Source organism: Sturnus vulgaris, chromosome 5 (assembly GCF_052056855.1).
Source record: "Sturnus vulgaris isolate bStuVul1 chromosome 5, bStuVul1.hap1, whole genome shotgun sequence".
Classification (NCBI taxonomy): Eukaryota; Metazoa; Chordata; class Aves; order Passeriformes; family Sturnidae; genus Sturnus; species Sturnus vulgaris.
In genome coordinates this window covers 37,617,854-37,689,942 of record NC_142247.1, presented here as the reverse complement: position 1 = coordinate 37,689,942, position 72,089 = coordinate 37,617,854, and positions in this window count along the sequence as shown.

Here is a 72,089-nt window from a genome sequence, read left to right as displayed (position 1 = left end):
TTGGGGCTAAATATCTGATGTGAACAACTTATCAGAGGAATGGCAACATTATGAAAGTATCATGTAAGAGCCACGCTATTTCTACATTTCAAAAGAACTATGGAAAGCTCCCTCGTACTAGTTAGTATTTCAATATAATATGGTTAAGAAGAAAATACCTGATATAAATAAACCTCAACAGACTAATGTAAAAGGAAACAATAAAGTAGGAGGCAATGCAGTAGGAAGTATTTTTAAATAAAAATAGTTCTTTTTAATGGTGCTTGAAATCTGAAAATCAATTAAAGCTGCTTTTTAACTTGACAGGCAAATAGTTCATATTATAAAAGACAGAAAATCAAGTCTTTCATGTATGGTTAGAAAAATGTTTATTTCTGATTGATGAAGCAGTCTCAATAGGTGCCTAAATTATGCACTACTTGCCATGTTAATATTAACAGTCATTGTCTCAATTTGTACTATGGATAAAACTTGAAGGCAACTATAATAGGAAATAGTTCATAACAAAAATCCATCCCTCTAAATGGAGCTCAGAGTTGTGCTAAAGACGATCCAAGAGAAAAGCAGACGTTTTGATGACTAAGAACTCAAGGCTGGGACAGATTGACAGAAAAAGTCAGTTCTCATATCAACATACCTCTGGGAAAAGCATTCTGCCCGCAGTTCTCTCCCTTTGATACTAAGGGGAGTCAGCATTCTGGATTACATGGAAGCAGGATGGTATGGAGATGCTGGGGAACAGCCCGGACACCAAGCCTGCTCTAGAGCTGTACATACAAGACTTGATAAGGGCTCACCTCAGCTCCTTCAGAGCCAGGGGGATTCTGGTTGGAAAAGTCCTGTGATCACCCTTAAGTGACTTTGGGAATGTGAACTGGTTTTCAGTGCATGGTGTGTGTCCCCTTCTGTGTTTGATTCAGAGAAAATATGTATTGCTTCCAAGTCACTTATGAGGTGCCTGTCCTGCAAGCCTATTTGCAGGCACAGAATCCTGCTTTTTTTTGCCCAGTTCATGCCTGGGAACTTCCACATTTAATGACCTATGTCAGCTAGGCATTTTTTCATCGTCATTTTAAAGAATTCTATTGAAGATGAACAGGAAGGAAGAGAATCCATCTTTCTCAGCTGTGATGGTTTTGCAGGTCTAGCTGCATTAAAAAGCCTTAAAACTTCCTTTTTCTTCCTTACTGAAGTCAGCAGATCCCGCTCAGAATGCTCAAAAAGACTGGCTCTGTGGAATAAAACCATGCTATTATTACTCAGAAATTGTACCACTTCAGGATAGAAGAGTAAAAAAAGACTTGAGAAGGGCAGGACTACTCCATTTTACCTGTGGCTCATTGATGTTAGCTACTGCAGTTTGTCAAATTCCTATTCCTTTGGTCATCACTAGTGATATTTTCTAGAATATATGACTTTAATTTCTTTTCTTTGTGCAGATATTTCCTTTAAAAAAATAATTGAACTTCACTGAATAGTACTTGAGCATGTTGGTACCAAATGATAAACTGTAATTAAGCTAGTAAAAACCAGTAGATCCCTGAAAACAGATAGGTGAAATATGACAGCAAAATGTGTAAAGAGATCCATTCCACAGCTCTGGTAAAGGTTTGTTTGTGTTTATCTTAAAGTTCATGCCCTCATAGGACAGTTTTTGCAGCATTTTAGGAGGATAACCAAGCCAACAAACAATGAAATTACTTAAATTATTATAATTGCTCCTTCCTAGAAATTACAGCTATCTGTATATGTGATTCCAATTTTACATCATTTTTCAGTGTTAATTTTGGAGATTTTTTTTTTAAATTTTGAGTAAGAGAGATTTGAAATTAACTTTCCTGTATGTTCTGTGAAAAACATCATGCTCTAGTAGATAAAAAGACTTATATGCCTCGCATTTCCTGTACATGATTTTGTAGGCTGTTTAAACTTTTGGGGTGCACTAGTGTGGTCTGTCTGACCAGCAAAATTCAGAGCTCAATTTGTGGAAATACGCTTTCAGTAATTCCCTGTCATTTCAGCATCAGTAAAGCAGTGTGGGCAAGTTTATGAAAAACATTAATTTTATTCTCTGCCCTTAAATCCCAGGGTGAATGTATGTTATTTAGCATACAGAAAAGCATGGAAGACTTTCAGAACAGGGTTTGGCAGACAAGTACTGTAACAAGAAAAGCTTTTGGCCTGGGCAGTGCAGGAGAAAATGAAGACCTGTCAGTCAACATTGGACTGCCACCTGGTGCTCGTAGGGCAGGAGCTGCCTGCCTGGGCTTTTCCTAGCCCTCACCTTCCAAATTAATTGAACTCAACAAGAGAACCTGCCCATTTTCTTAATTGTTCGTAACTTCAGAACTGCATGATTCAAATTAATATATTTCTTAGCGGTTTAATAATGTAAAATGACAAACTTTGTTAGGTTTAAATTGTATCTTTAAATTATTTAGAGGTCTTAACTATTCATTAAAAAATCACTTTCATAAAACATGTAATTGTGTTTTTATAGAAGAAATTACGTATATTCTGAGTGTAGCAACACTGTAGAAGTTTAGCTAATTAGCTGTTTCTGAAAAATCCTTTTGAAGAAATACATGTGGGCATGATTTAACTTGGCATTAGTTGTCTCAGATTGTTTTCTACAAAAAGAATGACCTAATGCACTGAATTCTGTAAATATTCAAGATGCTTCTTTGAGTCTGTCAGAATCCCATGGGTTGGATGGATATATCAAATCTGCTCATTTCATATAAGCTGGGGTTCATGTTGTTTTCTTTCTGCCGTTAAAGTGAGGCAGCTGGGCTCCTTCTATGGTCTGCAGAATCAGAGGGGCACTCCCAGAGGGCAATGCATGCTATATGCAACTGGACTCTGAAGACAGGAGAGAAATGGAATCGGGTCCAGAAATGTCCATTTCTCCCACTCATTGTAGCCCTAGAAGTCAGATTAGAAAAGTAAAGTTAATGAGAGGAATTTAACTTACCCTGTCTTATTTGGAAATTTCTACTTTTGGATACAAAGAGGATATCTCAGCTATGAGCCATGACTGGCTGATGCTGCATATTAATTTTCAATACATTTCCCTCCATGCTATGAAATAATCATTTAATAAAGCTTTCAGGGGCAGTGTGAACCTTAGTAATATAGCTTTAATAGATCCGTTGCCTGGGAACTTAAATCAAGGCTTATGTCCAATGCCAGTATTAAGGTAAAGTCTCCCAAAAGCAGCCGTGTCCCATGTGTAGGTCTTAGATATTATGAACCAAGTTTTGGTCATATTTTTCTTGGTGGGAATGTTGACAGTAGTGCTCAGTACAGACCTCTGATGGAGAAAAAAAACAACACCCCAGTCCAGAAGATATATAGAAAATACCAAATGATAATATTTACACTGATTAAATACATCTTGCATGATCTGGTTGCAAATGTTAAAAGAAATTATTGAAACATAGGGTATTACTTACAAAATATTCTATTTCTACTCCTCCTGTTGCTTAATAATTTTGAAAATTTTGTACACTTATGTGGTATGTTTTAATACAAGAAATACTGAATTCTTTTTGTTAGTTATGACCTTGTTGCAGTTTTTAGCCAGGGAACCAGATCTTGTTATCAAAAGGGGCTGGAGACAGGTCACTCTGTTGGAGCTTTAGAGAATATAGTATGAAAACAGCTGTAGCACCATTCTGGGTGTTGATACAGAGGTTTTTCTACTCTGTGCTTACCTAGTGCTCAGATGTATGTTGGAGATAACCTTTACTTCACTTCTCCATTTAGAGACAAGAAAAATTGTTGAACTTCAGGCTCTATGAACACCAGCAGTCCCTCAGTGTGGAGATTTTGTGCAGGGTCTGCAAATACAGTAGAAAGATGGATATGAGCATTATTAGATTATTTCCAGCATTTCTGCAGAGGAAAGTGATAGACAAAAGGTTCATCACGAATTCTTGATGAAATAAGTTCCCTCATAATGAGGCTTTGAATTAGTAACTGGGTTCACTCTGCTTAGAATAATACTTTGTATTAGAAGGTGATAATAATTTTAAAATTCTTTAGGTAATATATATTTTTATGTTATGTTCTGTGTAACATAAATAGCAAAGTGTACATTTCTAAGTTGGTTAAATTCTGATTCGATGGGGCTTCATTTTTTATTATGCATAAGCAACATACATATGAAACTAGAAAAGCTTATAAAAATTTACTATTGTAATTTTTAGTAGGATATTTAAAATATCTGGACAGAACACTTCCTAGTCATATGCATGTATAATAACATTAGATTTGAACATGTAAACAAATGAAAGTTCAGCACTTTGTCTAGAATGCCCAGCCTGAGACTAATACATGATCAACATAATTAGTCTTTTATTGTTCTTGTAGCAAAACAAATTCATTAGCAGTGGTTGGAAAAGTGTAAAACTCGGAAGCAGTTTCCAACTGGACAAATTTAAGATTTGATGATAACATCTTAAAAGATTGTACAGTTAGAGGCTTAGAGGTGTAGGACTGTCCAATAGCTGACAGACCATCAACTAGCAAATGCTTTAATGACACTCTGGTCAATAACAAATAAGTTTTAAAAATCCCTATGACCTTACAGGTTTTTCAGATCTTGTGGAAAAAAAAGGTAATATCAACCCTTGATTTTCCTTTTGGCAGTTTCTGCAAGGGAGGTGGAAAGTGTCTATTAAAAAGGAATAGTTCAACTGAAACAAATTCCTCTTGCTTTTGTCTCTAAGTGAGCTGCACTGTGAAAGGACATGAAACGTGAATGCACTGCCTAAGAGGTTTACATTAAAAGATAAGGTACAGTCTGAGGGTAACTATTAACATCTCCATTGTACAGCAAATACTCAGAATGGTAAAAGGTTGCTGTTCAAGAAATAAGTAGTAAAACTGAGCTTTAGTGTTTTTTAAAGGTTCTCTGTAGATATCTAAATTTTTCATATGTGTCTTTGTTAGGTTGTTAAGAGCTGTTATTAGAGCTGCTTGAAGAAACTCCAAGTTATTCAGGTGTATGAAATCATCTGCTGCAAAAATATGTGAGAAGAGACGAAAATGCCCTTCATTAGTGATTTTATTAATATATTCTGATTTTAAAAATGATGCTTCAATTTAGCAGGAGAGATTGTATTCTAACAATGTGATTTGTGTTTGTGGATCAAACTTCCAGAGAAAAGTTTGAAGTCAAATTTTTTTGAAACATTGCATGTTTGCAGTTGTGTGTGTAGTTTTTCCACGTGGGGGCCTGGATAGGGGCTTACTCCTAAGTTTATAAAATTTAATGATAAAGTAATCCACATCAATTTCAATGGACATTAGATCAGGCCTTATGCACAGATGTAGATAATTGCCATCTGGAACTAGAATATACAAACATTGAGGTACTAGTATTTCATTTGCCTTTATATATGTAGGCTCCTGGACTGGAGTCCTGAACAATATTGAAAATATTACTTTCTTCATACCTTCATGTTGTGATAGGCAAAAGGAAAGCTATATTGTATATCCTGGTTAACATCCCAAATGCTGACCCATCTTTTGGGGTAGAGAATGAGTTGAGTGATCTCTCCAGATCATCATAGCTGTTTTCTATTTTAATTGTATACGTGTAAGAATAACTGTTTAGAGGTGTAGAAAGGATTTAAAATAAATGCACTCATTATGCTGTTTATTCTTCATTCATTTATCCATTTTTTCCATATTTTGCTGGCAAAATATCCTTAAATTATTTCATTAAGCTAGCAGTTTAAGTGAAAAAAAAATCAAAGTTCAAAACTGGATTTCTGCAGCAAATTTTTATCCTCCAGCGTAATATGCCACAAAGTACAACTACAGATTCCTCCTCCTAGGAGGAAGTTATGGCCACAGAGCAAACTTTTTTGTCACTTACACTGGACTGAGTCCACTGACTTCAAACAAGTCCATATAAATTTAAAATGTTACATTGGAGATGTGAATACAGACGACAAAACTAGTATTTCTTGAAACTATTAATTTAAAAATGTCAATACAGTTAAATTAATTAGAATTGCAGAAATATGTCAAAATGTACATACATAATTTTATTGTTTACTTCACTGAGCTGAATATGGAAGTTGAACCAAAAACACTACTCAGATCAAAGATGTTTTGTTCTCTTTTACAAAATATTAGTAGCTTTGATTGCTGAAATTTCGTGGGAGCCGCATGGAAGTACAAAGAGTTGGGACTGAAAATTTCTGTTTGACCACACTTCAGGAAATGGTGTAAAAGTCTTCTGAAAGAGGTTTGTGAAATAACATCAAATCCTGGACAAAAAGATCTTAGAAGAGATAGTAAAAGTAACTTCCTAATTCAAGTGAAGCCTTTTTTCCCTTTCTTTTCTCTCCTTCCACTAGAACAGTATGTGACTGAAGATAAGGATTAATCTCACCCAGTATTGTAAATCTGTATGTGAATGAGTTACCCCAACAATTTTGGGAGTCCATGAAGAGAAATAGGCACTTTTGGGTAAAATTTATCTGACCTGTTTTAGAGGAATTGTGGCTCAGAGGTGACTGCTGCTCTCACTAACTATGAAGAGAGTCTTGGGTCAAAGGAGCGTGAGGAGTTATATTTCACTTTTTTTTCCGATGGCCACCTGGGTTTGTGACCTAAACCCATTTCTTTTTTCATGGAAGATATCTGGCTTTTGTATTAAAAGAGAGTATAAGAACCACGTGTCAGAAGGCTGGAAGGCTGCTACTCTAGTGCTTTTAGTACAGAGATTAGAAGGGTGGTAGGTCATCTTCCCTGTCTCTCTTCTAATAAATGGATAGCTGGATTGCTGAGCTACATTACATCTTCTGGGGATTTTCTCTAGTCAGATTAGTAGGAAAGGCTACTGCTGTGTGTATAATGTCTTGATCGTGCAACACTCCTCTGGCAAAGGAGACTTGGGGGACAACTCTTGGCAGACAATATGGCAGGATTTCCATATGAAAATATTACTACTTCTTACATTTTCTTCCCTATTTGAAATTTTCCATGAGATAAATTTTCTGACTAATTCTGACTTCAAATGCATTTCAATGAACTTGTTCCAGTATTCTACGTTTTTTTTCCCAGTCCCAAAGGGAAAAATGGTTAGAGTTATCCAAAATAACCACAATGAATGAAACTTTAGGCCCAATTAGGACATGAAAAAAACGCTGAATTCAGCCAACAAAAATGATTTTATTTTAAACATTGATTGTTTTGTACAAATATATTATTAAGCAAATCAACACATAGAAATAAGACTGAATATGCTTACTCAAAACTCATTTGATGGAAAAAGCAAGACATTTTAAAAATAACTTTATTTTCTGCTTTATAGACAAAGTTTTGACTTTTCATTGGGCAACCAGAATATTTTAATGAAAATTTTTCTCTATGGGGATGAGCAACATTTCCCACTTGTGTGTAAAATTCTATTTTCTAAATAAGATAGCAGCCATTATACAGCTTGTAAAAGAAGTGTGAAACAGTTTTCTTCTCTAAACCACTGCAGATTTCACCACTGGAAAGGTAAATAGTTTATTACATTAGGTTAATTCAGATTAATCAGAGTATTTTACAGTAAAATCTGTAGAACACATCACGCATCTTATATTACACCTTCTGGTTTTCACAAAAGTGTACCAAATTTGTGGCTATTATTTCTTTCAGGAAGAGAATTCTCTGTTCTCCCCAGCTTACCAGCAGGATGTGGATGTTGCACACATGCTCATGGCTTCAGGTGTCACCTGTGGTTTGTGTAGCCACTGACTGCTCTTTCCCCAGGCTCCTTGGCCCATCAGGCTGTGCTTGCCCATAGTCAATGTGTCTTTTCAGCACAAACTCTGCACTTTCAGTTCACCACTAAAGGGGCTACTGTACTGCAGCACTGAACAAGTGGGCAGTGATAAACTCACACATTCCATTGGCCCTGGGGAGGAAGGAAAAAGGCAGATCCACAGCATCAGAATGAAGGATGCACTGGAAATACACAGCAGACCTGCTCCAAGAAATATGAACACCAGTGAGAAAGTAATCGTGGATTTTAATCTCTTTTGGGTACGAGTCAGGCAGATGAGACAAGATATGCAGTGTAGTACATGATTTATTGTGATAAAAATGTATTTTAATATAGGGAACATAAAAATGTGTATAATTTTCTGACATGGGTTTAGTTTTGGGGTTTTTTTCCTGTTGGATGGCAGCAATATTGCTCTTTTTCTTTAAAGACAACTTATAATCACTAATGCATATATATTTTTAAACAGAACTGAAGTACATATCAAATCAAATTACACATGAAATCTAAAAACTTTGTGTAGTATTTTGACCATGACTATAGGGTTTGTGGGAACTTTCTATTGCCAAAGAAGTGTGCAAGCAAACACAATTGTTCAAAAAACCCTTTGACTAAAAATTCTATAGATAATGCTTTAAATTTTTAAATAGTTTGGGGTGTTTTTTCTGTGATAGATCTATTCTTTTTGATGTTAGTGATAACATCCATTCCATCGATCTATCTCCCCAATGACCTGCTGAAGTTTGGTGGTATATCTATTAAAACATTGCTTAAGTTCATCTTTCTTGTTTTTTTCTACACTAAGTTATTCCTTCACAAATTATCCAGTGTTGAGAAGGAGCAGGAAAAAAAAAATCCTGTGTCTGTGAGCAATATTTTCCACTGGTCTTGGAAGAGCAGTGAGAAAGAACATTAAGGAATGTTCTATTTATTCTTCCAAAGCCAATATTTATCTGTTTGGATATTTTTTTTTAAATTTTCCTCTCTCTGCTCATAATGTTTTTCAAATTTTGCTCATTGCCTTTAAAGTAATTCTATGCTTTTTTGTGTTAGATATTTGTCTCTTCTAGTGAACGCTAGATTATACATGATATTGGGATGAATAACTGGGAAAAAAGAGAATCTCTTTTTATCATCATCATTTACATTTTCACACTGTAATTTATTTTATCAGTGAATTCTTATGGGAAAGATGCACCTATGAAATTAAATTATTCTTCTAAAAATAAAGTATTCTGAACCAGTTTTTACTGAAATCAATGAAAGAGTTCAGGTTAAATTTGTATAATCTCCAAACGAAAAGGAGTACAATCTTTGTTGCATTTTTATTGTACATTTAATTGAGCTACTGTAAGTCATAAACCTCCAAATTTCTTTTGGAAAAGTGTTCAAAAATTCAAAATACATTACAGATTGCTTCATTCTGCATTGTTTATTCAGAACACAAAGCCACTTACTATGTGATATTCAGATAGATTTTTGCATGCTGTACTCATATTTATACAAGGTGAACATATTTATTGTATTGCACAGAAAAATCCCATTGCAGGTTAATCAATACTGGAAATATTGTAAATATTCATTGCATTTTAAAAAGTGAATTTCCACTATAATTTAACCATGAACATTTACATTTTATATTATATTCATGTAGATGTGAATAAATGTTCTATAAAATCCTCTTGTACAGATGTATGGCAATAGAAAAAAAAATCTAAAGTGTTAGTTACAGACTATGCATAGTTTATATTTCTTAGAAGTACTGATTATTAAAAAGAACCCCAAATATAAAATGCACACATAAGAAGCCTTTAGTATTATAAGCATTGTAATAACTACATTCTGGAAATTCAAATTCTCAAACAGTTCTATAACTCATCCTATTCAAACCTAATACAGCACAATGCAATTTTTACAGTGCCCTTTGTGCTAGTATCCTGGAGCACTTTAAAATGAATAAAGTTAAAATTAGCAATGTAGCACTCAATTTCCTAAAGGAGTTACTTAAGAAAAACTAAGTAAAATCAATGCCTTAAATGTTTGGATTTAAAACCCTGCCAATTGAAGCTCTTTTTATTTCAAGTAGCAAAGTATTCCAGATCTCCTGAAGAAAATGTCTGAAGGCTCTATAGGTTTAGGATATCAAAAAAGTATTTAAGAATTATGAAACCATCATCTATCAATCTCTGAGTGCATACTGATAGGCATGGAAAGTAAATGTAATGTCTAGGTAGAGCTATATAGCTGTCTCTGCATCAAATAGTAAGCTAGTAGTTTATTTGCATTTCTATCACACATTTCACCTGAAGATCTCAAGCCAGTCCCTCTGTTAATTCCAGCAGAACAATATAAAATACTTGAAAAATACAGCAGTGAACTGCAGCAGCATGCTGGAAAAAGGAGTTTTGTATGAGCAGCAGGTGAGGTGCAACCCTCCAACAGACTACAGGGTCAATTGCACATCAGGGGGCATCACTTGCATAAGGGGTCTCTTCATAAGAGATTTATTGAACTGTAGTCTTGAAGATGATTATTGCACATTCTGTATTTACATATGGAACCATCATTTGCAAGAAACAGTTTTGTAGGAAGTTGTCAATTGCAGTTGTAGCAGCAAGCAGTATAGAATCAATACCCGTGTTCTCTCCCATCTCTTGAGGAAGCACTTAAATATATACCAGAATGCCAAGATGGAAAAATAGGGAATCCACAATAATTTGAGATCCTGATAACCAAGCAGAACTCCAGCTATTTCTGCTAACCAGCTTGATTTCATCAAAAGAAAGAAATAAACTTCTTTTCAAACTGGGTAAAATTGGAAAGTCACCTTTCAAGTTACAGAAAAATAGTTATAGTTTATTTCGATAGTGTTTTGAGAGACATGAAACAAGAATGCAATAGTTTCATACATGTGACAGGAACTTGAACTGCTTTATGGTGATCAGGATCAGGAATATGGTCGTAAATGAGTCCTCTAAGCAGGAATCTGGGTATTCTTCACCTTAAGTGACTGCTGGTGGGCAGGAAAGCAAAGATCTGCAATGGGTGTCTATTAGCAAAATTCGTTCAGTCACCTATGTTTGAAGGCAGTATGGAAGCAGGATGTAGGATGTGTGGTCACCTGCAACTTCTCTTTGTAGCCATAGTTTGCCTTATTTTTTTACATCTGCTTTTGAGTTTAATTTCTCTTGTCTTCCCTATTGTTATAATTCACTCTACAACAAACACTAACTTCCTTACTTGACTTGCTAACTCAGATTTCCATTGTGCCCCATTAGATAATCATTCACTGGGATGGAAGCCTGATTTACTGGATCTGCTTTGAGCAGAAGGGCAAACCAGATGACTTCTGGAGATTCCTTCTAACACATGTGGTTTTGTCATTCTACAACTAATGCTGAGTTAGGTTCTCTTTTGCTTTATATGATTTCTGCTTTAATTTAGTATTGTAATTGAGGCCTACGTGCTGCTTAATTATTTAAAAGTGTTGCCGCCATTGTCCTTCATGTCTTTAAATAATCTTTCTGAATTCAGTGAGTATATGAAAGCAGTTTATATAAGTTTGCAGTTTTATGTGAGTATGCACATTGTTCTTTCTTTCTTGCACTGATTTTGTCCATGATAACATGAAATGCCTAAAAGATCCTGGAGGTTCTGCAACCAGCTGTGGCTTAGAAGGATGCAGCTATTTTGAACAGCATTTCACTGTTTTCTGAAACCATTGAGACCAGCATTGATTTGGGAATCTTAGTAATATGTAAAAACTTATCTTTTTTTTCTTTTCTTTTTTTTCTTTTTAAGTATGTTTTATGCTCTGAAAACGACAGCCTATGGACATTACAGGACAGACTTTGTGTGGCAGGAAACATAACTATTACAGAAACAATCTGCATTGTGAATGCTATCTTAAATACATCTACTTTCATGAGAAGATTTCTTAATTTGTTGCATGATGAAAGTCTACTAAAATCTAGGCATTCTGAACAGAAAGATATGGAACCCTTTGCTGATGAATCTTTGCCACAGAGGTGGCAGAAGGGCATGGGAGAAAAAGCAGAGAGACAAAGACATTGTGGGTGTAGAGAAAGGTGTTGTCTTTGCAATGGAAAGAAACAGTGTGTTCAAACATGTCTTGTGTCATGAGGAATGAAAAAACCATTGGTGCTGGGAAAATTACAGATGCAGAAATTAGGATCTACAGGTCTAACCAGAGGCTGTGGATGAACTCTTGGGCTGTTAAAGTTAACAGCACTGCTGTGTGACTTGCTGCTGTGTGACTCAAGATTCCTATACATTTCTGAGGTACAAGGTGTTTGAAATTGGATTTCTTTTGTCATATTCTGAATGACCAGAAAAGAACCCAATGAAACAGCTAGCAGAAAAGCAGCTGCCTCCATGGAAAGAAGAGGATTTTAAAGAGAGGTCCTTATTAGAAGGCAGAACCAGAAAGAAGCAGAAGGAAAGTACAATACTATTTCTCTCTACTTTCCATGTGCAGCTGAGCTCTACAGGAAGGTGGCCTGGAGGAAGAAGGAGCAAACAGAGTCTCTGTTACAGACAGAGAACTGTCTCTAATGAATATCTGCTTCCTCATCACCAGCCTTCCCTCTCCAAGGGTATTTTGGTTCTGTGTTTTTTTCTTTTAAGTTTATATATTTGGTTAAAGTAACACAAATGTTAAGTTTCTGCTACATCTGGCAGAAGAAAACATGCTAGTTTTATGAGAGAGGAAGCATGGCCACTTTAAACACTCAGCTAGGGATTCCAGTTCTTGTTTTAAATTTTAGACTTTTTCCCATTCTATATATCCACAGTGTGATATCTTTACAATGCAAACCCTCTGTCACCTGCTCCATGTCATTAATGTTTAAGGTGGCTTTGGGTGTCAGGTTGTGTGTATTTTGGCTCGCAAGAAGAGGCTATTTACACTTATCCATATAGGCAATGATGCAGACTACTCGTAGAAAGAAAGAATTGAGAGGTGAAAAAAAGTTATGAATACTTTCAGGAAATTGGGCTTTCAAAACTGATGTATTTGCTGACAGGAAGAATTTTATGACATTGTCATAAGATTTTTTTCTTCCCGATTCTTGAGTTTTCTTTATAGATTGCTGCTCTTTTCCATAGCTCACCACTTTGTCTGAAACATTGTAAAACAGCCCTCGTGTTTGCACGGCGTGGTTGGCCACATGTGCTCCCACCCTTGGAAGGAGTGCACATACACACATTCCCTTGCCCAGAAAGTCATGGTAATACAGGCCTGAAAATAAAGCTCCTAGTTAAGAGGAAAACTCAGTCATTTTCTCTGCTGGCTTTGATGGGATTTAAAACATGCTTAACATTAAGTGCAGGCTTTATATTTTCCAGAGTGGAGAAATCAAGAAAGAAAATGAAGAAAACAATTTCATATTCTAAATGCCATAAACAATTAAACAACTGTTTTCCAAGAAACAAGGACTGGATAAGTAATTCCTTGATGAGCTATTGTGTGCTTGCTAGGAAGGTAGAGATTGAAGAACAATGATAGAAAACTATGAAGTACTTGACAGATGCTTTTAAAGAGATAATAATAGCTACAATATAAGATTGTATATTGCTCAGGGACGTTTACTGAACTACCAGGTATTCATTTGGCTATAGGCAAACACAGATCAATGGCAGCTGACTGAAAAGGAGAAGGGGTAATATTTTTTTTTCTCAGCAGTTCTTCTAAAATAAATCTCTTTAAATTTGTGACACAGTCGGTCATGTGCATCTTATTATGGCAGGTTACATCACATGATTTTATGTAGCCTGCTGGTAACATCACTTTGCATTATACATTTAAAGAAATACCACTTCTTTTCACCTAGGGTAGAAGACAGTAATCAACTGACAAGTATTCTCCTGCTACCCATGAGAAGAAGCCAAGTATCAGATCTAATACTTTCCACCCCCAACAAATAATTTTCTGTAAACGCTTGTGCATGACAGAATGCCAGCAGATAGTGGGTATTTCACAGCTGGTGACTCTCTTATTGTTTAACTGTGATGTCTGCATCTTATCACACTGTGCAAATTATTTAGCAACTGCCATATTATTTATAGGTATGAATTGCACAAATTAATATCATAAATAATTCATTTTTTTTCTGTGAATTAACATTCTGCCACAGTTAAAAATCTAATTTTTTTGAAACAGTATCAATTGCTATGCACACATTATGATTTTTCAAGCCAGTGGATTTTGAAAAGCAAGTTTCAGTGAAAAGAATGAGAATGTTTTTTTTCTTTAACTTTGCACACCACTAGGAAGAAGCTTTCAGATGGTGAAAAGTACTGCCATGGTCTTTAAGAATTATGTCATGTTCAAGCATTTACAGAAAGAGGAAAAACATTGGATTTCATCCTAACAGTATGTCAGTCTGTCATGACGTGACACCAATTTGTAAACAAAAACTAACTTAAATGAGTAATGATCCATTTATATAACTGAAACAAAAAAAAAGAATAACATTCTTTTTCTTTCTCCAGTAAGACATAAGTATGTCATTGTGGACCTAATAGAAAGACAGTCGCAAGTTTGTTTGCTAGTAGACTCCTAGGGAGCTGAACACAAAAATCCAATAAATAATTAGCTCTCCTGTGACAGGCTTCTGAATTACTGTGATACATTAATTGGACAAAATTAGCATGAATTAAGGCAAATAAGTATAACATGTAATTTATTACTTACTAAGCACGGTGCTGCAGTGGAAGCCTCAGATTTCCCTTAAGATTGCTTTAACAGCTATAATGCATTCCTTAATTTACTCTGTGGAAAATCAATTTTTTCAGAGTTCATTAAGCACCAATATGTTACAATGCAAGTCCCTAGAGCACAGAACTACAATACGTTATGCAAATTCATACCAGTGTGTTACCAATATGTAAATAGCAATAATACTATTGTCAGCTTTCTATTGATAGACATGCTGAAAAGGATAATGCTTAAAACTTCTTCAACTCTTTTGACTTGTTTCTGATATTTATCACTACTCCTTTTAAATGCCATTCCTTAGGAGAGCTATTACTTTAAAAAATCTTTTTCACTTATGTTTCATTAATGAGAGTATTCTGAAGTCTCTGTTTGCAAAAAAAGTGGCAGATAAAGCTTTCTAACATGTTCATAAGCATCATGCCTTCCACAATGAGAACTCAGTATTTTTAGTAGATGCATAAATAGACAATGTTGACTGAGAGTTATGACAGATATATACCATACAATAAATGAAAGAGAAGGCATTCCTAAATGACAAGCTCTGGAAATAATAAATTTATTTAAAACTTTTCCTTCTCTTGTTTTTAGCACAAAAAATGAAAATAAAATCACATATAGTATTAATTCCAGCTCCTGAACTTTAACCCAGTGGTAGCTAAACACTATATAGATGCTCTCTACCCCCTGCCCTCCACTGAGCACAATGTCACATAGTCTGAAATATCCCTTTGGCCAGTTTGGGTCATCTGTCCCAGCTGGGTCCCCTCCCAGCTTCTTGTGCCTCTCACCCTCCTTACTGATGGGGTAGTGTGAGAAGCAGATAAGTCCTTAATTTAGTGTAAATATTGCTTAGCAACAATTAAAACAACTAAACAACAACTAAAATCAGTGTGTGACCAATATTATTCTCATTCTAAATCCAAAACACAGCACTGTACCAGCTACTAGAGAGCAAATTAAATCCATCCCAGCTGAAACCAGGACACCAGACAGTCAAATGTGAGCCACTGGCATTAAGAAAATGAAGTCCCAGATTGTTCGATATTCACCTAATCATGTGACAGACTCCAAAGCTATCACAGTAACGGCCTCCAGAGCTCTTTGGGGAGACAGATGTCACCAGTGGAAAGATGATTTCCACGTCTTGGCACTCTGCAATTGTCAGACAGAGGGAGGGAAAAGGAGAGTAGGATTTTGCTAGTGAGGAAGCATCCTTTTGTGGAAGGAGGAGCCATGTCTCTCTCCCATCATTTTCCCTTTTATCAGATTTGGTTTGAATAAAAAAAAATGTTTCTGCCTAAATCTCGCTCTGAGAAGCAAGGAAGGCTTTGTCATAAACTATAAATACCTGCATTTAAGTCCACAATTTGGCCCTGATCTGTAAGGGCCAGGTCAGAAGAGTTGACTTGAAGGGTTTGGACCTGTGAAGGCAGGAGGGGTTTTTGAGCATGTAAAACTGATCCTTTGAGTTCTGTTGAGACTGATAGAAGAGTAAAACATTTGGTCATGATCTCTTCAGCCTCAGATGGATCAACAATTGATCAAACTATTGGGCTGTAACTACTTCAGAATTTAGCCCACAGAAGGCTTCTTTGAAGATTTTTTGTGATTGTCTAGGTCTAATAAACCATACAAGGTTTAATTTGTTAAGACTTCCTTGTTTATGAAAACAACAAAGTGAGGCTTGTATGTAATTTTGTTGACTGTCATATTTGTAGTTTTTCTTACTAAAATACAGGAAAGACTGTACTAGAGATAAATATTATTGTGTTTAAAATGTCCACTAATATGCAGTTATATATTCAGGACTTTCCTCAGTCCAGCATTTCATATACTGTGATTATGGTGCCCCATGACTTGTAACTATAATAAGATGGATGACTGATCCTCTCCACATGCCCAACCATTGAAGAGAAATACTATGTTCTTCAGGACACAGGTAAAGCAAAACCAATGCATCCTTGATGTTTTCAGTGTGTATCTACTCCAGAACCATTTTTGAAATAAGCATGTATTTGAACCTGAGCATATATTTGAACCTGAGTGTATATTAGAGATTAACTCGGTCTGCAAACTGAGATTTGCTTCAGGCTTAAACCTCACCCCTTGACATGTCAGCCATTCAACATATTTCAGTGTTAGTACTTGATGCTGTAGCTGTGGGACAGTGGAAAATGGATCCCTCTGGAACTGAATCAGGTACTTGCAGACTCTGACCCTCTAAAGATAGAAGGGGTATGGAGTAACTGGAAAATATTTACCTTTTGCTTATATTAATGACAACTTTAAATAAGGAGCAGGTAGAAATATCTGGCTCCATCTATGGAGGAATTTTATATATAATAGACATTTTGAATTTGTGCTCTCACAATTCCTGTAATTAATCAAAATAGTATTATATAGTTCTGGTAAAAAAAACACTTTTCAAATAGCTTTATGTACCACAGTGAGCAGACATTTTTAAATTCAGATTAGTTGATTTGTATTTTCTATGGATGATTAAATAGTATGTTTAAAAGCAGTCCCTCAGAGAACTTTAAAGAATCTGGAATGTGTATGAAAGGAGAAAAAACTGTGGAAATTCTATTATCCTTATTGCCTATGTCAACTGAGTAGCAGAGAACACACGGAGAGAAATTTTGTGGTCTATATAGTCCATATATATATATATATGTATAAATTCACTTTCTTTTAAACTGAGATGGAGTACAAGACTGTAAAGATAATTTTAAAAGAAGCCTGATGCAGTAAAATCTGTGGTTAATAAAGAATACAAGAAAGATAGTGTTTTCTGATCTGAGAAACATGGGGGTTTAGTTGTGTTTTTCTTTCTTTTAAAAAAAATCCTGCTAAATGCACAGGGCACATGTGTTTACAGATAGCATGAGGAGGAGCAGCAGCTGCAGTGCTTGCTGGTTCTGAGTCAGACCAAGTTACAGTTCCAGAAGTGTAGGGTTTAAGCCTCTGAGGCTTCTCTTGCCTTGCTGTTGTACTTCACCACTGGTTCCAAGTCTCCCGGAGGTCTGCCCTGACTCACTCGCGTGTGCTGAGGAGTGCAGCACTAATGTTTGTGACATCTTCTGATTGGGTTTGTAAGTTCATTTTAACACGTTGCATAGGGGCAGCAGTGGCTCAAAAATAATGTGTGTCAAGGATTATTACTGCTGTACTGACTATGAATCTGTGCAAAGTCTTCCACATTTTACTTACAGTGCCCCAATTAATGCTAGAAATATTTCTGTCAAAACCAGTTCTCAGATGTCACGGCATTTTTCTATTCTGTTCATTCTTATCTACCTCCATATTCTTGTCTAGAGTTGAGAGTGAAGACTTTTTTTGCCTTCCTCTTATTTATAATTTGAAAACGATAATAAAAAGATAATGTACAGATAGCATACTGAAATTTTATCTATTTTTATACAATTAAAAACCTTTTAATTACCAAATACTATGAATTTATAAAGTAATCAAATTATTTTTCAGAATAATTTGTCCCTAACTCTAGGCATTAATATGTCAGGTGCTGTTTTCTATCATGACTTATGGCTTAATATTAAAAAAGTCAGTTTGACTGATCAGTTTCTAATCATATACATTTCTTTCTGTCATCTTCCATCTTGCAGAATACTGAAAGCTACTAGAATGGACTTTATATTTTCTGATTTTATCCACCATATGTCTCATAAATAAATATTTTAAAATGTTACAAATGTTTAAGGAGTAGACTCTACCTATCTGCCCACAGGTGGACTGCACCTATCCACAGACTCTCAATTCTGTATTGTCTTTTGACTTCAAGACTTTTCCTCTTTTGATTACACAAGGGCTCAGCCTGGAAAGAAAGGTTAGGGAGAATCTTCTCATTAGCCTCTTTCATTCTTGCAGTTAGCTCTAGTTGATCATTGGGCATGGCATTTTGGGGAATCAAATCTTCTTAAGCTGAGGAGTAGCTGGAATGCAGATATCACTCCTCTGAGTGCTCTGGCCATTAAGATATTTTGCCAAAAGCCATTCATCAGGTCTGGGGCTGGAGCCTCAAGGCAGAACCACATCTGAACTTTTGTGAGGGGCCACAGTTCAGACACACACCTGATTCTGACCAACTCTGGCCAACCCTGGGCTTTTTTGATCTCTCTTCTGAGTAGTTTCACTCCGTCTATTGATTGTAAAGCGTTTTGGTACCAGAGTAACACATTCTGGATCTCCTGATTGAGGCCAATTTCCTACCTGCTTTTTGTAGCTCTTTAAGTGCTAATGTAGTGTCTTAACATTAAGTCATTGCCATCTGGAATAATCAAGCTCTTATTGGTTATAGCAGGTGTGTGAAACTATCAAAATACCAAAATACTTCCTTTTCATGTTATACTCATTTGTCCCTTCTCTTATTGAACCCAGTTATTTAATAACTAGCTACAGGGATGGGAAATTTGACAGAACTATGCCAGGAATTTACTCAGTGTATGGCTTCGTGTGGAAATCAAAGGAGGAGTATGGGGTGAAGCACCCCTAATAGCTGTAGAAGGTCTGATTCTTTTTTGCTCCCTGTTGGAATCACAGGTCATTATTTTCCCACTTTTTCTTAGCATTGAGAGAATAGTAACACACACCTGAATTTATCCTTTAAATTTCAATCACATTCTCTCCAAGTGTATCAATTCTCTTCTGATCTTTGTTGTAACTAAAATTGCTATAATGTGTCTGCCCGTATGTGCGCCTTATGGTCCCTCACTTAAGCTGCATCTCTAAAAACAACTTGCAAATATGTGTTTGTGTTAAGAGGAAAACATCACCTGCATTCTTCTCAACAAAGTCAAAACCAGTGAGATATAAGGCAAAAAATTCAAATGCTACTGGAACTTGTCTTTTCTTTTAAGAACTCCACTTAAATATATTTCGATAGAGCTAAATAGATGGAATGAAAAGAATAAAGACATCTTGTGTTGGTGGTTGTGTTTAGGAAAATGTTTGCCTGTTTGCCTGGTACTTCCGAGGAGAAATTTTTGAGTTTTTTTGGCTCTTTGAGACTATTTCTGCTGCCTCATTGTAGATGTCAAGTGCCATTTGATTAATTCTAAGGTAATCTGTTTGGCTTCAATATTAGGAACCTTCTGACAGAAGAAGAAGATATATTGTCCCAGATATTATAATGCATTGGCAGTAGTTAGAATACCTAAGTTGAGTCTCCTGTTTTGTTCCAGTTATCTTTGTTTTCTACCATTGCACACTGAAAAGATGCATGGAATGTGCTAAGCAAAATGAAATGTTGTTCCTTATATTACTTTGCTGCTCTAGTACATGTGCTTTCCATGCTAGTGATATTCTTTAAGCTCCCTTGGATTCCATCCTCCAGTACTTTCATCATTCCCTTAGGCCTATGTAATTCTGCTTCTCTTCAGCTATATATAATATATATATAATATTTGGCCATTTTACTTGTTTTACTGATGAGTTCAGCCTTTATGCCACAGTTTATCACTGTTATGGAATACTTTTGGCTTGGTAAAGCGTTAGCTTCTCTGCATTTACAGTGAGATACGTACAAGAAATCTCTATGTGGAGAGGCAGCTGAAAGTTGTTGTTGCACAAGGCTAACACTTAAACTTTTTGTAGGTAGATCTCTGCAAAAATTGGTATTATTTTGATTTGCAAATGATTTTTAAGAAAGAAAGCAAGATGCAAAATATTGTGTAATCATATCCAAACATATTTGAAATCTGTAAGACATGCACTCACACACACTTGCGTTTCAACTTTGTTGCTTAACTGCTACTGATTATCAGGAATGTTTTGTTTCTGAATAAATTTCATTCTGTCACTTATTCCTTCTGCTCTGGCCAATCTTATTTTGGCATCCATCCCCGTTTGTAACGAATATTTCCTTTTGCCTGCTTGCCCTTCCTGGAGGCTGGTATGCAAATGGTGGTAAGCTCTACGGGGGTAGGGAGAATGTTATCTTCTCAACACTATCAATCTCTTTACTCTTTTGTCTTTCAGATCTTGTTCCCCTAGTTTCTAATAATTGCCTTTGAGTATTTCTAAGGGCTGATTGTGCTTATGTTCTTGGATTGTAAATAATTTTGAGCAAGGAATTGTAGGTTTGGTGCTCTATATTCCATTTATCCCTTTTAGGTAAAACTCTAACATAGAAAATATCTAAAAGGCTGCCAACAAGGTTTGCAAGTTCTAAATGTCGGTTGCTTTCATTCCCCTTTTTTTTTTAATGGGGCATTTCTGTTCCAAATAGACTGTCATTACAGAAGTAACTTTAATGCCTCATAAAGCACAAATCCTCTTCTTTGACTTCTCTGCATGGTCTCCAATATCAAACGTTTCCTTTCTTGTACTTTTGTACCCAAAAGGTCTTTAAGAATGAGACCTGTCTGGATCCCACATGAATTTCTTTTTTCAACACCCAGAGTTGGTTAATAACCCGGTCAAGTCTTTCTTTTGTGACTACTGTTTATTTGCTCCCATATATGCTATATATTGATGGGAACCTCAATATAATTCAGGCTGTGCAGCATCTGATTGTAACAGATTGGTTTTCACTCCCAGAAAGCAGCACATCAAAGCAGACACAGATCAATAATACTTTCCCCTTCCTATCTGTGGATCGTATTGCTGGTTTCTGTTGAACAGCCATAAGAAAATGCCTACAAAAATCTAGATAGCTATAACTAAAGTAGCAAATACAGAATCAAACAACTGCCACAGTACCTGGCACATGAAGTATCACTTGAAGAGTAAGTTGTTGGTTCTTAGTAAAAGAAATTTGAAGTGTGTATCCTTAAGAGCCTTTTTCCCCCCTTCTCATTTCTTCCCTTTTACTTGGGCTCCTTCCCATGGTGCTATTCTCCCTTTTTATACTGTAGCTCTGATAGTGAATGTGTCCAGTCCCAGCTAGTCATCACAGGATGCAAACGTTAAATGAAAACTTCTTCAATTAAATTTTACATTGGTTGATCAGCCAGAAGTGGGAAATATTTAGGTGAATGTGAGTAGTGGGTATCTGGATGGCAATTAGTGTCAACTTCCAATACCCTGAGGCAGGGACTCAAATATTTCACCTGTGGAGGAGGGGGTCAGGGCTTTTTCATCCATTCTTTTCTTTGCCTTTTAATTCCCTAACTCCCATAATCTGGCAATGTATTATGCAGCGCAGACCAGGAAGGTGGGCTGCAGTAAATGCTGCTTTATGGATCAAGCAGTAGGAAGTGCTATACTCTTCCCCCCAGAGACTGAAAGCTTTACATCAATCAGCATACTGACAATGACTGCTTTTGAACTTACCTGTAGTATAGCAGTGTGGAAAATCATTATCCAGCATTCAATTTTTTAAAGAACACACATAATTTGAACACTGAAGCACCATACGGCCATTTTGTCTGACTCTGAGCACCTTTTTGATTGATCGCCTCTCTCTGTGCCACAAGGAGGAGACTGGATGTATTCTTTGCCTTTTGAGTATGGTGTCCAGATAATCTCACGTACTATAATGAAGTGTGAAGAAATTTATGCCATCAACACTGGTATAAATTTAAATACAGCACAAAATGTTCCAATTCTTGTTAGACACAAAATCTGAAGTGAATTTGAGTATTCTGTACCGCACCAACTCAATGGGCAGCAAATACTAAGTGCCGTGGAATGAATTAAAATCTTAATTTTGTTTTGCTGTAAATGATGTGATTTGATATAGTCTTGAGAATGATGAAGGGTACAAATATGGAACCTAGAACTTATTAGTCAGGAGCTTTCACAATGCATGTTTAGTTGCAAATCCAAGAGTGTCTGGGTCTGAACTCATTTCACTGCAGGATCAAACTGTCATAAATAGGATCAATAGCATAGAGAGCTCTGTTTAGCTTCTGATTCTTCATTTGAAATAACTACTGCACGGACTGAAAACAATGGCAAGAATCCAAAGGCAATTACACACTGTTGTGATGAGGGAAAATCCAGCTTTAATCTTCATAACAAGTAGGTAGCTTCATCTTCTTTGAAAAACAGATTATTTCACATCTACTCTTTAGAATAGATTCTCTCTTGCTAGTCACTGGATCTGTATTCTAGATAATGGGAATGCTGGGTGTAATTGCTCTTGGTCCTCATCCAGACCAAGGAAGAAAAGGGTCTTAATTTCATATCTTCTTTTCAGGAGTAGTCATTTAATTTCCTCTTATATTTGCCCTATATTGTTCAATTTCTCTATATTTCCCTAGTTGGTTCAGTACTCAGGTCCTGCAAAGTTTGACTCTTTATTGGTGGACTTTAATATGAAGAGAAGGAATGCTGATGCTTACATTTGAAAAATAAAAGACCTGGAAGCATTTTTCTTTATTAACTTCTTTATTAACTTCATTTATTTTTGTGGTTGGAGTTAATGTTTTTTTTCCAAAAATCTCACTCTACTGAGAGTCCAAGACTATGCCATCTTCTTAGTATTTTGTGTATCTCTGATCTAAAGATGCACATTAAACAAGCCACTATTTCTGAAACAAACCTTCTAGTGGCAAATCTTCAACTGACAAATCTTCTAGTGGTCTGCATTGTTCTTTGAACTTCACCTAGGCAACTGTTCAGATCAAACTGCAAAGCCTACCTCATTACTGATACTTGCTCCACTCGCCCTGTAATTATTTCTTGGTTCCACTAGAAATAGGAAGGCCAAGGGGAAAAACTGAAAAGAAAGAAAAGAAAGGTTGAAATATTTCAGGGTAGTGAGTTGTGAACCATTTGTATCTTAGAAGGTATTTTTTCGTAAATTTTTGCACTGTATTTCAATCCTATAGAAGTAAGCTTCACAGTAAGATTTGCCCAATTCAGAAGGGGCTTCTGGAGGAACCAGTTCCATACAGTCCTGCAAGCACCCTTAAAGGTCTACTACTCATTGACCATTCTTTTGACTGAGGAGGCCTGGAAATTGCTATTTTGCAGTTGTCTGTCAACATTGTTTTGTGTTTCAGCCAGAAGGCATCATCCCCGAGTGACAATAGACTTTGCCTATTTGAAGTCTTCTTCTTTTGTCGTCTTTGAAGTCAGTGGCAGCACTGTCTGCCTAAGGATTGCAAGATTTTGCATTCCCAAAGTCTGTAAGCATCACTGAATTTTAACTGTCTTTATTGCATTAGATCAAACCTCTGATCAAATGTAAAGTGCCAGAAAATATCAGATATGCTTTCTACATAATATAGAAGACTCCTGGTTGACATGTAAAAGTTAGGTCTTACCTATTTTCGTTCTCATGGTAATGCTTTTATCCCAGAGCTGAATGCCTGCATAGCTGACATCGGTATGTATCCTCTTCTGTCTTAACCCAATAGAATCATGACAATAGTTATAGTTAGTGTTTTTCACTTTGTGCTCAGTAATGCTGAGAGACTAAAATAAGAGAAATTTGTTAAGAAATGCCTTTCTGTAAAATGTCAGACATTATTCTTCCCACCTTATTTTGCTGAGAATACCAACTTTTTCCAAGGCATTTGTAGTCTATGTGTGTTTTTCTTTGACTTAATTTTTTTGGCTTCATTTGAATGTGTGAGTACTGAATATGTAGGAAACAGAAGAAAGACTATTCTGCCTTCAACCTTTTTTCTTTTTAGTATATGAAGCAGGACATCTAATTGTTTCTTGAATGACCTCCAAGGTCTTTGTGGAATGAGATTGTTGTCTTCTGTGTACAGAAGAGCATCCACACTCTATTCATTTGTTGTAACTTAATTATAGGATGCATGTAATAATTTGGAGATAGTCAATGAATTTGCCTCTCATGCAAGTCATCATGGGACTCTGAGAAATAGATGCACATGCTCATTTATTGTAAAATACTCAGATTAATTATTTCACCTGATATCTGTACTTGTAAACTGCCAGCTGAAGCTGAGGATGACAATGAGCTACGGATGACATATATTAGGTATGGTCTACCACTCTGCTGAAGGCATTTTGATACTACATGAGTGGAAGCAGTGTAGAATGGTTAGAATTAAAGACCATTTTATGCTTGCCAGTTATCATGTTCCTATTTTCCATGCTACATCAAACCATTATTTTAAAGATTAATTTGGTCACAAATGACAACATATATGCTACAGTATTTCTCCACTGCTCCTCCCTGTAATTGTAGTTTAGTGAGATTAAAGAGATATGTTTGTGTCTTTACAGTATAATTTCATTTCAGAACTATGTATTCTCTCACTTGTTCTTTTCTGTAAAAAGCATGATTGGCTTCACATTTTTCTGAACTATTAGTATGTAATCTTGCTCTGCTACAAGCAGTCAGGAATGTGTCACTGCTTTCAACAGGTGCTGTCTTGCCTTCATGTAAAATGACTGTGCTATGGAGCAGTGAGTGATCTGCTGAAGAGCCCTTTTGCTTCCAAGTATTTGTAGTGCTTGAAGTTTGGGCTTGTTGTTAGTTTTTACAGTTGTTTTATTTGTGAATTGTGTAAGAGCTGTACATGGTTTATATATTATTTAGTCTGCAACGAGTATTAAATTTAACTATCTTTTTATTGTCTCTTTAAATGCAATTTGATTACTTTTTAAAACTCGAAGTAATATTTAATAACTGTTAGTTTTCTTTTAGAGAGTTCTTACCAAGGAAACAGGAGTTCTTACAGCTACATGGATAATTAACTTGAAGCTTGTCTGTCTCTTGGGGGACATCAGATATGTAAATGAGGAACTTAAGTCTGAACAAGACATGCCAGGGAATCACTAAAAGTTTTATTACACTGAAGCATTGGTATTAAAATCCTAAACGTTATAATATACTCTTATAAACCACTACATTTTAAAGAGCAAATATGTGTGAGGATTTCATTAAAATTTGCAATATGAAATCATAACAGTATGCACATTTCAGTTTTTTAGGAGATTCAGTGAAATTTTGAAATCTTCAGTAGAAAGCATGGATTGTTATGGAAAATATTACATATTATAATAATACTTTCTTTCAGTTTCAAAATTTTAAAGAAATAAATGTGTATAGCAAACAATATTCACTGTCCTCAATTCCAGAACTGAAGCTGATTGTACTTCAATCTATCACATAGTATGTCATGTCATACTGAGAGATATCCAGGTAAGGAAAGTTTCCACACTATTGCACTGCTGAGAGCAAAACTAAGACTAATGTTAATCAGAATTTTTGTATACCCTTTCAAAAATTTCTTATTTATTACCAAACCAATTAAACAGACATCCAACCAAAACAAAAAGAACTTCACGGATAAAACTTTTTCAAAAAAACCCACTGTTCCCTAGAATCTGTTAGTGTTCCTATTAACAAAGTCATCAGTCAGTGTCAGAGGCTAAGTAAGTGGATATAACGATACCTGGGCTTCCCACTCTTGAAGGGTGGCCTCTTTTTGGGCTAAAGACACAACTGCCACAGAGAACTTCTGTGACTGTTTTTACTACAAATCCTTTCTAGAAATAGAGAGCATCCACTTTAAATTACTTGAATGTAATGTCTCTTGTATATGTAATTCATGAAAAAACACATATTCCATATCTTAGGTAGATTCTTACATACCAATAAATTGTTTTCTTTTTGGTGACCTGCTTAAGATATGTGTCTACAATGCAAGTGTGCAATGCAAGCATACAAATAATATTATTTCTTTAGCAGGACTTTGTGATAGTCTGCAACTCTTATTTGAACTAAGCCCGATGCAGGAGGAAAGCAAATGTTGTAGTAGAGAAGATAGCAGATCACTCCAATCTACTGATCAAACACCATTGTTTATATCAGCAATGGATTAGAGATTCACAAACAAATTAAATGAAATGTAAAAAAAAAAAAAAAAAAGCTTCCCAGCTTTTATGCATTGTATTTTTTTATCTCATCCTACTTTCCTATCAGATATTACCTGCATTTAGATCAAAGTCAACATCTCTGCTTTTTTCAGACATCTTGATATTGTAGATCAGCCTATCTCTACTCCAAAACGTTTAAATTTTCTTAAATCTTGCTTAAGGTGCTATTTTTCACATTTTTACCAAGAGATATCTATTTTTTTCCCGTTTATTGTTATTTATTCCAACTAATGTAGTTCAATAAGATATAAGACGTTAATTTCATGTACTAGAGATCTGGTAGGAACTCTTCATGTTCAACTGCATTTAAAATCAGTGGGAAGAAAGAAATTATGACATGTTTGACTGGTCCAGTTTGGACTGAGATTTGGAGATAAGAACATATTACTAATTTGAGGATGAAGTGTGACTTTCTAACTAGCTCTCTAAGACTTTTATTCTAGAATTCTTCTGGAATCATTAGGTCCATTTTTGGAAATTATGTACAATGAATTTCAGAACCCCTGAAGTAAAACAAGCAGTGGTAGCTTATAAATTGTTTCTAATATTGGTAAATTCCAGGCATGCTCTGTATAAAATGTGCTCAAATTTCTTTGGAGGTTGTGTGAATTTTGCCAATGGAAACCAAGAAAGAAAAACTATTTGTTGCATGAAAATGCACATACTAAAAATAGATTTGTATACAGCTGTAATTCAAGATACAAGAGTCATCATGTATATCATTCGTTTAATCTTGTAGTCAATTAATTTATACCGTCTTTCTCTAAACATGAAGAAGATTGTAGCAATTAAAATAGAAATGAAGTCAAGCAATTGATTTATTTTTTTATGCATCTTGTTTTTAAAGCTGTCAATGAAAAATATTAATAAAGTAAAATGTTGAATATGTGAATATTAATGATATTAGTAACAAAGTAAGAAAAATCAAGTGCAGGGCTATATATTAATTTTATGCTTACTGTCATTTTGTAAAATGTATTTATGATATGTACTTTCAATCACTTAAGCTGTTATAATGTAGCGTGACTTAACTGTATGTGTTCTTTAAATTTGGTTTTAAAGCTTGTTTTTTTTTGTTTTTTTGGTTTTTTCAGGTTTTTTTTGTGTGTGAACACACTACCTTTGATTTAATTTTTTTGACACTGTGCCCACTGCACAGTAGAAAAAAAAGTGTAACTGTAGTTTTGTCCTTAACAGCACAGGACAAATAAATGTCAAAATCAAATGGTGGTGTCCCCCAAGGGAAAATATACTTCAGTTATGAAATATTCTTCCCCAGCTCCCATTACTATTCCCATGAACACCTAGGTGAAGCTGCCTCAGGACCTAATCAGATACTGATCATTTGCATATAATAAAAAATCATGCAATGAGGTTTTAGCCCATTCTGAGGAAAAGTGCATAATGTATCTTTAAATGGTTCTGTTTTAAAAACTGGGGCTACTGTGGCTCTGGATGAATGGTTTGAATGGGGCAGGCCTGGTGAGAAATGAACATCTGCTTATATTGTTAGTGTCTTGTCAGCTTAGCACCACATTTAATAAATCTGTTTGGAGGTGCCGTGGTGCTATTTTTTGATATATATCTTAAAAAGGCCATGGTATTGATAAAATTTCAGATTATCTCAGGAATAACAATAATAAAAATCAAATATAAAAAAGTCATTAAGGCAGTTTGAGATGATTTTAGGGAAAAGGCTCTCCTTAGGCTTTATTAGCACTCTTGATTACATTATTACTCAGAGCAAGTGAAACCTATTGCTGTTGGTTTACAAATATATTGTAATATCCTTTGTGATACAAAATTCTGAACAGCTTGAAATTATGAATTGTCCTCAGCTACTGTTATATTCAAGAGACTTGATAATTCCTGAAGTTGAATGAAATCTTTTAAGATTATCCCAAAACTAGTGGTGCAATGACTAAGCAGTTTGGATTTCAGTTCACATTTATTTTTATTAGGAAAAGAAATGTTGAGAAAGGTTGTGAGCCAAATAAAAACATAATGTATAGACATAGACAGCCAGCTTGTATACAGACAGAAAAATGCTTTAATGCCATAACAAATTTTAGGTAATTTTCCTATAAGGCTAACAGGGAGAGTAAGGAAAACTTATTGAAATGGTGGACCTACTTTTTCTCTGTAAAATAAGCAATTATTTACTTACAGGAAGTTTTGTTGTGAAATTTAATTTGATTTTCTGCAGAAATAGATACAAATTTAAAAAAGATATTTCAAATTATTTCAAAATATTACAACATATTCGTTGTAATGATACTTATAGAGAATTTGAAAGTTCTTTTCCTCTGCCTGTATTTTCATTGAGTTTTTTTGGGTTTTAAACTATTTTTATATCTTAAATGCCATCATTTTCCTGGGACATGTAATCTGTTTTCTGGCCAGATCTAATTATGAAATTAAGTAATTCTTAAAATTGCATCTGCCTGCACGTTTTGCCCTCGAGAATTTTTTGTGTGAATGGTTTGAGTAGACAGAGTCTGAGTAAATGTACAGAAGAAGAGGTTAGTTCTGCAAAACCACAAGCTGTATGTGGTGGGTCCTCTGGAAAGGGTGAGACGGGAGCATGTTGTACTGAGATGAAGCAGTGATTCTATAATCTTTCAGCTCTTCTGGGAATCTAATTGTACTCTCTCTCCCTTTCTTGTAGCCCATGTGCAGTCTTCAGTGAGCAGATAATACGCCTTTACTGAGAAGATTGCTGAGGAGCTCTTCTGAGAGGCAGCTAAACCAGACAGTCTAACTAACTCCTGTCGAGCGTTCTGCAAGTGTTTGCTCCTCATTGTTTACCCCTCTGCTCCCAAGCTGTATCTATCTGAAATACAGATACAGAAACACACGGAGACCTGTATCTAATAAAGTTTCACCATGGTTCATCCTGGCTGCCTGGGACTGCTTTTAGTACCAATCCAGCGGAAAGCATCATCTCCCTTCCTTGCCACTCACTGTACTGACCTGCTGCCAGGACAGCGCATCATGTAGCCAAACAAAAAGACAGAGAGAAAGTTGTGAAAAGAAAAGAGGTGGGAGAAGGTCCAGCAACCCAGATGTTCCCAGATGTCTCCTGTGGAAGTGCAAAGACTGTCATAGGTGTAGTTATGTGTCAGCAGATCACAGCGCAGGAAATGAGTGAAAGAAGATATCAAAGCAGGAGTAAATTGTATGTTAAGTGAACAAAGAGGGCATGCACAGAAAAATCATATGCCCTAGTGTTTCAGGGGTGCATTGCTATGCCCAGTCATGTTGCAGCAAGGCAGGAAACATCTGCATTCAGTTTCACCCTCTAGTTTTGCCCCAGGAAGATCTAAGTGAGCCAAGTGGTTAGGCACCCTTCTTAAGGTTCTTCCAGTATTTTCCCAGCCAGGAAAAAACAGATGGGAAGAGCTGGCTGATAGCAATACAGCAGGCAAGTACACAATGCATGCAACAACCCTTACTTTCCACCCAGTTTTTGGTACAGATATGCACAATATTACACAACCAAATCAAAGACACAACTGCTTTCATGTTTCGTGAGTTCAAGAGCAAATTCCCTGATAACCTTCTTGTTCTGAGCTTTCATTCACTTTGTGGAGTATCTCAGGGATCACAGCTCTCTATTCTTTTGAGGTAAATAATGCTGGAACTGATGTTCTCCTGTTCACCTGATTATAAGCATCCAGAGTCTGGGACCCCATTACAGCAAACCACATAGAATTTGATGGTGATTCCACATATCAGTGGTGTCATTCCACAAATCCACCCTTGCCAAGTTATGCACTCCTTCTATGGGTATAGCTGAAATTATCTTTGCTTTTGGGTATACTTATCCATCCTACTGTTTCAGATGCCTGTTTATTGCCAATGCGACAGAAATAGCCAATATCAACCATCACCGCTTTTAAAAAAATAGTTTAAATTCAGTGAAGGTTCTTAAAAGAATCTACAATTAAAATCAGATGTTTTAAACTAATGTGCTTATCTATATTATTTTAAGTTTCATATTTTGAGATGCAAATTTATGACTACCATTTGTCCTCATTCTACTATTTCCTAATCTTGTCATTCTTTTAACTTTTTTAAATGTATAATTCATTTCTTATTTCCTCCGTCATGCATTACATAAACACTAAGCATTTCCACAATATTTTTTTTTCTTTTTCCACTCTTGTGTCTCTTCTGTTTGCCACTATGACTTAAGAGGGCTTAATTTCCCCTTTCTTCCTTGTGCATTTGAATGTTCACCTAAACACATAGTGTTAAGTTTTAAAGATACATAATTAGGTTTTAATATCAATATTGGGGCAGCTTAATAAGAGAAGTAGTGTTTTCACCTTCCCAAGCCCGGTTTTCCATCTGTTTCCAGCCCTAGGCATTGCATCCATTTACAGTGTGTTAGCAATTGCAGGTTTACTTCACAACTATAAAAAGAAAGAAATAATATTTTTCTTTTCATGGAAAAGATTTTATGTGAAAGTTTAGAACATGGAGAATTTCAATGTAACATATGGGCTATAGATTATATGAAGTAAGTAAATTTGGCCTATTGTCTTAAAGATCAACTGGTCCTTTGACACCATTAGAGCACAAGCAGTGGTGTAAATCAGAAAATCTACATGCAGTTGAGTCATCATCTGTATTGTATGTTAAACGAGAAATTTAAAATTTGATGACGTGCTTTTAAGATCCCAATTTTCTTCACTGAAAGGGTGACCAGGCTTTGGACCAAGCTCCCCAGGGGAATGGTGGAATCACTGCCCCTGGAAGTGTTCAAAAAACATCTAGATGTGGCACTTGGTGACACAGTTTAGTGATGAAGATTGAAGTGTTAGCTTAACAGTTGAACTTGGTGATCTTATAGGTACTTTCCAAGCCTAAAAATTCTATGTTGTTATGATTTATTTAGTTGTAGAATGGGATAGATAGGAATATAGGTAGCTAGGTATGTAGGTAGGTAGGTAGATATATAGATAGGTAGGTAGGTAGGTAGGTAGGTAGGTAGGTAGGTAGGTAGACAGGTAGACAGGCAGACAGACAGATAGATAGAAGATAGATAGATAGATAGATAGATAGATAGATAGATAGATAGATAGATAGATGAAAACCTTGCTCCTGACTATGCATGCCTGTCAACACAGTCTAAAGACTGACATAAAATAATTCAGCAGCTGCTAAACCATAAAGTAGTAGAGGTGGTTATATTGCCTTTGTTTTTCCAGCTGACAACTACCAGAAATTTTCTGATTTTCTTGCTGTTGATATGGGTGCAGGAAGGTTACATTTGCTGGGTTTACTGAGAATATATGTATAATCTGCAGGAAAGATAAAGCTTGCTTGGAGGAGACACCATGCCTTACCACACTTGGAGAATTCATCTGTATCTCAGGCAGGCAAGCCACAGACAGAGTGGCTGAACCTTTCAGCCTTCCATTTTTTGGCTCCTGTAGTACTACTGGGAGAAAGGGAGATACTATTGTGGTTTTTTTACCATGACTGTGAAAACAGAGGCATCCCTCTGCCTTGGTTCTGGAGGCACAGCTGAACGGAGTGGGGACTGTCTTGATTCACAGCAACAGCACATGTATGGGACGCAGGCTAGCTTCACTATTTGCCCAGCTTCTTACACAGATGCTCAGTGTGGACTACAAAGTCATATATAGCCTAGAAAAGATCTAGTTCTGAAGCCAATATACTCAAATCCAAGATTAATTCAGTTCTGTGGGGTGAGTTCTCCTTCCTGAAGGGTACTTGTGTGCTACATAATTATTTCCTTTAATTCCATTTTTAATGAGAGGAACATTGGAGGGGCAGATTTTCATGTGTTGCAGATGGTCTCTTTTTTCCTTGGCCTCTGTGGACCAGCAACAGCGAAAACTTGCTGAAAACTGTCCCTGATTAATGAGCACATAGTCTTGGTTGTGGTGATGCCAACTCTGTACTCCTGCTCTGTGGGATTGATTTCAGAGCTAATCCTTGCACCTGTGTGGGCCAGCAGCCTCACAAGCTCATTAGTTCCAGTGTGGGTAGGGCTGCCCAGCTGTGGAGGGGGGTCAGGACTTTTCCTGCAAGCTTAGTGCTGTTTGCTTGCAGTGACTCATCCCTGAGCCCTTCAGTCACATCCATTATGCTCTGGCAACCAGTATCCTTGTTCCTATCTCCTGTACTTAAGAGGCAAATAAAATCAATCCTGTTTTATTTTGTAATGTTGAGGAAATTTTTCCATAAACGAAGAGTGTGTTGGAAAAACAGGTGCATGTTGTCTGACTTTTATCACATGCAGGCTCATTTCTCAAACGTATTGCTATAATGGTGAGGTGTTGACAAAGGCAAATTTATTGAAAGTTTTACATATACATTCTAGGTCAGTTCTTTTCATGAGTAGAGACTATGTGGTTCTCTTCCTCCTGAAAAATACATTTTTTTCTGAAAGCTTCTATTGTGCTAGATGAAGTAGAGATTAAAAACACTAGCTGCTTTATTCAAAACATGTTTGACTTAAATTACAATAAATTGCTTTGCAGCCAGACATCTGAAAGCCATGTGCTAAATAAACTGTACATTATGTAGCGAAGGGTGTTAAAAATCCCCTGAAGTTGTGGAAATATGAGAGGCAAAGAAGAAGATGATTTTGGCACTTGTAGTCAATACATTGAGGCTGAACTGAGCTTTGCTTACATGTTCCTTCTAAGAAGAAAGACATATGTCCTGAATGTGGTTCGAGTATATTGCAAACACAAGCTGATACAGAGGTCATTGCTGTTGGCAGATGGAGCTGCAGAACGGGGCATAAGTTCCAGACAGGGAGCTAGAGTCTGCTTACTGCATATGCACATATGTTCTGGTACATTTTAAAATCATTTAATTGCTGAGCTTTAGTGGCTCCTCTGGCAACTCCACAAAAATATGCTGGAAGTAGCAAATGACAGAGTCACTGTACCCATTTCGCTCTCGTGAATTCTGTTAAAAGCACTTTGTAGAAATCTGCAAAGGTATAGGGCAATGTTGCTACTGTTGGAACAATAGGCTGGCATCACCAAATAGAAATGCACTACTTTTGTTAACTTCCTAGCTGATTATTATTTATCTTAATTTAATTAATAGGCCTGATATTTGCAACTGTATTATTTACACAGGAAATAGAAAGCTCCTCCATCAGCCTGAGTGAAATGATTTTTACTACAGAAAATAATGCTGCAAGGTGGTGCACATGTTTAAAGAAACAGTGTGGCACGGAAAATTATGCACATAGTACTCTAATTTCTAAAAAAGGTCTAGGTTTCAAGCACTTTACTTGAACAAGAAGATTTAATTTATTTGTTATTTTATGAAGCATTTTTATGTGTAGAAAAAGTGCTACTTGTTTGCACATGCTGGTTATGTGGCATTCTTACATGATTTCATGCTTTGCTGATGGAAAATTAGACCCTTGTGTATTATAAAAGAATAGAAGATAGCTATAGAATCAGGATGCGATTGCCTCAGGACATTCTGTTGACAGCTAGAAATATATACAGACAAAGCAATGTCACTGGATGCTAATGTGAACTATACAAGTTGATGAGTACTGTAAATCCCTGTGAAAAGAGAAATCTATACCCTTTTATTTCCTAGGTTTTTGCCCTTAAAATTACCACTTATAACACTTGTGTAATTGTGTTACATATAATCATTATTAAGATTTTATAATTATGGACACGATTAAGCACAGATATCTGTTTTTGATAATATATCTATAGTCAGGAAAAAAATAATCTTTACTTGTTTATTAAACCTTTGCTTTACATTTAGTTGAAGTTGTTATTAATTTAAGGGGGAAATTTGAGTATATAGAGAATGCCAAACTGATCCAGTACGGAGTTAGAGAAGCAGTGCTCAGTTTTGAAACTAAAGCAAGATACATCAAATTAGCTCTAGCATTACAGGAGCCTATCTGGCCTTTTGATGTTTTCTACATCATCCCCTATAATCAGCCCAGATGTTCCAAATAGATGAGATCTCAGTAAAAAAGCAGGAATTTATTTCTGCTAAGCCTAATTCCATCATTACCAAAAGAATGCAATACTGTATCGTTACCGAGGTGTAAATATTTGGTTTGCTGCTTCCATTTTCTGAAAGACTCTCTTAACAACCCAGCTCAAGTAAAGCTGTTTTGATATTGCCTGCTTCTGCCCATCGTTCTTATTTGTTTAATCTTTAAAAACCCAGCAAATGTGTAAGACCACAACAATACACTACCTATGTACAAATCTCTGTCTTCCCCACCTTCATTATCATGATAGCACTTTGGACATCAAATATTTATCATAATTACAATTCTGCTCTAATCTGAATACATTTTATATGTCAGCAACCCTGTGTCTGAGAGAAGAAAAAAATATTTTATTCTCAAAAATATTGCTGGTGAGACAGAATGACTCAGGACTTTGTCCCTGGGAACAAGTGGGCAACAGTGGGGCCTAGCAATATATTTTTCATTTGAACCAGTAACCTGAGTTTACTTATATGATTATTATTTGTTTGTTTAATTGTTAATGAATCTTTAATTTTCTTACTAGGTAAGTATTTACTCATTCTAGCCATTTTACTTCAACTACCTTTGTTCCATATATGGAACCAGTTATCTCTACTTACAAAAAGTTCAAGATCTGTTAATACCTTGAAGACCTGAAGTTGTCATATGTGCAAATGCCATGCCATGTACCTGGAGGAATCTTTTAAAGCTGGAAGGGGTTTTAATATGAACAGGCCAAATAGCTAGCACTTATGTTGTCTTAATTTCTTGTTAGGAAACAATTATGGGACTAAAATTTGAAATGCATCAAAAGTCATATTTGTGTTTAGAAAAATAATTAAAATCCAGCAAAAGTTCTGTGAACTTCATTGGTTGGCATAATGTAGAAAAGAGTAGCAAAGTCACTGCAGAATAATAAGCAGGTTCTAGTAGAACAAGCTCTGCAAAACAAAACTCATAGATTTTTCTAAAGGAGAAAAAATTTTCATATTCTAAAGTCTGTACTTAAAAAGGCCTTTGCAACCTTCCTTGAAGTCAACTATTATAGTCTCTAAGTAGTTAGTGGATAATGGACAAGAATTATTTTAGCAAAAAAGACCTTCATGACAAGGAAAAGGAATAGGAAGATTTTTTTTTTCTATAAGAAAGGCTAGCAATGGTTCATGGATTAATCTGTGGTCCTGTATTATGTAATATAGTTATTAATAAATTACATTTGAAAATATATTATAAATGAACAGAAGATTACTATAGAATGAGGATGTGATTGCCTCAGGGGTAGAATAAAGCAAGTAATCAAACTTTGCAGAACATTAGTAAAGCTTGTGAGGAATTTCAAGAGGACCTATTTAAAGTAGGTAATAGGAAACACCATGACAAACAAAACTCAAAAAATATTATCATTTCAGAAACTTTGAAAACTTTATGGGCAGTTCAGGAAAATTATCTGCTCAGTGTATGATTGTTGTTATAAAATGAATTAAATATTCATATAGTAACAAGATGGAGAAAGAATTTAGAACTTTCTAGTGTCAAGATATGAAATGAAGGTATGATTTTGTACAAGATACTGTGCAGGGTCATTGTTGCCCTTGGAGAGATGTGGGGGAAAGCACTGAGGGACAAGAGTGGAATCTTAAAACCATGCAATGAGAATTTAGTGCCATTTGCTTTAGAGAAGAAAATAACAAAGAGCAATTTAGAATCAGATAAAAGAAAAAGAGATGGTAATGATCTGTTCTTGCCTTGAAAAGCAGAAAGATGGCCAAAATTAAAGGGCAGTAAATCCAAATCTTGTAAATAGAAATATATCTTCACATACAGATTAAGCCAAGGAACTGGTTTGGGAGGTCAAAAGTTTGATGTAAATCCAGTAGCGAGTAGAAATTTATCAAATTAACAAATGTACCCAGATAATCCTGAACAAATTTAAAAAACCCTGAAACACAGAACCTCACTCATCAGAAAAGAATCTAATCTTGGAAAGAACATAAATTCTTCAGATTCACATTTTGTACCAAACTTTAGCCATGAGGAATATAGAGGCTGTTTTCCTGGGGACAGGTGGTCTGCCTTCTGACTTAGAGTGGAGTCTCTTGCCCCAGTTTCTGAGGAGGTGTGTAGTGTTGACAAGTGTCAGGGTTGCAGTTGCTACAATAAATGAAGATAATTTTTGGCAAACTATTCTCTAGTAAGATATTTCCTGTGCTCCTGCTAAATACTTTCTAGTTGACAAGCCTTCCCTGGGCTCCTTGGAGTACGGCTGCCCTGGCTGGCCATTACTAGCCACTTCCAAGCCCAACTTGCTGTTCTGGGCTCCAATTGCAGAGGAGGAGGGGATATCTGGGCAAATGTAGCCATGGTTACCAGTCCAGGGAATGAACAGATTTTAAATATGCTAACACCCACTGATGTTTTTATGCAAAAAGCACCGAAAAAACTTTTGGGCAAATGCATTTCAATAGCCAGTTCTCCCAAGATGGTGGCCACCTATCCATTGAGAGCTACTTGCATGTCCCTCCATTTATGTTATGTAATACCAGTATTTTCATCCCTCTACAGAAGGTTCTTGTGGTGGGTAAGGACTTGAACAAATTGAATATGTAGAAATGCATTAATAAATAAATTTCACTGGCACTGCATTTATTTTATGTATTACTTCATTAATACAAACCATGCTTCTTCCCAAATTCCCACTTCCTGATTTTCCTTCTTCATTCCATCCTTTCTATCCTGTAATTCATCAAACATAAGCTTCATGATACTGTTATGAATAATTTACTGAGCTGTGGAACATGCACATAGAACATATTAAAATACTTATAATCCATAAGTAAAACTTAAATTAGACATTAGCACAATTAAGATAGACTCTGCATACATAAGCATTGTATAACCATTTATATAGCCTCAAATAAACTGGAAACTCCTAAACAACATTGCTCCAAAATACTCTGATTCAGGCTGGTATCCCTCACACTCTCAGGTTCTCATTTAATTAATGAAGAATTAATCCCAAATGTGGATTAAGAGTTTGGAAGCAAAATTTTCTTTTCTGAACACAGATGTATTAACAGAGGTCAGTATCTATTTGTCAGTACTGCTAGTGTTAGAAAATGCTGGGATTGCTTTTAGGAACCATCAGGCAGTAATTTTATTAGGTGCAATTTTTTAAATAACAGCTATGAGGAAAAAGCAGCTAAAATGTACTTCTCCTTTACTGTTTTAACATATTGCTTGGTCCATTTAATTGTAAAGAAGTGAGTAGCCACAACTCTTTTAACCCATCCTGCCTCCAAAGCTATTTGTGAAATTACTTCAAATTTATTGTATAAAAAGTGTTATCTTAAAATTGTAAAACTGTCCAAAAATTACTAACTTAATATTATCTTGTTGCATTCATACTTGTTATTTTTTTAACTGCTTTCTGTTATGTCTTTTAAATTAACTTGTAATTAGTATAGTTGTTTTTTGAAAGACTAGATTCTTTCTTTGTTATAAATCTATAGACCTCTAAGGAAATGGATCAGAAATATATATTTTGATTTAATTTCCCTTTTTTGGGAATAACCTTAATATAATATATGTATATACATATATTTATATAGAATATTTTTATTTATAATACTTTTAATATATCATTCTGCATTAGAAACAAATTTCTAGTTGAAATACAAACTAGTAACAATTCAGAGAAAAATATATTAAAATATTGAAAATATTGTATCACTATATGATTAAAATGTAGAGGCAAAATGATAGAGTTCAAACAGTTGTTGGAAGAAGAAAAATTGCATGCATCTTTGTGTAGTGAGAGCTCTGTGTCAAACTAAATATTGGAAGATAGAAGTCTAGTGGAATTCTTCCTTTTTATCCAGGATACTGACAGTATTCCTAGCCCTGCCTCTTAAATCTGGAAGATGTGGTGATAACGACCTATTTAAATTAAACAGTTGAATTTGTGACTTGTTCATGTTAGGTGAAAAGTGTTACCTATATTCATAAATGGCCCAGGGCCAAATTCAGCCCATACATATGCCCCTTTCCAGACCACTGAATGCTTCTAAAATCAGAACATGGCTATCACACTTGATAAATTGTAAATGGATGCAAACCTTCATATTTCTGTGTTCAGTTATGCATTCTTAAACCACAAAACGAGCCGAGTACTGGACAGAGCATACACCCCTGGAGCCACTCAGAAGACATATGGCATAATCCAAGGCAGGTGTTTGTAAATCCAAAAGATCACATTAGACCCCTTAGGCTACAATCTGAATGACAGCAGAGGGATTTTGTAGTTTATCTAGGACCCTAAATTAAGTTGTCACCCTTAATTTGTGGGATAACATCTACCAGGGGCAAAAACAAGTTAGAAACTTTTTCTTCTTTTACAGATTCAAGTATTCCAGTTGCTGAACTCTCTTGCTTGTATGTGTTTAAATCATCATTTAACTGTTAGTTAAGCAACTTTGTTGTCTTTTTCTTTTTATTTATTTATTTTAAATTTAAAAAAAATTTATTTCTGAGAAAAGAAATAGGCGTCCAGTGAACTGTCAATGACTATGAGATTGTCAAGATTGTCTGGGACATGCAGTTGTTCTTCTCTAGGTGTATCAGTTGAACACATACCAAATTATGGAAAGTCCCTTTGATTGATGAGTCCGGATCAGCTTTGGCAGATGCACATTAAAAAGGCGTAGATGAATACATATAAACCATTGAGCTTAGCAGAAAGTACTGCTCAACACTGTAAACTGCCAACTTTATCATCTTTAAGTAAAAAATACAGTTTTTCTTCCCAACAAAGACTTTTTATAAAAGCAATAAGGTAACTGCATGAAGTGTGCTTATCATGATATAATCACACCCCAGGGGGAATGAGAGGTGCTCGGCTGCACCTCATGCTTTGTAATGACCCAGGGGTGTGATTATCTTATGATAACCACACTCCCTGTCATGCCTTATTGCTTATATATTCCACATGTCATAATGAATCCTGAAGCACTTTCTAGGCCTCGTAGCAAAGGCAATGACTTTGAAGTATAGGAAGTAGTCAGATTTTCTAGGTACATACAGATTAATATTGTATACATTAGGAGGAATTATGAATGACTACTTATCTGTACTAGCCAGGCCATAGTTTTTTAACTGTTTCTAGCTTCTGTAGGTTTCATGTGGTATTTTATGGGAATGTGCTTAAATTGTTCTCTCGAAGCATAGCACAGGAAGTATGAAAGCTTGACCACCATACTTTAGGACCATGGGGAAAGATAGCAGCAATGACATTACCACCTTTGCACTTTCCTTTTGGGATAATTATATAAAGTCATATAGAACTATAATAATCTGATTTTACCACAGAAATCCTTGTATGTTTACAAGATATTTAAGTGAATATTGAAGTAACTGAAAAAAAAAATCTGAACTTTGATATGCAAAATTTTTTCAGAGGAAGGAAAAGAGCTTGAGAGATCTGTACTTACAATGCTGACTGAACATCTCATCAATTTCTCTGTTACTGAAGCAATATGAAGGATTTGTGGGTTATTCGGAAACATTATTTTAAAGAAATCTGCACTTTAATAATAAAAATAGTAATAAATCCTAATGAAAATGATTGGGGTTAATAACAGGTCCATAAGGAACTGAGAGATCAAGAGGCTTCTGAATTCACAATTAAGGGTTGACATAAAAGACAACAGGATAATAAACTAAGCAATTATCTTTCATATACCTTATGGTATAATAGCACCACAGGGTGAATCTGTACCTCAGGGAATGGGATTCTCAGTAACTTTGCAACCTTGTTAATCTGATGTATGTAGCAGTCAACATTTAAATACTACTCCACTTGTCAGGAAAATCTACAGTCCTGTTTCTTCCTGTCATCATAAATGGGTTGATAAAGATGATGGCCTATCATTATGGCCATTGATTCATCGCAAGCCTCAGCTCTGAGATCAGCTAAGTTAACTGCAGGCCACCACAAGTAACTGCATGTGTCTAAAATAAAGCTTATTTAGTTCTATAGTGTGCAAATGGAGTATTACTGATTACCATAAAGGTCAGACATGCACATTTTAACTGGTGGTAATGAGTAGTTTTAAAGATGTTTGAGTCTTTCCTTAATCTTGCCATGTCACAGGCCTTCTATTGTTATGCACCAAAGAATGTGCCTTTAATTGAACCATTTGCCCTATTTTATCTTGATCATAGAGTGGGTTGTGTGGTGTTAGTGGTGATAAACGCCTACCACATGTCCTAATAATTACTAGCCTTCAGTATATTGTGTAGTGAAGTAACACAAAGTTTGTCTGTAAAACAAAAGGCTCCAAAAGGCTGAAAGCAATACTGATATAGTTTTGTGTGCTGTACCAAACTGTTCTAAATGTGAGCTCTCAGAAAGCAGAGTGTAAAAAATAAATAACTTTCAATTCTGGTTAATAAAAATGCTGTGTCTCACAGTTTCACATATAACAGTTCTGAGAAATTGGTTCCTCTTATATTCCATAAGAAAGAGCTATGTTAAAAATGGTGAGGTCAAATAGTTCAGAATGGTGAGAACACATATTAAAACAGCTGCATAAAATAATACTTGTGCATGTATGTATTTAAAAAAAAAAAAAGAATAAATCTACTAGTTCTCAAGGTATGAGTGTGACAAAGTCAGTATCACTGCAAATTTAACATCCACCCCCTCCATCTTTCAAGGCTATGTGTTTAATGTAGAGTTATTTATAATATCCTGAAATAATACCTTTCCAATTCCCTTCTCTCCCTATCAGATAAAAACCAAACAATGTCATCAGTGGCTCCACAGAAGTGAGAAATTTTACAAGATAATGTAAATTAAAGGATCAGTGTGGTGTGCTAGTGTAACATTTTTGAGTTGTTCAGTTTCAAATATCAATGGAAAGCTCCTTGACAAAGTAGAGATTTCCACTGTCTTTGCATTTTCTATTTTAAAAACATTCCAAAATATTGATGTTACCACCATAGGGGTTATCCAAATTTTTTTAATCATGATTATCAGCAGTTTCTTTTTTTCCTTTTTTTTTTTTTTCCAGAGATAGGTCTTATATTTGCCAAATTTTAATTTTTTTTAACTCCTTGTAAGTCTTTTGTAGCATTCCAGTAAAACAACAGGCAAAAATGCAAACCTAAGTGGAACAAATGAAACTTTTCTGAATTCTTTCACAAGCAAAAATTCTCTAAGATGAAACTGTCTGGGTTCATACCTCTACCTGATATATAAATGTCCTGAAACCAAATGAGAAAAAAGGAAAAATGGGTTGACTTGTTTTTTGTTGGATTGCGGTTTTTATGCATATCAAAGTCAAATGAACAGCAAATTGAGAAGAACTCACTTATGGTTAGAAATGCAGCGATATTCATAACTACATAATTGTGTAAATCTGTCCTTATTTATGTGAACTTCTTGTAAGATTTACTTCAGGGTATAACCTGTGAAGTGTTAATGATCTTACACTTGCAGTCCTGACTGTCATATCAAATTATAGTACTGTGGGGTTTATTTTTCAAGTAGTTGCAACATGGATTAAACTTTGTTATATCTACTACTAAGCAATTCATTAAATGGGTTAGAATCATTGCTGATTATTAAAATTAGTAATATTATATCAGTGGCTGAAGTATATGATTCTGCTGCCAATACATAATCAGATGCTTTTTAACATCATCTTGCATAAAAAAAGGTTTTTCATTAACTTATACTGTGATTCAAATAATTTTATGTTATGTTAATTTAACAAAAAATCTGTATACTAAAATCGGTAATAAGTATAAAAAGCTATCAGCTATTTATCTTCCTCAAAAAAGATTTTTTCAGATAGTTTTGCTTGTAAAAATGTATGCTTTCATATGCCCTTAATAGATGTGGGGGGCAATGTAAAAAATAACAGATTTTTAATCCATATTATTAAAGTTTCTGATTCTGATTCTATTCTTATAGAATATTCCTGTTCTATGTCTGTGATATAGGTGTTCCTAATGCACTCAAGTGAGAGAAATGTCCACCTTTCTTTATGGCATGTCAGTACAGCTGGAAGATTATTAATTGGGTTATTTATGACTCTTGAGCTGCAAGATTGTAATGATGTTTATTTTGGGGTTTTTTTTTAAGATTGATTTTGCAGCAGGAAAAGTTTCCACAGAAAACATGCTCTTTAGAGGAGGAATGGCAAGCTCACTAAGTGAAACCATGTCGTGTTTTGACGCTGACCCAACACAAGGCACCAATGAATGTTGCTGGCTCACCCTGCCCTGCCACAGCTGGGCAGAGGAGAGGGAAAAGAATTAACGAAAGGCTCATGAGTTGAGATAAGGACCAGGAGAAAACTCTCCAAGGGCAGAATAGGCTTGGCTTAAAGTTATAAAGTGACTTTATTCCTAACAGAGTCAGAGGAGGATAATGAGAAGTAAAAGAGGCCCATAAAGAACACCTTTTCTCCCCAACAGTGCAGGGAGACAGGTCCTGGCAGTTTGGTCAGTTCATCACCTGAGGTTTTCTTCTGCTGCTCAGGGAGAGGAGTCCTTCCCCTCTGAGGCCATGGGGTCCCTCCCACGGGAGACAGCCCTCCATGAACTTCTCCAGCCTGGCTCCCCTCTCACAAACAGCAGTCCTGACAAAAGTGCTGCAATGTGAGCTCCTCCCACGGGCAGGCAATCCTCCTCAGACTGCTCTGCTGTGGGTCACTCTTCCACAGGATGCAGACCTCCAAGGACAGGCTGCTCCAGCCTGGAAGCAGGGTTCTTCTCTCCACTGAGTCTCCCACTGGATCACAGCCTCCTCCAGACATCACCTTCTCCAGCATGGGCACCTTCCCCATGGGCTGTGGGTGGATCTCTGCATTCCCCATGGATCCCCATGGGCTGTGGGTGGATCTCTGCATTCCCCATGGATCCCCATGGGCTGTGGGTGGATCTCTGCATTCCCCATGGATCCCCATGGGCTGTGGGTGGATCTCTGCATTCCTCATGCATCCCCAAGGGCTGCAGGGGGACTTCTTCAGCTGCCTCACCGTGGTCTCACCACAGGTTTCAGAGAAGCTCAGCTCTGGCACCTGGAGCAGCTCCTGTCCCTCCTTCTGCACTGATTTTGGTGCCTCCATGTTGTTTCCCTTACGTTTTCACCTCCTCCTCTTCTCTGGCTAGAAACAAAAATTTATGCCTTTGTTTTGATTTTCTTCTTAAATCTGTTGTCATAGAAGTGTTACCAGCCTCTCTAATTGTCCCAGCCTTGTCCAGTGGCATGTCCATTTTCAGAGCCATTAGGGATTGGCTCTGCTGGACACGGTGGAAGCTTCCCACAGCTTCTCACAGAAGCCACCTCTGTGGCTCCCCACTACCAAAAACCAGGCCATGCAAAACCATTTCTTGTACTTTCAGTTTTTAAAGAGAATATATATCTTCTCATTATTCTAAGCAGTCTCCTGCAGAAATAATTGAGAGAGTAATAAGGGTATAAGAGCCAAGATATTGACATACTATTAATTTTTCTAAATTTTTTTGAATGCTCCTCCTTTCCTGTTCCTAAGAGCTCTCTACAAGTGCTCCCAAACTAGTACTCTCTGATTTTGTCAGAGGACTGAATCCCCACCCTCTTGCTTTTTTTTTAACATCTGCCTGGAAAAATATGGGTAGACTATAACACTGCTAGAAAAAGCCTTCACCAATTTGTAGATTCACTGAGAAAGGGAAACAGCTTTTGATTTTTAATTAGAAATTATTTGTAAAATTACCAATAATTTTTTAGCTTCCTAAGACTGAAGATCAATATTTTTAAAGGAAATCATTGTAAACAATGGCCTCAAATCCCAAGTACATGCACTTTGCTTGTTTCTTCAGCCTTTGGAATGTTCATAGCTGTAACTCTCATAGCCTTCCTACTCTTCTGAAGATTGTACAGCTTCTCCATTCAAAACAACTCCAGCTTAATAAGTGAAGGCCATGAAGCATTTACTGTATTTTGTTCTTTCTGTAGGGACAAGGAGCTGAAGTTTGTATAATTGTTGTCTCAGCTAAACACAACCTTCTAGAGATGATTTCATAAAGGTGAAGAGGTTTCTGGTGATTTCCAAGTACCACAGATTCATAACTTTGAAATCACCCTGCAAATCCTCCTCCTCTACTGCTTAAGTTGATTTTTAAGACCTGTTAGAAGACATGATAGTCAAGGTATAATAGAGGTTGCTGACTGCTATGCAGAGGCATTTTAATGTTTTTTAGATATTCTAATTAAAATGTATCTCTATCTTTTATATGCCATTATTTATTGCTGAAACACACAAGCACTCAGTCTATATGAGCATCCCATCATCCAGGAAGGACAAAAGAACAAATAAAAAAAGATTGATTCTTCTTTACCTCAAGTAGTAGTACCTATATGCTCTTGTAGCCAACTAACTTGGAATTTATTCCCACCAAGGACTCATGTGTGTATATATGTATATACTGATTGGCAGCTGACCTTTGGATAAGAACTTTTGTGAAACTTAGATGGCAGTGGGAAGGGAGTTTCTGGTTCTCTGTGTGTGTACCCATATTGCCCCAAGTGAATGAGTGTCCACAGAGAAGGAAGGCAGTTATTAATGATGATAGGAAACTCTTCCTTAGTTCTAATGGTGTGTGTTAATCACCATTTTAGTTTCTGTAAAATCAGAAATTAAAATGGTGGATAGCTGCCTTTTTTGCATTTTTTAAAAAAATCCTTAGAGTGTATGGCCATAGCTGAAAATCAAATACCTCTCTGCATGATGCTTGGATCTCTTTTGCAAGACAACTTTAAAAAGGGGTATCACTATGAAATTATATATTAGAGGCATTCAAGCAGGACATACCATAAATATGAGCTTCTATTAAGGATAGCACAAAGACTATCCCGTGAGGATGGTATCCTATTGAATACATGGGATCCGTTCAGATGTTTGATGTTGCAGGTATAGAGATTAGCTTTAACAGAAATACATGGCTAGAGATGAACATCCCCAAAGTAGAAACCTTACTTTTTTATTGCTTTCTGGAGACACCTAGAAGAGAAAGAAACATACTGTTACAGTCTAAGACTTATTGTGATTTTGCAGTGCATCTGATCACAGTTCTTTGGTCTGAGTTGACCCATAGCAGAGAAAAGGGGCCAAAGCCCTGTGCCTCACAAAGAGGATGTATAAGGGACCCAGAAAGGCATGGTAGAGTGGTCATTGTTGTGTCTGCAGCTCTAATCCACACAACTTGTATACTGACAATGCAATTATTGTTCTAATTCCTATAGGAACCCCGGAATAAGAGAGTTTTTCTTTTGTGTGTGTGCAGAAGTGTACTTGCAGCATCCTTCTGCTTCACGTAGTGATTTGTGAACACTGGGCACAGGTAATGTTCTCTTACAACAGCTCATAGAATCTGCCAAGTTTCATTGCACAATGTTTTTAATTCTTTTGATGTCTTTCAATGGCACAATGACAATTATTGCTGGTTAAAAGTAAATGTGTTCTTTACCATTCTCTTTTAACCACATTGTAAATCATTATTTTAATATATTTTGTTAAATGTGGTGAGATCTAAGTCTACGGTGTTAAAAATATTTTACTGCTCTTTGTGCTTGAGGCATTTCTAGCAAGCTAAAAGATCTTTACAGGCATTGACAAGTTGTACTGTGTCTGTGGAGAAATGATTTAGAATAAAGAAAATATATTTTTAATATACAATAATAAACAAAGATTTTTGCTGTGAATTAATAGAATTAATATTTAATAAAATCCCTGACTTATTTTGTTTATGCAGCTTCTGTCTCTGTCAGTTTTGTCCATTGCTCAGTGCTATTGCCAGTCAAAGAGCATAAAAGTGATTTTTTTTCTTAGAAACCCTGCAATTGATCAAAGTGCACATCTTTTACAAACCTCTCAAAATTCATAATACTGGTGGTAAGATGTGGCGCATGGGTTTTTTAAAGCCAATTTTCATTTTAATGTTTTATCAGTCCTTTTGTGTCACTGTACAAAATGATACAGGGTGTCTGACATCAAAATCAGCAATACAGATTGCCTTGAAAAATAAAGAATGTGTTGCCTCTGTCTGAGACCTAGTTACGTCTCATATATAACAGAAGGCACCTTTTGTTCTTTAGTTAATTAGCTCATTATAGTGTAGGTACATAATTCTTTAAGCAAATTCATTTGAACAGGAATCAGAAAAAAGTTATGGATGATAAATTCAGACAGTGCAAAAATGTTAAAGATGTTGACTTTCCATGAAAAATGCATGTGGTAGCTTGAAAGAATTTAGGCTTGTGGAACAAATGCTCCTGTAATGTTTTAATTCCTATCAGCAGAAAGACTTTCTATTGTTTGTAAATAAAAAGGAAATATTTCACTGTGGCACTTCCATCTGTTACCTTAACAATAAGTGAAGTCATGCAGTTAATCACAGCATTTTGTAAAAAAAGAATTAAACTCGAAGCTCTGCTCTTATATCCCCATGCAGTTATAAAACACTTACCCACCAAGAACAACAGATTCTGACTGTTAGTGTTGTGTTTTAATTCCAGTATGGGCTAGTTCAGAACTCAAAGACATGGGTTTCCTACTGAGTGCTGAGATCTGCTGCCAGGAATGGCTTCTGTCCAAGGAAATGTGCTACCTTTTCAAGATAAATATTCCTGGGTGAAAGAACGACGGGACTGCAGAATGTGTTTCTTCACAACATATTTATTGAAATTTAATCTTCCAAGTATTTAATTTAAACGTGCTATCAAACATAAAAATAAAGGGAAACAAAAAATCTTGAATCTAGCTTCGTGGTTCAGACCTCTAATCCTATTTAGTAGTCATGGTTTGTTCTTCTGAGGGCTGTGATTCCTGTCTATGTGAGGCTCTCAGACTATCAGGGCCAGCACTGCCAGGCAAATTTTCATTTAGGCTGCTAAATAAAACCTGTTTTTACAAATTGCATCTTTGACTAGTTTGGTTTTTGGTTTTTTTTTTTTTTTTTTTTTTTTGGTTGGGGTTTTTTTGTTTTTGCTTTTTTTGTTAAAGTCATTGATCTTCCCTGGGGAAGGGAATTTGAGGAAGTAGTGGCACATACTGGGGAGTCTAAGGTCATTGTATTTATCTGTGCAGCTCACCTTGAACTAGACAATATGTTATTTTGGAAACCTCTGGGGATTTTTTGCTGGTGAGTATATTTGGTCATTTGGTCTAAGCATCCCTAGTGGTGATGTAGAGACAGTAAAATGTTATATTCATTACAGAGAATTCCTGAGGAAATCTGAAAAAACTGTTCAAAGGCAAACAGCAGTTTAAAGAATGTCAGTGACACTTCATATTGCTTCTCGGAGTAGCTGCAGTGAAAACATAGCCTACATGAAGCTTACCATGTTTCAAGTGAGGGAAACAGTTTCCACTAAAAATCAAAAAACTTACATGCAAACTATGCAAACTTTACCTTATGACGAATACACATTGATTTGGCAAAGTGGTGTTTTTTACAACATGCATATGATTGACTCTGCAACCACCTTATGTTTGAAACCGTCGTTTTCACAAAGAAATGAAAGGTATCTGAACTAGGGACAAATATTTTAGCAAATGAAAGATTGGCACAGGATTTTTTTGCTCCTGTGCCTGAGACCCACTCCTATTCCAGCCCTAAAATGGAAGCACCCTCTGCTGGCTCCTATTGTACATAATTTTATATCTTTACACTGTGGTACCCACCAGGTGCTCGTCGAATTGCTCCGACTTAGGTTTCTGCTGATATTTTTGTTCTGCAGGGTTCAGTTTGCTACTCCAAGAAGTACCCCTACAGCTAATTGCACAGGAGTTCCTTCTCTTTCTTATGCTTTATGGTAATGATTCCTCTGTTAAGCCAGGATCAAAGACTAGATGAATTATCTTTAAATTAATCTTGGTGTTTCATATGAACAGATAGAGCAACTTATACTTGCATTCCTTGCTGAAAGGTTTTGTTGATTTGTAAAACATGTTACCTTGAGCAGAAGTACAGGGAGGCATTTAAAAACTTTTCTAAGCATTAAGACACAAAAAATGAATAGGCAAAAACACGCTTTCAACTAATCACAATTGAGTAGATTATTTCAGTTATTTTGAGTGAATGAGTTAATTTTTTATGTTGCCTTGCTCATGTTTGCTTGTTTTTCTGCCATAAGTGAAAATACAACATGGTTATCCATATGTTTCTACCAGGTTTGGCTATCATATTTTCTTCCCTAATTTTTTAAAAAGAAAGTAAAAAACCCCAAATCAAGGACGCAATCAAGTGATTTTCATATGTATTCCATATGAAATGCTGCATCGGATTTCACTAGTCATATTAAAGGAAACCAAAAGAATATGTTTGAAAGTATCTTAGAAACAAGTGTATTTCAGTCTAAAATATAAAATGGACAGGACAGGATAATACAAAAGCTGTTCAACTATTTTCTAGTTTTCTTTTTGCTGGCAATGACTTTCTCTTGCCTTAGCCCTCTCAAATAGGGCTGAATTCTATAACACTGCATGGTGGCATACATTTTCAAATTTTGTCCTAAATGAGGAATAAAAGGGCTTGATCCAGGATGGCATTGGAGCACATGCCTAAGAACTGAATTTGTGCACGGCTATGTGGTCTGATGGGCTGAGCTCCTGAGCACCAGTATTTCTTCAACCCAGTTTCCAGAGAGATTTCATCTGTTCAACACAGCTTTGAATATTTTAGAGTACATTTTTAAATAATGGTAGCAGGGCTTTTTGACTTCCTCCTGCCAATGAATCTATCAAATAGATTTGCTGCTGGCAAAAAGGGAAACTTATCTTGGTTTTGCTTTTTTTTAGAGATTAATTTGGAGAACAAAGTGAAAGATGGAGCTCCCCCAGGCTGTCAGCTCTAAGACAGCCCGAGAAGTACTGCTGTGGTCAGGGTCTGGGCTGTGGGGCCAGCTGGGGTGAACCAGAGCCTCCTTCTCCATAGCTTTAGATTTTCATTATGGAATTCACTGTCAGGATGAAGGGAGAGGAAACCACCAGCATCTGCATTTCATCGTGGAATGTGGTCAGAATGCCCAGCTGGAGCACAGAAATTGAATTTACTGGCATTTATATCTTTCTTCTCCTCATAGGGAGTGCTGAGTGCCTAAACTTGACTTAGAGCACCAAAAGATGTTATGCCTATACAACGTTAACTGGAGACTGGGTTATAATATTATGCGTCAATTTAAATATTAATAATGAGAAATGGTCTGCAGTTCTAAAATATCATCAATTGTAAAATAACGCAAATTATCCCGAGCCAAAAAGTGGCAGAGTAGCTGTGAATGTAAGTGAGGGAAAGCTCAGGAAGTTTACGTTATAAGAGAAAGAAGCTTTGTAACTCACAATTCCAGTTAATATGGGAATGTAACTTGATCCGAAAAGGTAGAATATACATGCAAATTCTGATAACACAGTATTAGCATAAACATTCCAAAACTGAATTTAATGTAGAGAAGTCACCAGTCTGACACAGAGCCAGGTGGGAAAATATTACAAAATTTTAATATTCTGTTAAGCTTTTTGTTAAATATATAGTTTTAGGACAAATTTTACTGTTGTGATATGCATTAGAATTTTTGATTACAGGATGAATTTACATTCCTAAAATTTATCAGTAATGAAGTTTGTTCATATGAAGACAATCATAGGTCAAGCAATATTCAGAGGGAAGAGGGATGCTTTTAAGACAAGACAATGAGTAACAAAGAGAGACAAGGACAGAAGAGAAGAAGCTTTTTCCTCAGATGTGATAGAAATTGCTTAGAGTGCAGATGCATTTAAGAATTATGTTTGTTTGCTTATTGTAGGACATTTAAACTCTTTTCTTGATCTTGCAATCCAGTTCACTTTGCAAGGTCCTCTTCTACAACTCCAGGATTTTGGGTTAAACCTCAGTTTGCAGCATCACAATGTTGAAGCATTACTATTTTCAAATACATGTAACAGCTTGGCACTTCTCTGAGATGATCTTACAGGATTGACCAGCATGCCTAACTCGGGAAATTTTCACAAATAGCCCAGCACCATGGTTTTTGGTGTGTCCATAAACATTAGCAGCTTTTCTAGTTTTTTACTGCAGTTAAGACCTATTTTAGTCATCTAGGCCACTCTCTAGAAATAAGTCTGAGTCGTTTGAGAATGATGTGTGAATATATTAAATCTGGGAATGACAAAACATGCAAGTTCAGGGTAAATTTTTGCAGTATGTTTTTCCTGGTTCAGGGCAGTGGCTCAGTGTTACTGTGCCTTGTGTGTAAATAGACCTATTTAGGGCATATTCACGAATGGAGGCTTAGGGTGACACTGATTGCACATGTCATGAAGTGGGTGGTTATCCCATGACATTTTTCCTAATGAACCACAGTAGAGCACTCGGAAAATACTGAAGTTCCCTTTGTAGAAGTATTTCAGTATCTTTTATAAGAATGTGAATTGTGCTCCCTTCATTAAGTGGTGGAGACAGCAGAAAAATCAAAAAGGGAGTCATGTTGAGTGAATGAATGTTGGAGTAGTCATATGGATGGTACTGCTGCAGCTACTCTTTTCTTTCTGCAAAACGGTCAAGCCCAAGGGAGGGAGGATTCACAGACTCATACAATTCTTTAAGTATGAAAAGACCTTTAAGATCATCAAGTCCAACTGTTAACCTAGCACTGCTAAGTCCACCACAAAAACATGTCTCTTTCTTTCAAATTTCAACTTAATTTTAGGAAATAAGACCTAATGCCAAGAAACTTCTGTGGCTTCAATCTGTATTCCTTGAAGCTCATATACATTCTCCAGTGCTCAAACTATGTCTTCTAGACATGAAGACATCTTTTCTAAAATCTTCATAATGGGAGTACTCTGTATATTTAAGGTGCTTCTGCATTTAACTCTCTTAAATTATCTTGTTATCTGCAAAGGATATTTTTTCCTCAGAGGAGATTGAAAATGGAATGCAGTTAATCTCCCAAACAGAAGTGTGTTTCTATTGCAAAATTTTACACTTATAAAAGCTCTGTCCATAGGCAAAAGTGGAATTTAAAATCCCTGGAAAATATGAAAATTTGAAAGAATATTCTGCATAAAAATATATAAATTCAGAGAATCAAAAAGAAGCAAAGCAACAGGGGTACACACGTATTTCTAGTTTTATGTTTGCCACGTGGTGCTTTGGGACACCATGTCTTTGCACAGCAAATATGGGCCATAAGGAATGTATGTGAGCACTGACAGAGCCCAGGCAAATGCTACCTGATGATGCTCAGCCTGGGACTCTGCTCTGTGGAGCCACACAAGAGCAGGACTTGTTGCCCACCACAGATCTGGTGTCCAAAGCTTTGTAGAAGTTCTAGAAACCATCATTGTTCTCCTGATACAGTTGGTGAAGATGAGGCAGGGAGTTTAGTGCTTCACTGAGGTTCAAACCATGTATCATATTAAGAGCAAGAAATAAAACTTCTAAGTCCCAATTTCCATTCTTCTATTCATCCCACTAGATTTTGCTGTCTTACAGCACCACATAAAGGGAAAATGAACTAAATCCCATTTCTTTTTTACTACAGTGAGACTACCTAAAAATAACTAAGATGATTTTTCTATAAACTAAATTTTTAAAGTGTGACTATAGATGGAGAAAGTAAGATTCGCAAAACATTTTTAAGATTTTTATTAATTTATACCACGTTGAAATAATAGTTTGTTGCAGAAATGCTGAATTATTACACATTACCATAATATTGATTTTTTTGCACAGACCACCCTACACAATTCACAGCATCTCTGTTTTTTCTTGTCACTGGTGTGGATGTATTGTTCTTATCTTGAAACTTGAACAGTAAGTGCTACTGCAGCTTCCTTTGTCTGTTATACAAAGGAAATAAACATACTTTTGTTACCTTTGTTACTATACCTTGAAAGTACATTGAAATGGAATTGCAAAGTTTCTGGTTTCCTGAGTCCCTCTTTTGATGGGAGTACTTACAGATGGACTGCATCGTTCTAGTAACTTTAAAGTAGGAAAAAAAGTTTGTTTATCCCAAATAAATTCCTAACCTAGTGTAATATTAACCCTCTGCCAGTGCTCAGCTAAAAGGGAAATGGGGCTCTGTCTTAATATGATAGTTTTAAAAGGCAAATCACTGTATCTACCCTAAATGCTGTGGTGACCAAGTGAAACCCTAAAAGAGTTGATAGGGATTGATATCAGAAGGGAGTATTTTAGTATTTTGTTATTTTGTTTTACTTTATTTTTAAATTTAATTTTATTCATTTTAACATTACTCTTCTTAGAGAAAGCTAGCATCTCCTGCAGATATCATGACTTGGTAGCACTGAACCCAGGGTAAGGCCTTTTCCTAGATAGAAGAAACAAATGTTTCAGTTCAGCAGTGTGGATTTGAGGACATTTTATTCCCCAGTTGCATCTCCTGATGCCAAAGAATGTCCCAATGCCCTGTGCAAATTTGACAAGCAGAAGACACCAGAAAGAATGAAATTGCATTCAAAAGAGCTTAAAATCTTCATAGGAGGACCTTGTTAACACTACTTCTACACCTTAAGATCTGAAATCATGTGTTTTGATGGAATATAAACTTATGGAAATCATTCTGAGAGACGTAAGTGTAGCCTTACTTAAAAAGAGGAACAGTGCTTTGCAAAATCCCTCAAGAGAGCCTGAGCTTCTTCATAGTAATGAAGAAATGTCAGTGGAAGTTGATGGTGCGTGTGTGCATGTGTATGCATGTTGCAGGGAAGGGGAGAAAGGAAGGAGGCAGCCTCCAGAATTTTTACATTTCAAATGTCTTTTGGAAATCACTTGTGTACTCTAACACATGGTCCCAAACTCTTTCTGTGCTATTAAAAATGGTCTGCATACAAATCAGTCTGCTGTAAAAAATTGCTTTGACAATAGCAGTTTTAAGTGGTTGATGGCTTCAAGTATGCAGGATCTCCCTTGGCTCTTGATCCAGTGTGTAAGGGAGGATGTTTATCTGTAATACATGCATTCCTGTGATGGTAAAATAGAGCATATTCTTCTCTGTTATTTCTCCTCTGGTTTAACCCCCATGTCTTTTTGAGGCAGATTAAAGTATTGTTCAGTTTATACAGCCTTACTATCTGTTAGAAATTGTATAATGTCTCCTTTGAAAACTGTAGAAGTTAACTGAAGCATTTCAGAAACTTGAATGGGCTTTTACTCTCACACATATTCCCTTCCTCAGTTTACTCACTGGTACATTTCTCCCCCAAAATATAATAATGTACCTCACACTGTACAGACAATTTGTCTTTATAGGAGCCCTGTTCAGTTATTTAATATCCCATCTGGTAAAGATGGTGAAGACCTGGTAAAGTCTTTGCCCTGAGGCAAAGACTGCTAAGCACTTGGGGTTTGTCCATAACTGGATGCCCTGTACCTGGACACAGACCCTTAGTTTGTCCTTTGACAGCAAACCAGAACTGCCTTCTCAAATTTATCACCCTTTCAAAAGCACAACTTTGTAGAGGTATAAAAACATTTAATAACTGGTGATCAAAGTCCTAGAGTTTGTATAGAATAAGGTATGTTTTCTACAAACTGAACTAAACCACTTCAGAGCTACAAATGCATACTTCTGAAGAGATTTTTTGGTTTTGGTTTTTGTTTTCGTTTTTGTTTTGTTTTTTTGGTCAAATAAAGCTTTGAAAAATAAATATACATTTAATTGAGAAACTTGTATTTTTAATAGGAAAAGGATCCCAGAGAATATCTGTAAAAAAATAGAATTTAATTTTGAGGAGTGAATGCACTAAACCCCCAAAACATTGGATTGATTTTCCAGAGCTTTATTCTGATTTTCCTTGTTCCACAGAGTGCTGTTTGCCTCACGGTGTGAAGCATGCTACCATACCATGTTGTTTGCCCAGGCACTGAGCAGTTACTTGCATCAGACAGCTGCCGAGAGTCACATATGAGTGATGCTGGCTAACACTGCAGCATAATGTGCCCCTTCCCTGCTTGCCCTCCCTTACAATTCTCTAGGTGCCTGTTCTCCAAAAGAAAGTTGAATGTATCGTTAGAGCTTTTGCTATTGTTGCTTTGGCTTTTAGAAAGTTAACTGAAACTTGGAGAGCTGAGTGCCTGTACTACTTTATGACCCTTAAATTCCCAGTATTGCCTTTTTGTGCTGCCTATTCCAGACTGAAAAATTTTGAATAGGATTTGCACCAGGGACCTTTAATGCAGCATTTTACCCCTCTTTATTACACCATGGCAGCCAAGCATGTCAAGTGTTATAATAGTAGGGCTGGTAAAAAGGGGAGCTATAAAGTTGAAAGTAGTACTGTGTTAGAGCCATTGTGAAAGAGTTTTAGGAAGATGGAGTGAATGATTGTTTTAAGTTATTAATCTTGTTCTGTGATTGCTCACATAGCTTCTGGTACACTGAAATTATTAATTTTATGCAAGAAACTGCTCTTTTCTTTTGCAATTTATTAGTGCTCATCCTTGTATTTTCTCATTTAGAAATGGCTTAACTTAAGGCAACATGAAAAGATTGCTGGATGTGGAAAGAACTTTGTAGTGCACTGCATCACGATTGTTCAGACTTCAAAGCAACCCTTAGAAAAACTGTAAATAAGGACTAAGGCATAAAAATATACCAGCACCTGGGAATACTCAGCACACTGCACACCAGAACAGAATCCAAGCCCTGGCAAAGAGCCAGCCGCTGGGGATAAATCTGGAAGGGCTTAAAACTGAGGAACTGATCCACTTCGAAACAAACTAGGTGGGTGTACTTATCTCCTTGTCACATACTATAGCAATTTCACTACTTTGAATATAAAATAGGTCTTGTCACGACGTAATAGACCACAGCCTAACAATCTGGGTGCACAGAGCTAAAACTCCAAGTTTATAGGCACAGCTCACACCCATCCAGAAAGAATTTTTTTTGTGTTTGTAATTTTTTAAAGGGCAGCTGGGTAGGGACATTCAGACCTATGAATGCAGTTCAGAGCCATTTCAAAAAGATGTTACTGTACTGGAAGTTGAGGGAGGTGAACACTAATAAGTCTGAGTCATAACATGGCATAACAAAAGTCCTGGATGAGTAATTTTTAGAAGTTGCCATAGTTATTCAACAAAACATGAAGTTTCTGTTTGTATAAGGACAAATTAGCTGTTTCCTGCTCAATAGTGAGTTTTACAGGTTGGGTTAAAATGTTTTTTAGCTGTTAAATCTTACGTAAAGAATTGGCAGATGAGCTGTTGCTATTTGAAATTGAAACTACTGTCTCATGTCAGAAAACAGACCATATGTATACTTTAGAATCTGAAGCAAGGAAAAAATCTGGAGATTTTCAGCGTCATAGCTGAGCAGTAAAACTTTGAGATATAAAAGCTTTACCAGTCAAAGGGATCTGTAGAAAGTAATTATTAAGTATAAAATGAAATGTTAGATTTCTGTTAGGCTTTCTCCATATCCTACTTTCGCTTTTCCTTCAATATATATTTCTCTATTGTTGCAGGTTTCACTGGGGAAAAGCCAGCTTCAAATTTATCCCTAAGCTAAAACCTATAAAATGTTTGACAATATATTAGATATCTTGAAACTGTGTTAAATATGAACTCTCTTGTTGCTGGTGTATATTCTCTATGCATTGCACGTGCAAATGATGTTCAGATAAAATAAGAAGATATTACCCAAATATAAGAAGTATTAACAAAATATATGTCTTTTAGAGAGCCTTTTGAAGAGCTGCACAGTCAATGCCTGTGTGTACATGTAGACCTCTGCAGATTTTTCCTTGGAACTGTGGTTTTTGGCGCTTAAACAGCCCATCATCCCCTCTACTTTTCCTCTTTTTTTTTTTCTTCCCCTCCTCTCTTCCTCCATTTACACCCATTTCACTGTTTCAATTTTTGGGCTGTGTATGAAGTTATTGATAACTGTGCAAATATGATGTTCAATAAAATCCTTTTACTTCTGTAAACTGTGGTAGTTACAGAGACTGTTGGCTAACAAAAAAGCACCAGTGGTATTTGTATAGGATTGCTATCTTACAAAATCTTTCACAAGAGAAGGATGTAGCTCGTTTATTGAAGACAAATCTCTTTGAATCACACTGATTTTTCCCTGTTAACCCTTTAGGTCAGGAGAGCTGTTTAGTAAAATTCAAGAGATGACCTTCCAATATGTGCTTCTGGCTGATAATTTCCTGTGTGGAATGGAGGCTTCCTTCTGGGTGATCAGCAGGTGGATTAATACCTGTTGAACAGTGCTTCAAAAATGGCATAGACCTGACAATTAATACATGTATAAGATCTAACATCCAGCTCTTGAAAATTAGGCAGTCCACTTCAGCCTGTACATTTGGATAACAAAAGGTTTAAATGGGAGTAGATCATAGTGCAATGATAAGATATGATGCTATGATTTTTTGTCTCTAATACAACGTTTTGTGTATAACATGTGAAGAAACTTTGCGTTTTCTAAACGCACTCTAGAGTGCAACATTGTGGTTGCTTGTTAATTTTTGCTGTAAATACCTTAACTTGACTTTTGACTAGGAATGAAAACTATAGGGTTTTTATAATTACTATTCACTGTACTATTTAATATTCTAAATACCTCTCAATGTGTTTTTTTTTTGGAGGATCAGTACTGCCCAGCAACATTGCCTCAAAAGAAGACAAAAATGCTAATAAGAATAATATTGGGAGTTCTTAATTTTTATTAGTCTATTAATAACATATTTAGCACAAAATGAAACTTCAGAGGACTAAACACACATGATTTATATTATTTTCACTTAATAGTTTGAGTTTAAAAGAGGGGATATAAGCTAAACAATACTTAAATATTTTGCTCGAATATGTTTCAAATAATTTGCTGCAAAGTTGACAATACTTACGTTTTAATAAGGACTTCAAAATAAAATAATACTGAAAGATATGTGTTTCTCAGTGCAGGATAAATTAACGAGAAATCAAAATACTCACACACATACATTGCTTGTTTGATTTTGTTAGGATTTTTTTTGTTTTGTTTTGTTTTGTTTTTGCTTTGAGGCCCAAATTAATTGTTTTATTTTTGATTTGAAGGCAGAAAACCAATTTATTATTTGTACAATTCTACTTATAAAGAAAATTCATGCTTTGATCCGTGTTAGTAGATCTAAGAAGCCAGAACACCCACCTAAGACATTTAGCATTTTATCTCTTTCTGTGTTATATGTATGATCATTTAATAGTGGCAGAAAACAAACTGGTCTCTTAATACAGAGTTCAAACAGGGAAAAGATGAGGACATGTCAGGCTGTCCCAACCCGGCAGCCTGTATTGCTTTGATATTAACTGCAGAAGACTGTCTCAGGAAGTACAAAGTATTTAACTTCATCTGACTTTGCTAAATTTCTCTGGGAGTAGTAGGAGAGCCAAAAGTGTGCTGGTAAGGACTATTAGGCATTTTTTTGAGAATACATAATTTTATATAAGCCATCAAAATATCTTCTCCTTGCTACCTTCTATTGGATGAATAACCCAGACCATAGATCTCATTGCCAATTTCCCATCATACTACTGTATTTTTTACCATGCTTTATTGCAAAGTTCTCACAGGTTGAGAACGCGGTTGCATGTGGCATCGCTCTTTTTTCCTAGTCACTTAATCGCATTAAAATAGCAAATACACTGAGATACTTGGCATTAGTGTCCTCTCTTGCTTCTCAGAAAATAATATAAATGAGTTAATGGCTCCTTGCCAGCAGTAGAAAAATGATGCTTCTTCTGGAACCAACTATGCTCCAAAGAGAGATTTTTGCTGCTCAACACATCTGTGTTGGCCCCAGTTAGTTTCCAAAAGGATGCACAGTTTGGCAAAAAAAATCTTTTTTTACTCAGTGAAACCTTCCTTCAGCTTGGTAGGTGCAGGCAAATTCATAATATATTCCACTCTTGTGGTGGAACAACAGATGTGCAGCAGTCTCCTTCAGATGTGGAACAATCAGTGACATGAATGGGCTTACAGCGTCTGCCCACATAACTTGTAATACTGTAAAGACATTCTCGTATTGGCTTTCCCTTTAAAGGACATTAAGGGGCTTTGGAATTATCCCCAGTTCATTCCCCAGATCACTCAGGTTTTTGTCTTACCTTCAGACACACTCTTGCAATATCATATACTATACAGGTGGCATTATCCATGTGGCAATGTAAAATTCCCACTCTTAAAATAAACCATCTTGACCAGTCCCACTTCACTGATCACTCACCATGAGAAAGTAAAGGGAAACTGCATTTCAAAAGAGTGCTAATATTTCAAAAGTGAAGAGTAAGACATACCCATAGGAGCAGTGAGGTGCCTTATGTTGGGACCTTTGACTCTCCAGGCAGACAAAAGTGGGGTGGATTGTAAGTGGGGCAGAGATTTCATGGTGTACAATAAATTCAGTAAGCAATGTAATTTGGGAGGTTATTTAGCTGTCCATGGACTTCAGTAGTTTTGGATGGATTCAGGCTGGCTTCAGATGTAGGCAAAAAGAGAGATGCAACTGTGGGAGCCTTGGGTTCAATTCCTTACTCTGCCTGAGGGTATCTGAAATTGCAGCTCCCATGTCCCAGGAGAGCACCTTAGCTGCTAGTCAGGCTTAAAGAGTCATTCAGATTCTCTTGCTCAATTAATATTTAAATACATTATGGCAAGTGCCACTGCTCCCACAGGAGGGATTTCAGGAGCTCCACACTCAAACACCTAATAGCATGGTGGTTAGGCTGCTCTCCAGGGTGGCACAAGACCCTGGTCCAAACTCATTCTGTCTGATTCAGGACGATGCTGGAACCAGCACCTTTCTGAGGAAAGTTGTTCCAGCTTGCCTGGGGTACCTAAATATTCATGGAGCAAACGAAAGAAGGCTTTCAAGCACGGCAGATGAGGTGTATTACAGAAGCAATTGCTGGGCTCCAGCCTCTTCTGCAGAGCTGCATGCAAAGTGGATCAGCCCCTGGGGGCTGGCTAGCTTTGCTGGGGCAGGCTGGTCAGTAAAGTCTCCTGGCAGGTGAGAGATTGGGATCATATGTCTTGTTTGGAAGAGAGATCTTGCAAATCTTGGATGAATTTCCCACCAACTGGTCTATTAATTAAGGAACCTGCTCTCTGAATAGTTGTGAATTTATTCCTTTCTTTGCCTTCATCAAAAGTGTGCCCAAACAACTGGGTTTAGAATGGAGTGCTTTACATTGATTGAAATGAGATTGTACTGTTTTCCCTCTGCTTTCAAAAATATTCTTGCTTTTTTTGGTTTTTGGTTTCTTTTCGGTTTTGTTTTTTTGTTTTTTGTTTGTTTTTTTTTAGCAGAACAATTTGTTTTTTGCTTTGTACTTGGATAGTGCTAGTTTCTAAAACAGCTGTTTACATGCAGGCAATATTTGAATGAGTCCAAACCTCTTAAATAATTGCTCCTTGTACAGTGCTGATTTTTTGGCAGTATTCACCACAGTGATGAAATTTATGCCTATGTGGTAAACCAAACTGAATTGCAATAGAAGACTGTAGATAGAAGTAGGTCTAGATGTTGTTGACAGGTATGTTAATGAAGTGAAAGGCACTTCACCAGTTCCCTTTCTTCTTCACTCTGTCTCATCCAAGAAATGTCATGCCAGAAGCAGCAGAGATGTGGCACAGAGAGCAAATGTATGATTCACTTCTCATTTCATTTTGTGGACAATTTTGTACTTCCAAATACAGAGGCCAGACCCGAAGCTAGGGAGATATAATAAATTCTCTTAGCTGTGCATCAAAATCCTCAAACAAGTCTCCCTTTTTTCTGGTTTCTCATGCTGTGTAACAATTTATTTGGAAATCCAGGCATTACTTATATGGCATGATTTATGTAATTTAGTGCATGAAATCTAATGAAAAGACAAATATTTATGGTTTCTATAAACTGAAATCCAGAAATACAATTGTACTGTTGTTGTAAAATGTTCTGTGATACCACAGTCGGAAGAACAGGAAGAGTGTTGGATATGGGGCAGAATCACATAATTGACAAATACTATGTGTACTCTCTACATTGTTACCTAGGTCATGGTATCACATTGATTTTTAAACAGGACTTCCATTGAAATCAATGTGCTGCTGAGCTTTAAAAAAAATGGATGGAATATAAGAAATGCTAAATGCATGTCTTGCACTGTATAATGTCCCTCATTTTCTGCTGTAAGACATATCCTTAAATCCTCTTTGTTTAAATTTAGAAGGCCATGAAGTATAGTTCTCATTTTCTCTCTTCAATTTTTAGTTCATTCAGTGTAGTAGGAATAAATAGCTTTGTGCAGCATCAGAAAGTAGAATGCTTTTCATATTTTTCTGCCATTTACTGTACCTCTACACTTATTGCACATTCACAGTTGCATGACAGTTCCTACCAACATAATGAGACCCATGGTTGGACTGAGACATTATTAGAGATCTCTCTGAACTGGTCAGACAGCATATTATTATAAAATAATAAAAAAGTGTGCCATTTTTAACATGGTCAGTAAATAAAAGACAGTGCTCTCTGGATGCCTGCTGATGTGAAAGACCAGAAATATTTCAGTCCATTGTGATTTATAATCGTCAAATATGTATGAATAATACAGATAAGATGAACTCCCTAAGCAGTTCAAGTGCTTTCAAACACACCGAATCTCACCCGATGACCTTTAGTTTAAAGGTGAACTGCAAAGGATTTGCTAAAAAAATTAGACTTGTGCCTTCTTTTGCTCCATTCTAGTGTATCAAACAAGTGTAATGGCTTGTATTTCATATGGTTCTACTACCTCTTTTTTTTTTTTTTTTTTTTTTTTCTGTATTACGGACATAAAAGATATAATTTCAGGTCTACTTTAATTTTGTTGAGAACTCTTGGAGATTGAAGAGGTGTTAATCAACCCAGAATTATAGGTGAGATTTTTTTAAAAAAAAGAATTGAAATATTAATTGAAATAAACATTGTTAAAATAAACAAACCCCAAAATTACCAAATACTATGGACATACAAAAGTTGGCGAAATCTGGACATTATTAACTGTGAACTGTCTCTGAATAATCAGTTAAGAGGCTACATTTGCTGTGCATTTGTACAACGTCATGCACATGGAGTAGACTTCTCATACATTAGCACTATGAAACGAAATAACAATAGTAATAATAAAATCTAGAAGAATTGGAAAGAAAAATTCAAGAATAAGACTAATTTTTAGATATGGAACACTGACCCGAAAGAAGAAAAAGGTATTCAACAGTTGCTAATAGCAAAAGCTCAAGAAAGAAGGGAAATAATCTATGACTGTTGCAGAGGTGACTACAAGGACATCTAGGGGCTACAAGGCATCTCCTCCTCATACCAAGGGGAGTGACAGTCTTAATTACTTGTAAATAAGTCTTTGATTATTTGGATGTAATGGTGGTGTGACTATTTTTCTATTCAAACCATAAGGAAACAGTAACTCTTAACACTGCTAAATCTTACTTTTTACTCATGGCTTTAGTATTATGGCAAAAAATATGGCAATTAAACTTGCCAAGTAGAGAAGCTATTAAACAGCACCAAAAATCTAGCTTACATTTAAAGAACGTGTATTTCTGCAGGGTATTAGTCTTCCTCTAAAGATTAGATTCACCATTCCATGTCCTTCTGTAGTTGATCAGTAATTAATAATAATTAGTGTTTTTTTCTTAAAACATTTTGGCAATGATTTCTCTGATTTTTTGCTTAGAATTTTAGTCAGTTGTCTCCTAGGCACGAAAGTCAGACCTGTTAAATGCTGATATGGTATCATGGGATTCATGATCAGAATTTTTGCTGCAGTGCAGCTTCTCATCCAGAACTGACATTACGTCCCACGCAGAAGTGTCAGGATCAGCTGCGCTATCATTATCTGTAGCAGCAACAGCAGTGTCTTCTGGACATAAAAGTTTCTGCATTTATTTCTATGGATGTTTTTGATTCCTGATGCTTGCATAATTGTTCTTTCCTTGTGAACACTTCCCCAAGCATACAGGAAGTATTAATATTAAACAGGAATTACCTTTTTTTTTGGTTATCTTATGGAGCCTGGGGTGCAAAGTCTTTGAGTTCAATTTTGCATTATGCCTCAGATTGCTCAGGTGGTTTTCAACATGTCACTTAATTTCTTTATGTCCTATTTCTAAAAAAAAACCCACCAGAAATCAGTGTATTTCTCCACGAGAGAGTAGTGGTTATAGGACACATTCTGAACTGTGAATTGCTCAGACACTGCCTTATAGGGTGCATAATTTTTTAATAACTCCTAAGTTATAAAGGATTGCAGAGTACAGTAACGACAGTGTCTGTATGTTGCTGTAACAAAGTGTCTGCCTAATGTCAATTATAATTTGTATTCATTTTCATTATGAGAAAGGTACTGGTCTCATCAGGCTAAAGTATATCAGATTATTCTGATGTGGCTACTTTCAAGATTTTTTTCCCTCTCTTGTTTAGCTCACTTTTTCAAAAACAGTGAGAAAATATCCTTGCAGACAGATCTCAACACAGAAGGGGTGCCAACTTATTTTTGAAAGTAGTTCAATATGTTGAAACCCAAAAATCTTCAAATTGCAGTCTACTAGACCGCTTTGTGACCCACCAGAAGATATTGACAGATGGCACGTGTGACACAACATATTTACAGAAATGCTTCTCTTTGCTTTGCCAGTCTTTGAGATAGGAAGTGTATGAATGTGGTTTGCTGTCTGTGTTCCATGAGTGGATTCCTTGAGAAGCATTTGTATTTCATATTTCATCTCTCTAAGGTTTGTGGCGACCATCTCACAGTGTGATAAATGCTGTTCCTCCATGCTGACCACTCTGTCCTGAAGGACATGTCCCCAGTTGTCTGTAACTCTCTTTTCAATTGATAGAAATAAAGTTATGCTTTCCATGCAGCTGTCTTAATTTCCCACGTGTTTGTTACAGAGATGTCTGGATTTTAAGTGCAGCAGCCAACATGTTGTGAACATTCCTTGTGTTATGGAAAAATAAGAGTTTTCCAGGCTGAGTATGGGTGAAACATGCTATGAGAAGAGATCCAAAATCATGGACTGCATTCAATTCCACTGTTCAAAAGATGGAATGCTGGGAAAAGGCCACTGGTTTAGCTGTGGCCTTGACATATCTCAGGGCAGTCAGAAGGTCCCTGGCAGGATGACTTGGGTCTCTTTTTCAATGACAAATATTAAGGTAAGCAGGGTAATGACTCTGCCCTGTGATGTGATGATGAAAGAAGTGATCATAGAAAGCATAGATAAAGATGAGGAGGAAATTTGTTTTCTGTCATTTTTGAATGTATATTGTGTATTTTGTCCTTAGTTCCAGTACTTTTTTTGGATGTAATGCATGCCATATGATTTGATGTTTTGCAGTTGTTCAGATGGGGTCTATGGATACATCTCCTCCAATATTTGATTTCAGTATTCTGGCTGGTATGCAAAAGAATGAAAATGTCAGATTTAATCATAAGATGGATTCTGTTTTCAATCTCTATGCAAGGTGTTATCTGTCTTGTTTAAAGTGAGTCTTGAAAAAATATATTGTAAGCAGAATTGTCTTTCCAAATGATCTTGTGGTGCTATTACTGCAAATAAGTTCCAGAATGGAATGCAAAAGGTGTCTAGTGACACTCAGCAGGATGATCATTTTCAATAGGAAGATCACTCACTGCTCCAGTACATAGTAGTTTTACATATTTTACGTGGTAGTTTTCCCAGTAACTTCTTAGCTATATATAAAATTTTATTTTTATTCTAGAACAGGATGGAAGCTTACTTCCTTTTCCTGCTTATTGACAGAACACACAGCATATGATAAAGACAGAAATAGACTTCATGCTGTAGACAACGATGTCTTATTAAAGAATGGGATAATATAAACTTTGTCTTTCATCTACAATGAAAATACAAAAATTTTTATTTGAGTTCTTATTATTAATATTGTACATTCATTTTATATATTTGTATTGAATGTAATCAGGCCACAGTTTTGTTTTTTTCTTTCATTTGAGTTTGAATGAACAAACCTTTTTATGATCTTTTGGGTCTTGTATACTCAGGAGGATTCGTATTATGTAATTTTATGATAAGTGGTGTCTAATGATAAATTTCTGGTTCCTTCTCATAACAAGTAAGAAGAAAAATTGACAAGAGTTAATTCTAAAAGCTTTAGCTTCTTGTCAAATATTGCAATTAATTAAAAGACTACTCTAAATATATATTGGGTATTGTCATAGAAGTTTACAGATAACTATGGCAAACCTCTCCACTCATGCACCCCATGGTTTCTTTCTACATCTAAATGCCCTTGAAGAGAAACATCAGTGGTGCAGTAGTTGAGGAAGATTTTATGTGAAGATTTATTGTTTAATAATGCTTGATAGCAAATATAAACATATAATTATTTTGTTTGGAGTAGGGGAAAATAATTCTTTTGAGATTATGAACTTTAAGTTAAAGTTTGCTATTAAAACCAAGGCAAAATAGCCAAAGTAGGATGAGTATGTTGTTCACAAGATTTAAGATTGCATATCATTGTACTAAAAGATCAGGAAGAGAAATTTTTGACTCAGCAACAAGTTTAAAATCCATTTTTCAATGTTTCTTTACAAATGTCTTCTTTCCTTTCTTTCTCCTTCGTATTCAGAGATTTTAGTCATTATTTTAATAAGATGGTGGCTGTTCAAAGAAACCATCAATGTTTGATTTTGTTCCTCATGTAAGATTTTTGATCAGCCTCCTCACACCCTCCCCCTCGCCCTTCCCAAACAACAGTGCAGGTTGTCCTGCATTTCTTTTTCTGTGAACAAATTTTATATAAAAGTGTTTAAATAAAAAAGTTTGCTTCACTTAAATGTTCCACAGGGAAAGGGCATAGTTCAAAAGGGACATAGTTTCCTTTCACAGTTACTTTTAAAGTAGTTTTTCTTTTAAAATTTTCATTTTACTACGTTTCTTTTGCCATTCTGAACATAATTAAAATGTATACTTAGAAGAATAACAAGATTTCTTACAATTTTAGCAGATATATTTGAACAAATAAGATCTGTATCTTTCATTATGCATATTGTCCCTGGTTAATTGCTTGCTAATTTTTTCAACAAATTATTTTGTTTTGGGTGGACCAAAACCTCAAAGAGGAGTATTCTATAGATTCTCGTACAATCTGAGTTGTTATAGATATAAAACTCTGTTTGTTTTTTTGTTTGTTTGGCTTTAAGAGTTTTGACCATTGGGCAGAATGACTTGTTTTTTTTTTTCTTAGAAAACGTCTGGCTGTGACAAGGGACTTTTGGCTGGTGCATTGTGTTGTCAGCTCCTCCCTGTTGGATATGTTGGCCATCTGAGTGCTCCAAAAACTACAGGCACAGATTTCCTGCAGCATTCCTTGACAGAGCTGGAAGATTTCTTTAAAAGGATGTTTTTCCTTGGGTTCACAAATTTTTGCGGGTTCTATTTGGCTTTTTGGGTTTTAGTCTGGACATAGAGAGATTTCCTGCAGAAACCACCTATGGCAATTAAATAATTAATTACTTTCCATAGGTCCACCATAACTCTAAATTTGGTTTAAGAGTATAATACAACTTATACAATTTCAATAAGGTATTTTTTCCCCAATTAATAAACTGTCTCTTTAATCTTACTTCAAGAAACTTTAGGAGGATTGAAAAAAGATCTTTTCTTCAAAGGTTTCTGTTTCATTTTTAAATTGTGGAAGGGATGGAATCTGTGGTTTAACATTACTTCCTTTTCTATTACTGTCATAGGGCACCTCTTAGTCCTTTGGCTTTTTAAGCTGTGTTACACTACAAAATGTTTATGAATATTATTCATATTTCCTAATAGGATGGAAATGGAAAGCAGGTTTGGAAACAGTCTTAGACCTAGTTACCTTCATACCATTCACTTTTATGTATGTGTTTCAGCCATCTGCCTAACACGTTTCTGTGAATTGTTTGGCATCATAAATTCACATTAAAGCCAGAAAGGTACTGAGTTAAATGAAAGTCATTTCAGCATCCTTGGATCTAATGTGGAGGCAGCATTCCCAGAAATGATAGTGGTTCCTGCAATATCTACTTGTCAAAGTGCTCAGAGCATCTAGATTATGCCAGTGGAGAAGTTTCTTGTACCCAGAGAGCTCTGAAGCTTTTGAAAAGGTTCTCTCTCAGAAAAACCGAGTAGAGTATCAAAATAGTACTTCACTGGCAAGATGGACACAGCTTTTCCAGAGACAACTAGCACAAGCAGAGCAGCATGGGAATATGCAAACCTGTGGAAGAGCACCCTGAAAACCCAAGGGAGCTCTGGTATTTGTTTAGTATTGCTCCATGTAATTTCCTTCCTGTATGTCTGCAGAAAAGGAAGCTTGGGTTATTTTAAACAGCTTCTCATTCTTGTGCTGGATCCTCTGATACAGTCACTTTGCAGGATAGATCCTTGAGATGATTATAGGACTGTTATTTAACCCAGTGAAACAGAGAAGTAGGCTAGGTAGAGAACTACTTGACCAGAGAAACTATGTCTGATGTAAAATAATCTAATAAAATTTCCTAGTGTTTTCCTTGAAAAAGAAATATTTGGGTGCTAAATTCTTTTGCTACTTGTCAAATGAATAGAACACGGACACGAGAGAAGCTTGCTGCTGTCTGTTGGTGATGCCTTTAGTCCCCAGAACAAATAGCTACATGTATTTTTTTACAAATTTTTATATATATATATAATAGATATAATATATAAATGTAACATAAACATTCATGCAAAAACACACATATTTCTGTAAGATGCACATACACGTGAACACACACTTAGAGATGTTTGGCAGTATAATTATCTTAACTCTGAGGTTTGATTTCCTAGTAATGTACAATGATATAATACAACTTTTGAATAAATTATAGGCAAAATCTTTCTGTCGTCTAACATTTGACCTGGAGTTTCTGTAACCTGCTGTTTATTAAGACATACGGTACAATTAGGAGCTCTAAACACTTACAAGGATCTGTTGCCTGGGGGAGTATGTACACAGCATCTCCATTAAGCAATTTAAGTATTGTTAGTGTCAGTTTTAGCTTCCATTTTTTTCACTTTCATTTCCTGTTCTAAGTACATGCTGTGTATCCCTCTGCGTATTACATGATAGCGGATAAAGAAAAATTGCCACTAGAAGCATAGTTTATTTGAAACTGCATTTTGTCACCAGTGGTTTCCCTTCCCCAATTGTATAACTGCATTCCTTCTGGCCATAGACAAAGGTCAGATGTTCAGAGTAATTTTATTAGATCTATCAACAGCCTTTGATACCTCACAAATGAGGGATTGCTGACCCGCTCGCTGTTGGTGCTTTGTGCTTCCTCTTGTGGATAGTTTAGTTTAATGTGTTGCTTACTCCTTCTGTGTATTGTGCACTCAGATGTTTGGATGACTGGGTGTATAAAGCTCATTAAAGGCAAAATATTTTTATCTGGGCAGCATACTATTCCTGTGTACAGAAACTTGTCTTTATTGTGTAAAATATGGGGAAATCAGAGTTATACCATGCAAAACTAATAGCAGAACACTCAATTAGAATTTTTTTTCTTTGATAACAGAATGTCTATTTTGAGTTCCTCTGACAGGAAAACCAAATATAAGGGTCACTTCTGTAGCAGCTTCACAGATGCCAAATTCTAATACCACCACAACAATCTAGCATTCTTGTGGTGGTATTTGGTGTCATGGTTAGTCTTTTCCTTGTTTCCATAAGAGACTTTTGTAAAGGCTTTGGAGCAGCTGTTATTCTGCTTTTTAATTTTATTTGTAGATCATTTTTCTTTTGCTGGGGTTTGCTAATCGAGCAGTTCTTAGCTGTCAACTGTTAGAGAAATTTCTTTGCATTATGGCCCAATTGTGCAACAATGATTTCTCTCCATCTGCTATATTTCTCATTTCTAATTAAATCTGAGCACAGGCTCAAATACATCCTGAAATGCCTCATATTGAACACAATTCATGTTAAGAGTAGGATATTAAATTAATGTTGACAGATCTGAAGGAGCCACAACTACAAAGGCAAGACATTGATTGTGTTTTAAGTAAACCAATGTAATCTGCAGCCCATATCCTGTCTCATCCACCTTAGCACCAGATTTCCTACTCTGTGCTGCTTAGCACAATTGTTCTTCACAAGAAATTTTATACTTCCAGCTTTGGACCCTTATTTGTGCATATTAAGGTCATATTATGGTCTGTAAGGTCTAGGAGGCTCTTACTGTCAGATTCTCATGTGTTTGTGTATTCCATCCTACAATGAAACAGCCTTTTCTAAAGGTTGTTCATTTGGTATTTGGTAAATCTTGGATATTCTAGAAGTATTTCTGGTGTTACAGAGTTACTGCTGGGGCAACTTGGTTCCCTGCCAGCCAACCCTGCATGGATTTATTTTAAGAGGAAAACAAGACTTGAGAAGGGGACAGATGGAAAGGAAGGTAAGTTCATCTGCTGGCGTCTCACTGTATGATGTCATTAGCACAAAACCTGGATGATACTTGGGAAGACCTCTGAGCCCTGTGACACAGGAACAAGTACCAGAGTCCATAAAAGGACTTAAAAGTTCCTTATGAATGTATAAAAGATAAAAAGCATGCTCTGAACCTATCTGTATGTACATATAAGCACCTAGTACAACCTAACTACACTGTCTATTTGTAAGACATTAAGCCCTCAATAAATATGAGATGTATTTAAAATAAGAAATATATTGATATTGAAAATGCCAAAGAGGGCATTTTATTTAGGCACCAAAATTTTAAATAGTCAGGAGTGAGTTAATGATCTGTCCTGCTAGGGTTTTAACCTTGAGGTTATGGAACAACAGCAGAGATTGGAAAGTGTTAGGCACATTGGCTCCCTTGGATCTGTATACTAAAGAAATGGAAAAACAATACTAGGGGAAAAACACTTTTTCTTTTAAATTCATTTCAAGGCACTTAAATGAATAAGAAACACTGGAGGCCCTAGAATACTAAAATCATCGGTCTGCTAAAATTGGCAACTACATCTCAGCATCTGCTGACTGAGCTGACACACCCAAGGCATTCAATTATCTCACAACAGCCACACGCCCTGTTGTGTTTTGCTTTGCACTTAATGCAGTCACTTGGTGACATTTAAATGCAGGCTAATTATAAACACTTTTCATACACAACTGTTCCAAAATCTAATTCCTATGCATATTCATGTAGAATCTGGTTTACATACAGAGTCATCACTGGAGTCATTGTGATTAAAAACTATGCCATAGTTATTACACTGATTAGCCTCCATTAGACTCACATCCATTATACAGTAGTTCTTGATCCTTTATAAATATTTTTTTCTTCTACAATCTATTTATTTTTCAGCATGTTATTTGATTAATATTATTCAAAAAACAGAGATGCAAACTTTTTAGAATAGGAATTTGTTTAATTTATGTTCTGTATATACAATACATGTTTTAACTGTTGCTCCTTTCTGGTTTTCAACTTGATAAAAAAATGTCAGCTCTTAAAGTTTGAAAAAGTAGAGCACTGTGGCTTTTGTCTAAGCTAGAGAATATCACACTTTCAAATTGTTTTTACCTTTAAGCTAAATCACTGTGTATAGAATGAAAAACAATTTTTTCTTTTGTGCAACAGAATGCTTAGCAATCGATGCCAAAAAATAAATCAGCCAAGTTATTATCTTTTGCTTAAAACTTCTATAAATCACGAGGCCCAGATGCATAGTTTAATAACACTATGCTGCAACTTTAACAAGGACTACATTTGTCTTTAAGTCCACATGATAGTGAAAGCTTAATATGAAAAACTTTTGTCTAGCACAAGTGATTTGAAGATGTTTTGCTCCATGCATGTGAACTCAGCAGGTGATTCTTGCCTATCTTTGATGTCAAACAGCACAAAACTTCAGTGAGTAGTAGCTTCAGAAATGCAATAGACATAGCTGAGTCTTCATATGAAGCTCATGCTTGAACTACATCAGAAGAACTGACATCTATTATGGTGAGCAAAGACAAGTGTTTGAAAAGAGATTCAAACAGAAGTGTCAGAATTTACAGTGCATAGTTTTATATAAGTTGATTTTAACCAAGCATATCTCTATGAACTCTGCAGGATAGAAAAGAAATTTCAAAAGGCAGAGAAATTGTTGTCATCTAAGGGCATGGAATGTTTTAATAGCTTAAGGAAGAACATTTCTGAAAGGTTATATGGTGATCCATTTACTTTGACTGAGTAATAAGGCTCATCATTGTCACGGTGAGGTTTTTAACCCTTAGAACAATGAAAATGTTCCAAATGTATTGCCAGAATTAAAAAGCTGAGAGTAATTGGCTCTTTCAGAGATTTTTAGTCTCTTCAAATGCACATTTCCCATTAAGATATATGAATAAATAAAATGCACTTTTTCAGTAACCCTATGTCTGACCTGGAGTCTCTTGCTCCAGTCTAGACTAAGACATACCTTAGGATAAGGCCTTGCACTTACATATTATCACTTTTAAAGGAAGAGCATTTAGACAAGAGTTCCATTAAAGACCATTACATTTGTTTATTGTCTTTCTTCCATTTATTAATTTTCTTTCCTTGTCCTAAATACATAGATCCTCACGTGCCTTTGTAGAAGTGTAGTTTGTTTGAAACTGTGTCCTACAGGATTACTTACAGTAGTGTTCCAAAGCTATCCCCAAGGAATCCCGTGCCACAAAACAATCTGGTTGTTCTTCTGGAAATGCTTCTTCTTTTCTTAAAAACAGGAGAGGAAAAGAAGGTTAATGATAATGATTATATTATTATTAATAATAATAATAAATAATAGTATAAAAATAATAAAAGGCAGAACTCCTTGGCTGAAGCACACAAAGAAAGTAATGAATTTTCTAACTGGCAATCAATAATATGTAGGAATGGGATTTTTCTTTATGTTTTCTTAATTTGCAAGTAAAATGTATGAGGAGATAGTTGCTTAATTACTATGAATTAAAGTTTATTGACTGATTTTTTAATTAATTTATGTACTTTCTATAGGTATATGAAATCTCTAGCTTTTAAGGAAAAAAAAATTAAAAAGACCAATTGAATTGAGCTTTGTCTTCAGTTTGGACTATAAGTCTTTAGAGGCTAATTTGTTTAAGGCTCTGAACTGTACTATATTCAGATGCTTCTTCATTCCATTAATGACCTAATAACTTAATTATAATTACTAGATAGATTTACTTGGTTTACTAGATTTACTAGATTTACTTGGAAAGTCATTTGAAGGCATCTCACACTGTATTAAGAGATACTTGAACTTCCTGCCTGGTAAGCACAATTTAAGACATAGAGTTGTCTAAGTCTAAATTTTATAACATATATTTTCCTTGCTGTCTTTTCTTTTGGCTTTCATCTGTACACAACATAAGGTACACCAAAGAGTTGTGCAACTCTTCTGTACCTAAACACCTTTTTTTTTTTCCTAGCAGGTAAAATGATGTAGTAATTAAAATTGCTTTGTTTAAGAATAAACCATTAAATACAAATTTGGATCAAAATACAAATCTGCACTGAGTTATGATATAAAATTTACATATGTTGCTAGATATTCCTCACAATATTCTATTGTGTCTATATTTTAACATATTGAAGTCTGTTTAAAA